This window comes from Talpa europaea, assembly GCF_964194135.1.
Source record: "Talpa europaea genome assembly, chromosome: 12".
Taxonomy (NCBI): Eukaryota; Metazoa; Chordata; class Mammalia; order Eulipotyphla; family Talpidae; genus Talpa; species Talpa europaea.
In genome coordinates this window covers 4,235,909-4,307,997 of record NC_140079.1, presented here as the reverse complement: position 1 = coordinate 4,307,997, position 72,089 = coordinate 4,235,909, and the positions used below count along the sequence as shown (strand labels likewise).

General features: G+C 43.7%; 3 protein-coding genes and 3 pseudogenes across 6 annotated transcripts; all 6 read left to right on the top strand.

Annotated features, from left to right (window-relative positions):
* The first annotated feature begins 9,825 nt into the window (after positions 1-9,825).
* On the top strand, positions 9,826-10,672 carry LOC311180825 (olfactory receptor 7A10-like; annotated as a pseudogene). Its single transcript has one exon. The product of its transcript is annotated as an olfactory receptor 7A10-like (transcript).
* A 5,414-nt stretch (positions 10,673-16,086) lies between these two features.
* On the top strand, positions 16,087-19,428 carry LOC311180623 (olfactory receptor 7A17-like; the record flags this gene model as incomplete). The annotated part of the gene is made up of 2 exons (XM_084248539.1): positions 16,087-16,136; positions 18,477-19,428. The coding sequence occupies 2 exons, from the start codon at positions 16,087-16,089 to the stop codon at positions 19,426-19,428; spliced, it is 1,002 nt and encodes a 333-aa protein (XP_084104665.1).
* Positions 19,429-33,374: 13,946 nt separating this feature from the next.
* LOC311182436 (olfactory receptor 7A10-like) lies at positions 33,375-34,218 on the top strand (annotated as a pseudogene). Its single transcript has one exon. The product of its transcript is annotated as an olfactory receptor 7A10-like (transcript).
* Positions 34,219-43,440: 9,222 nt separating this feature from the next.
* Positions 43,441-44,287, top strand: LOC311182435 (olfactory receptor 7A10-like; annotated as a pseudogene). Its single transcript has one exon. The product of its transcript is annotated as an olfactory receptor 7A10-like (transcript).
* Positions 44,288-51,178: 6,891 nt separating this feature from the next.
* On the top strand, positions 51,179-56,844 carry LOC311180622 (olfactory receptor 7A17-like; the record flags this gene model as incomplete). The annotated part of the gene is made up of 2 exons (XM_084248538.1): positions 51,179-51,240; positions 55,893-56,844. The coding sequence occupies 2 exons, from the start codon at positions 51,179-51,181 to the stop codon at positions 56,842-56,844; spliced, it is 1,014 nt and encodes a 337-aa protein (XP_084104664.1).
* A 10,385-nt stretch (positions 56,845-67,229) lies between these two features.
* On the top strand, positions 67,230-68,144 carry LOC311180621 (olfactory receptor 7A5-like; the record flags this gene model as incomplete). Its single annotated transcript, XM_084248537.1, has 1 exon — positions 67,230-68,144. Exon 1 carries the CDS (start codon positions 67,305-67,307, stop codon positions 68,142-68,144), a length of 840 nt encoding a protein of 279 aa, XP_084104663.1. The 5' UTR covers positions 67,230-67,304.
* Between the last annotated feature and the right edge of the window lie 3,945 nt (positions 68,145-72,089).

The following is a 72,089-nucleotide window of genomic DNA, read 5'->3' as shown; positions in this document are numbered from 1 at the left end:
CACTGGATATAGTCAGAAGCGCAGGAGGGTGAGAGAATTCACCAGAGCCAGAGAAGGGAATAGCGCAGGCAGAAGGACCAAAGTACACTGCTGAGGGGAGCAGTGGGTGTTGCAGGAGAGGTCTGCGCACCATGTGGGACCCTCCTCCGGTGGCCGGGGAGCAGCCGGGGATCGAACTGGCGCCACAGAAGCTGTGGGCAGCTTCCCAACCCAGTGCTCAACCACTGCGCCACCGGGGAGGCCCTAAATGAATCTTAAAAAAAAATAAATTTAGCATACATAGGGCATGTGTCCCTTCATACATAATACACAAAAGATTACCAAGATTCAACTGCTTTCTTAATTTATTTTTTAAAAAGATAGCCTAAAGTCTGTTTTCTTGCATATAATATTGTGGGAATAATAAACCAATATTCAGATGGATGTTTTCAGAAATAAATGCCTATAAATAGTGTTTATTTAGGATGAGTTCCATTTATATCCAATTTTTAGGGTTTTCAGGATACATGGATTTTGGATCTAACTGAAACAATAAACCAGTTCAGTAAATGTGGAAGGATAGAAACACAAACATATCAGCTGCCTTCCTATATATAAACAATAGTTAGAGGATGAAAAAGTTAGCAAATGATCCAATTTTCAACTACACCAAAGAAATAAAAGTTAAATACCTAGTTAGTAAACTTAACGAAGGATGTGAAGAGCCCATACAAAGAAAACTATGAGACTTTGTTAAAAGAAATGGAAAGTTATTGCATGCTCATGGATGGGAAGAATCAATTGTGGGTCTGCTCCTCCTAGGCAGCCTATAGGGCCAACATTTTGTCATCGAAATAAGGTCAAAGTGGTCAGGCCAGTTAGGAACAGGAGCCCTAACCGTTAAACCCTTCAGGTCAAACAAGAACACAAATCTGGATCACACTGGAAAGGTTATGCATCACAAGGTATGTCCAGAATGCCCGGGGGCTGAGGACTGATGCATAACATATACTCCCGATTTATACATCACGAGGTATGACTAGGAATGACCGGGGGGCCGAGGACCGCTGTATGACAAGGGACCCCAGAAGCTGATCAGTGGAGGGCCTTGTTAATGAAATTAGAACCATGGCTGGGGATTAGGGTGTAGCATCAAATAGATTAGAAGTGCCTGGAGGGCAGACTCAATCCCTAATCTTCTACACCCTTCCCCTTTCCTTAATCGCCCTAATCTCCTAAAAACCAATTGCATGTGTCAATAAAAGGGCCAGGATCTTGCTCTTCAGCAGCATCCTGCATTATGTAGCCTACTCACGACTCCCATGTGGTGTTGCCCAACGCAACAATCAATGTGGTCACAATGAATATCCCACACAAAGCACTACACAGAGTGAAAGCAATCACACGAACTTACTGATGACACACTTTAAGAAATAAAACACACATTACTGAAATTCATATGGAACCACAAAAGACACAGAGAGCAAAGCTATTTACAAAAAAAGGAAAAATCATTACAAGACCAGACTTCCAACTATACTATAAAAGTGTAATAATTGAAACAATACTGGATAATGTAAATGGTTGGGAACAATATCAGATACAGTTAACGATGGGATAGAATCAAGACTCAAATAAACCAGACTTACAGGAAGAGTAAATCTAGAAATTAGGAGCCAAAAATATACACCCGAGCATTGGTGTAAATGGCATTGAAATAAATGGACACACATGCAAGAGAATGAAACCAGATGCCTCTAGCCCACTTCACACAAAAATCAATTCAAAAGGAATAAAAATTTGATGTAAGAGAACCAAAACCATAACACACATAGAAGAAAACTTGGGCAAAACACTCTACAATATAAATTTCAGAAATGTGGATTTTTTTTTTTTGTGGATTTTTCACCAGCAGCAAGGCAAACAATGGAGAATATAAATAATTGGGACTGTATCAACTAAAATGCTTCTGTCCAGTACAAGAAAATATCACTACAGCAATAAGACAGCTGACTAAAGGGAAGATATACTTACACAGCATAATTCTGACAATTAAAGTCACGCAAAGAACCTGGGCTGTTGATGTCCATCCTCTCCTGTTCCACACCCACAGAGATGTGCCAACCCAGCTGGTGAGGAGACACCTGGTGGACGGAGAGAGGCTGTCAGGCCAAACCCCGTGTGCCATTAGATTGTCAGAGGTAACATCAAGTTATTTCCCAGAATGTGCCTGACTTGCAAGGAGACCTGGTACAGGGGTTGTGAAAACATCCCTGTTGTGTTGTGTGGCAACAAATGGACATTAAGGACAAGAAAGTGAAGAAAAATCGATTGTCTCCAAAAGAAGAATTTTCAGTATTGAGGCGAGTCATCACAGGTCACCACATGCCCTTCCTCTGGCTGCTAGAAGCACAACCGGAGACCCTCACTTGCAGCTTGTGGTGGCGCCTGCTCCTGCCTCCCCGGGGGCTGTCACGGACCCTGCTTTGGCAGTGAAGTCTGGGCACGATTCAGCGGTTGCTCAGACAACTGCTGCTCAGGATGACAAAGTGACGCCCAGTGTCAGGAGCTGACTTTGTAGCCAACTGCTCTGAGCTGTCAGTGGCACAGCATGTTAGCACTATCCTGTGCTGCTAAGCAGGACACCTGCCTAATCTTTGGGGGCCTAGGAGGTGCACAGGCTTCAGGGTTCATCTGACAATTACAGAAATCTTCACTCTTTGGCCCTGCACATTTAGCTGGTTAGTAACACAGTCATTCCCTTCTGGAGTTTCAAACATAAGGCTGAGCAGTCACATCACAGTAAAAATAAAAAAGAAATTCCTATTTGCTTTTGTAAAAGTTACATGAAAACAAGGAGGGTGGCTGCAAAGGTTTTTTTTTGTTTTGTTTTGTTTTGTTTTGTTGTTTTTTATTTTTGTGTGTGTGTGTGTTTGTTTTTTGTGGGGCCCTCGCCAGCGGCCGGGTAACAAACCGGCACTGCAGAGGCTGTGGGCAGCCTCACAGCCCAGCACTCAACCACTGCGCCACCAGAGGAGGCCCTGCAAAGATTTAATATAGAGGAACTCGGTTCTCTGCTTTGAGAGAGGAATAGCACTATTGCGCATATTAAGGGGTCTGTGCCCCCACCACATTTGTGCCTTGATGACGCAGGACAACAAGCCAAGACGGCTCCTCAGGCACAGACATTTGGAAAACTTGAACAAAGAATGAGAATAAGGTGCTGGGTGGTTACAGCTCTGGAAGGTGCAGGAGTTCATGAAAAAGGAGTAACAAAAATTGGATGCACTTGACATCTAATCTAGTCTCTCGGGATCAGAGAATCATTAAGAAACTTTCTTTCTGTCCAGTCCAGTGTCCACAGGGAAATCATGAGCTCAAACTGTGGAGTAAGGAGAGTGAGGTGTGGCTAATGAGATCACATGGAGAGTGTTAAATACCCTATTTGCTTCAGTCCCTCAGCAAACTGGGACCGGAGAGGACATGATTTCTGTTTGTGGAGCCCGACCTCTGCCCAGGGAACAGCCCTTGGCGCCCTCCTGAGATCCTGCCTGTGACACAGCCCAGATCCATCCTCAAGCGTCCAGGAGGGACTCAGACGCTACATGGAGAAGCCCCCCTCACAGCCCCCACCCAGGTGAGTCTCAGAGCCCAGCAGGCACTTGAGACAGGTCCAGGGAAAATACAAACTGAGAAGTTCTGCCTCAGGTCACAGAGATCAAACCAGGCCCAGGGACAAGAGGTTCCCTTGTTCTCTTGCTTGACTGACTCGTCAATTTATAATTAATTTACTTAATTTGTGACTCAAAACTGTCCACTGCTCTCAACAATACAGAGATGGTGCTGACAGTGAAGAGACAGGAAGGAAAATCTGTTAGGATGAGACTGAAGGGGGAGTGGGGGCTTAACGTGGTTCAGCAAAGTTAGGACAGAGCCAAGAATGTTCTGAGTTGAGGCAGCTGGAAATAAAGTGTTAGCTGTGAATGGGATGAAGGAAGTGTGTGGGGTGGGGGAGCAGGGCATCTGTGTTGGAGCCATCCAGACTAAGGGAGGGAGATGACTTTCCACAGCAGTTGTTGAGGGGAACATTTTGTAGCCCTTCCCTCCTATTAACTGCTCCCAGAAGTAACAGGTTTTATTTAATGTCCATCAGTTGAGGGATCGAAAGAGTTTTACTTTACAACCACGCTGTTACTGACAAGTCTGCACAGCAGTTTTGCTTGTTAGTATTTTACTTTTTTCAATTATAAGCTGACTGCGCTCATTCTGGCAGTTTATTTACTTACTATGCCTGAGTTTTCATTCTGGCTTGTGATTCAAATATTCACACAGAATTGGAGTTTTTGAAAATAAATGGTTTGCACTTATCTCTTCCATATACATACAGCTAGTTGGGCAAAACATTAGAAAGTTTTCCATTTTCTGTGGTCCTCAGTCAGTCTTACAGTGTCCTACTATGCATTTTAAACATAGGCAGTTTTTTTGCATTCTTAGCAGTAATAAGCTATTATATTCACTGTGTACATATGTCACATCTGTTTTTCCTCATTACTGTCTCCTCACTTTTGTGATTTGATCTGTTGGTTTTTTATTGAGATTTTATTGACATGAAACAGTGTGTAAGTTGGTGAAAAACATGGTGATTTGATATTTACATTTTGCAGTATGATGACACTGTAGCCTGAGCTAACACCTCCATCCTTACACACAATTAACATTTATTTTTGCCACAAAACGATTAGGAAATCATCTGCTGGCAACTTTGAAGGTTATAATGAATTAGTGTTGACTATATCACAACGCAGCAGATTTCCAGAACCGTATTCACCCAGCAGCTTCAAGTGTGTGTCCTCAAACAGCTCCTCCCAAATTCCCCACCCCTTTCTGCAGAACCAGTTTAAGTCTGTTTTACGACCACACACATGAGTGATATCCAGGATTTAGTAGTTCTCTGACTTCAATCACGTAACAGAATCTTCTTAGGTGCTTCTGTGGTCACAAGAGGCAGGGGGTCCTTCTTTCTGTCCACTGGATATTATTGGACATTTTCTCATATAGAATGTGGACTTTAAAACAATATCCTGGGTGTGTATTACTCACTACATGTTTTACATAACCCATGTATATTATGGACAATTTAGAGCAATCATATACATACATTATGCATATATATTTTATATCTATATATGTACACATTATTTTCTTGATTCATCCCCTCAGGGACTTGTAGGTAATCTCTAAATTTTAGCTCAACAAATAAGGGGGTGCAGATAGCTTTTTGATGTCCTGTTTTCATTGCCTTTGTACATGTATGACAGATCACAGGGGAGTCTAACTTTGCTATTTTGAGCACCTCTGTTCTCTTACCCACTGTGCCTGAAGTGGTGTATGAGCCCATTGATAGCACCCCGGGTTCTCTGCACCCCACTCCCAGTGCTGACCTTTGGTCATCTCCCTGGCAGCTCTGTCAGCAGGTGTGAGGTGACAGCTTCTGGTTCAGATTTGCATTTCCCTGTTGAGTGACCCTGAGCACCCCCTCATGTGCTTGCTGACCATCTAGGTGTCTCCTCTGGAAAACACCTATTTAGGTGCTCTCTGGTATTTGCATAGGCAATGACTTCCTTGTGACATGAAAAAGCAGGAAGCCACATGTGGTGCTACATAACTGAAAAGCTTCTGCATACAAGAGAGACAAAGGGACAATGGGCAGCCAATTTGCTCATAAAAACAGCCCCCACCTTCCCTCTCCTGGATCACATTCTTCTGTATTCAAAGGACAATCTCGATCTATTCCTCAAGCATATTGGAATCCATTTTTGTTTATCTAGGGAGAAATGATAGCTTTGGATCTGCTTTTTTATTCTGTGGAAAAAGTGTCATTTGCTATTTTCATTTTCCACTCTAGCATTTTATGTTTTAGAGAACCAGTGGATGTGATTAAGTCTTGTTATATCTTTTCTTCACAGTCTTAGATTTGTGCTCCATTGTGCTTAATGCATTCAATGCTGATCTCGCTATATTTAACCAGACTTTATTTTTACTGATACTCTATTTATTTTATGTATTACAATTCCTTGACATAGTTTCTATATTATGATCCCCAAAGTAGGCAAACTAGCTGGTTCCCAGTTTATGTGGATGTTACATGATGACAGAGAGGGTTGAGCACAAGGACTAGCGCATGTGGGATATGATGGTCTCAGGAATAAACAACACGGAGGAAAGAGACAGACTGTTGGGGCATAAGCAGGATTTTATGGAATATTGTCTGGGGAGGCCACTGCTTGTTGGACCAGGAGCAAAACAAGGACCAGTTTATCTGTGTCAAAGAGAGATCAAAACATAAACCCAAGGAAAACAAAGAATCAATTCCACAAAAACAAAAAAATAGAGGAGGGACAATCTCACTCACTCTGCATCATGTCACAGTGTGTGGTCACATATTGGAACAGGAGGCCACTGTGAACCCCACTACAGGCGAGTGGAACGACAGCGGGTCAGTCGGCCTGGGGGCCTTGGTGTCCAAGGAACTGTTCTCCACCAGGCCTGGCCCTTCAGTTGGGGCCTCACTCACATGGTCTCTCCCCCATTAGCAAGAACTGACCTTTTAAATACTTCTCTCCTGTATGCGATGGATGCCAGATTCTTCTTGCTGTTACCTCGAAAAAGACAACTTTTATTTTGTGACGTCGCTCACCCCTACCCACACATACATACAGAAACGACACACACACATACACGTGTACACACAACTGATGGACGAGAACTGTTAATCAATGTCCACGGTGTGTTCAGACAATGCACTCAGACATTTCCCTACGGGCTTTACTTGTTCTATTCTACTTCATTCATGTAAACCCAGGTCTGAACCCCTAGTGGATGAGAGTCTCAGGTTATGAAAATTCCTCTTGGGTGTTCTCCACAAGCATTTTAGTATTTTCCTGTCTTGCTTTCTCAACTTGTCATTTTTTTGTGACACTGTATTCTTCATAGAGCTTATGCAATACGTATTTGTTTGGCTACTATTGCCAACTAAACTAAGTCAGGGTGGGGTGTCAGAGCACAGTGAATAGATTAATTTCTCACTTAATATCATGGATAGATTCTTGGAAACTGCAACTTTAAGTGAAACGACATATCACAAAAGAAAATGTGTTGTAAGTTGGGCGATACACACAAGAATTAAATTTCCTATGGCAGATTTCTGGTCAGAGACACATCACCAACTTCTCAATAAATAAAGACCCTGACACCTGTACTGTTAAACACTATTTGTATTCATCATCTATTCATTTATCTCCCAGTCAGCTTATTCCAGTCAGAGTTGAGGGTAACTGGGGCCCTCCAAGAAGCAGACGGTGCAAAGGAACTGACCCTCACAGGATGCTGTTCAGATGCAGGGCAGTGGGCCACACTCGCCGCAGGTGGGAGTGCAGCCTGGTCCAGTCCTCACAGAGAGCAGTGAGGACGACTCTCAAACAGTAAACCTGGGTCTGCCACCGTGACCCAGTAATTACTCTCTCAGGCATTCGTTCAAAAAATTCAAAAAACTAATTTGAAAGAAAACTTGCACACCCATGTTTATTGCAGCACTGTACATTATAGCTGAAACATCCTAACATATGAGCAGATCAAGAATATGTAGTGTATACACGCCGTGGATACTCCTCAGCAATCAAAAAGATAAACTTATGCCATTTTGACGACATGGATTGAACTTGATATCACGGTGCTAACTGAAATAAGTCACCAGAACGTTAAATATCCAATGGTGTGTCTAATATGTGGAATACAAAGTAACTAACAGAGGAAGACAAGGTTAGAAACTAACCCTTGACAGCTGACTACAGAGCTGAGACACCAAGGTGGGAGGCCAGGTTGGGGGAAGGGGAAAAACAAGGTGGGATGGAATCCCAGTGTTCTGTGGTGGTGGAATAGGGGTGAGGAGGTGTCGGCACACTATGGTGACAATCCCTGGTGCGGGTTCCCCAACACTACCTCAGTTACAAATCTCAACTGAATAAATAAATAAGGATACAACAGCCAAGGTTCTTTGTGTTCAGGTATCCAGAGTCTTAAAACACAGAGCAAATAACTTACTTTACAACAATCTGAAGAGCTGATTCTTGGAAAAGTAAATCACTTCTTATTTTCGGTGTCTGTAGTGATTTCCAATTCTCAGCTCTGCCTCAATGCACGGGACAAAATGCCCTAATTGTGGATAAGAAAGTGTGTGTGTGGCTAAAATAAGGGAAATGACCCTTATAACAGGTACAGAGAAGCACATATGAGCCATCTGTCCCAATGAAGCCGTATTCTATAATCAAACAGAATTTAGATGAAATATGAGGGAAATAAATTATAGTTTAAGGAGGGATTAAATTATGGATAACTTTTTATTTTTAAGAAACCATTCAGCTTTTTTTTTAAGATTTATTTTATTCAAGAGCTGGGGTACTGGTCAGAGGCGCAGGAGGGTGAGAGGACTCCCCAGAGACTGAGCGGGGAGCAGAACAGGCAGACTGACCGAAGACACTGCTGAGGGGAACAGCGGGCGAGACAGGAGAGGTCTGCCAAGCCATGTAGGAATCTCCCTGGCGGGCCGGGAATTGAACCCACACTGCATAGGCTGCGGACAGCTTCACAGCACTGTGTTCAATCTGCTACACCATAGGGGAGGCTCAAATTATGGAAAATTTATACATGTAATACATAATATTCACACTTAGGCACAGCACATGTAACGGTCTACCCACTAGAAGATCAGCACATGTACAATGTCATGCACAGGAACTTCACAAGAAAGCAGGATTTTGGGGCCTCCTGCTAACTCTCTAATCTCACCCCCAACCTGGAGTGTAACACAACTAATTCTGGGACCTGTAACTATGCCAGGAACACTCCTGTGGTGACATGTTTTTCTGGCTATTTCCCCAAACCCAAATGTACTTCTCATGCACATATTGTCGCCACATGATACGTCCTTCATAGATAAATCCGCTGCCTTCAATTTTTTTTTCCAAAGTCTCCTAATTGGAAGAGATTATACAGCTCTCCTCTAGATTCTACCTCTCACCACACCTGCATTTTTTTACTTAACAGTAATCATCACCATATGAAATATTATTTACCGAGACCACACACATATTAGAAGAAAATTGTTTGGGGCTAGCATTTTTCTTTTTTTAAAAGAAAATATGTTCATCTGTTATTTACGCATAGAACAACTGGGGTGCAGGCCAAAGGTGCAGGGGCAGAGAGCATTCACCAGAGACAGAGTGGGGAGAAGGACAGGCAGTTCTACTCAAATACACAGATGAGGGGAACAGGGGGAAACAGGGGAGGTCTCTGGGGACATGTGGGTGAGCTCCCTGGCTGGGGATCAAACTCTGGCTGTCCTGGTGGTAGCGCTCACTTAACCTCTAGGCCACCAGGGAGGCCCTCGGACTAGGATTTTTAAGAATCAGTCTCACAGCATTTTCCCCATGATTCCAACAATATTTGGATAATACAATTGGTCAAACATATTTAAAGATAATCACACAATATAGTCAAAGAAAATTTTGACTTGGAAAAATGTTTGCATTACAGGTAAGGATGGCTAATTATTCTCAGCATCAAGAGAGGGTGGGTCATGAACAGCCTTGAAAAGTTCAGGTAAAAGGCACCAGATCTGTAACATCAAACATATTAACTGCATGTATTTAAAAAATAATCACCCCATTTAAACTCATTGCTCGATTGCTCTGCTGTGGTTAAGTTGACATCACTTCTGTCTCATCCCCCAGGCTCACCAGCGACCTGGCGCCAGGAAACCAAACCCACCCCACAGCGTTCACCCTCCTGGGGCTCTCAGAAGAGGCCTCGCTGCAGCCCCTCCTCTTCTGGGCATTCTTGGCCATGTACTTGGTCACGGTCACTGGGAATCTCCTCATCATCCTGGCCATCGTCACGGACCCCCACCTGCACACCCCCATGTACTTCTTCCTCGCCAACCTGTCCTTTGCCGACATTGGCTTCACCTCCACCACCGTCCCCAAGATGCTGCTCAACATCCAGACACAGAACAAAGCCATAACCTATGCGGGCTGTGTCAGCCAGATGTTTTTCTACATGCTCTTTGGAGGAGTGGACAACTTCCTCTTGACAGCCATGGCCTACGACCGGTTTGTGGCCATCTGCCATCCCCTGCACTACACGGTCATCATGAACCCCCAGTTCTGTGGCCTCCTGCTTCTTGCATCCTGGGTGTTAAGTCTTCTGCATGCTCTGTTACACAGCTTAATGGTTTTGCGACTGTCCTTTTGCTCACAGCTGCAAATCCCTCACTTCTTCTGTGACCTGGACCAATTGATCCAGCTTGCCTGTTCTGACACCTTCCTCAATGAGCTGGTGATATATTTAGCAGCGGGGGTTGTGGGGATGATTCCTCTCAGTGGCATCCTTTTCTCCTACTCTAAGATTGTGTCCTCTGTTTTGAAAATCTCCTCAGCGAGCGCCAGGTACAAAGCCTTCTCCACCTGCGGGTCTCACCTCTGTGTGGTCTCCCTGTTCTATGTGACGGGGCTCGGCGTGTACCTCAGCTCTGCTGCTACCCACGACTCCAGGGACAGTGCAATCGCCTCGGTGATGTACATGGTGGTCACCCCCATGCTGAACCCCTTCATCTACAGTCTCAGAAACAAGGACATAAAGCAGGCCCTGGGGAGGCTCTTCAGCTGCAGAGCAACCCCAACGTGACGGGGGCCGCTTCCTCAGACTGTCTGGTGGGGAGCAGCAGGGCTCACAGTCCATGGACTGAGTCATGATCCTGTCCTCAGCAACTCAGAGATAATCTGTGGTTTCTCTTATGTACAGAGTTTGATATCAGTGTTTTTTACATTACAAATATTTTCTGTATTTTCTTAATTATTTTTTACTGGTCTGAGTAATGGGTCAGTATTTTTTTTTAAGATTTATTTATTTATTTATACAAGCACTGGTTACAGTCAGAAGCGCGGGAGGGTGAGAGAATTCACCAGAGCCAGAGGGGAGAGCAGAGCATGCAGATTGACAAGGTACACTGCTGAGGGGAGCAGCGGGCGGCAGGAGAGGTCTCTGCACCACGTGGGACCCTCGCTTGGGGGCCAGGTATCGAACCGGCGCTGCAGAGGCTGCGGGCAGCTTCGCAGCCCAGTGCTCAACCGCTGTGCCACCAGGGAGGACCCTGGGTTCTTTATTAAAAAAAATATAATTGCTAAATTTTTCTTTAGTAAAATGTTAAAACAGAAAATTGGGTACTTCCAAAACAATAGACGGAAATGGAAGAAAAATATGCACAACTATCAGAAAAAGAAGCAGTTATAGATTATGCGCAGAAAAATCTTGTCATATCACAGTGCCCAGGCGTGTCCAGGGCTAATATTCACTGTCCCTACTTCTGTCCTTTCCTTCCTTTCTTTGGTGATTTGTTGTTGGCCCATAATATTCCTGTTCTTGCCATTTTTCCTCAGGGCTTTGTGTTTCATTGTTTCTTTCCAGTAGAAGAACTCCTGTCAGCTTCTGTGTTCAGGCAGGCAGACCTGACAGTCATAAACTCCACTGGTTTCTCTGTCTGGGGAAGCTTTTATTCACATTCCTATCTGACCAGTTTTGCAGAATAGAGTATTCTGGGTGGGAATCCTTGTGTTTGGGATTATGAGTACTTCCTTCCTCTCCTGTCCTGGAGAGTGATGGGGGAAATTTGAGGAAAGCCTAATTTGGATGCCTTTGCAAATTTTCTTTCTTTCATGCTTCCTTTGCTTTGGTATCTGTTTTTATGATTTTTTATACTTTATCAATGGGGCACCAGGGTGTAGGTCATTTTCACTTTGAAATTTGGGTGTTATGGCTACGTCCTGGACATTCACTCTTCTATCATTCTCTAGGTTTGGAAAATTCTCAGCTATGATTTTTTTGACAAGCGCCACTCCTCCCTTCTCCTTCATCTCCTGGGTTATCCACTATCCTTTTCTTTCTACTTTCAATTGCATCTGACATTTTTGTAGCATTTCCTTATTTTGCCTCTATGAATGTCTTACTTCCCTCTTTTTTCCTAATTGGGTGATTTATACATTGGGAGCCTCTTTCTGAAGTTATTTTGTTTGCAATTTTAATTCCATATAAAACGCTTTCTATATTTGTGTTCATGTACATTCAGACATTTGTGTGTCTTAATATTGTCCATCTCTTTGGAGAAGACTCTCCAGTTCTTTTATCTTCTAAGGTCTCGCAGATGCCCGTCTGCCCTGAGTCACCTCCCATAACTCATGGGTATATCTAATGTTGTTGCTCCACATCACTTAGACTCTTCTGCTTCTCTCTCCTGTATCTATGAGCCAGAACTTCTGTTCTGCTACTTTTTTTCCTTCTTGTGCTCAGATATTCCTTGATTTCTAAGTATTTATGTCACCTCACTTCCATGTTTATAGCTGGGGTGCGCTGTGGGTTAGTTTGATTGTTTCTCTTGTAGTTCACCTCCTTGTGAGGAGGGCAGTGGGGAGTCTGGGACTTAAATGTTGTCTCAGTTTCTTGAGAAGTGAACTCTGTCACCTCCACCTCCTCCCCCGACCCTCCACAGAAGCTCCAATTGGTCTTCAATTGTCCTCACCTCCTTCTCCACCTCCTTCAGGTTGTTCCTGCCACTGTTTGAGTCTCCTGGTGACTGGAGCTGGGTCTAGTCCACAGGGTTCTATCTCTGAACTCAGCTGGCCTGGAAATGAAGGGGGCACTTACATGGGCTGCATGCCCATTGCATCACTGTGGCCACAGGCGATGACCACCAGAGCCACCAGCCCTGCTGTCTACTGAGGGCCCTGGGGTGCAAATGCTTCAAATCTGCTTGATACATTGCAAATAAGTGGTGTGTTCTCTGCCCCACTGTCCTTTGCTCTGCTCTGGGATCCATTATGAAGCCATCTGGGCTCCCCTGAAAACTCTGATCTCCTCACTTTGGTAGATGGTAGAGGTTTCCTTTCCTATGCTGGTCACTGAGCTCACAGGGTCCCAGGCTGTAAGAGGAAACATTTATGTAATGTTGATAGAAGGGAAACTCTGCATCTGTTATGGAAGCAGTATGGAAATCCCTCAATTATTGAAGAACATAAGTGCCCTATGATCTAGTCGTCTCATTCTGAGTATTTATCTGGAAAATACACACAAAAACACTTATTCAAAGGAGTATGTGCCACCCATGTTCACTGCAATGATATTTACACTGGCCAAGATGTAGAAACAGTCCAAGTGATCGATAAATGGACAGAAAGATGCGGTATATGTAGATAATGGAATACTATTTGGGCATTAAAAAGATGAAATTGCACGTTTTGCAACTATAGAACGATAACAACATAATTATCCTACTGAAATAAATCAATCTGAGACAGTCAAATACCATGTGATTTTCTCATATGTGATAAAGAAAACAAATGGATCATGTCCATAAAACAAAATATACTTTTGGACTATATAAGAACAATTAGTGGCTCACAGGAAGATGGCAGAATGGAGGTGTTTAAATCAGAAAGCGAGGACTATGGTATAATGAAAGATAAAGTAAAACATTTAGTACTGAACTTTATGTCGCATATATGTATGTTGATTAATAATCATGCATCCCTGAAATTTATATAACATTATTTGCAAGATTACTTCAATTTAAAAAATTAAAAGCTAAACTCAAAGGAAATGACAACTATTTAATGAGAGTCTCCTTTAATAAACAGCTTTGTATTAAAATTAACTTATATGTTAAAATGAATATTGATATTTTGTATTATAAAATAAAATGTAAAATTATTGAATATTAGAGGAGCCATACAAAATTAGGCATCCATACTGCATGGGTCCCTTTATACATAATACACAAAAGATTCCACAAGCTTCAATTGCTTTCTTACATTATTGTTATTTTCATTTATTATTATTTTTAAAGATTTATTTATACAAGAACCAAGTTACAGACCAGATGTGCAGGAGGGTGAATGGATTCACCAGAGACAGGGCGGGGAGCAGAACAGGCAGATCGACTGAGATACACTGCTGAGGGGAGCTGTGGGTGAGACAGGAGAGGTCTGCTGGCCAGGAGTGAACCTGCACTGCAGAGGCTGCGGACAGCTTCACAGCGCTGCGCTAAACCACCTGTGCCACCATGGAGGTCGCCTGATATTATTTTTAGAAAACATCCCCCTAAGTCTGTTTTCTTGGTTCTCATAGTGCGGGAATAATAAACCAGGATTCAGGTGGATGTTTTGAGATATAAATGCCTAGAAAGAATTTTGATTATTTTGAGGATGAGTTGCATTTATGTCCAGTTTTCAGGGTTTTTGGTGTACATGGATGTTGGATCTAAGTGAGAAAATAAACCAGTCAAAGTGGCAGGATATAAACAAAAACAAAATCAGCTGCCTTCCTATATACATAAACAATGAGTTAGAAGTGGAAAAAAATTAAGAAATTGTGCCCTTTACAATCACACCAAAATAAATAAAAGTTCAATACCTAGGGCCTCCCTGGCGGCGCAAGGGTTAAAAGGCAACCTATGAAGCAACCCACAAGGGAGCTACCCACAAGGCACAGCCTGTCTCGCCTGATGCTCCCCTCAGCAGTGTGTTTCAGTCAGTCTGCCTGTTCTGTCCCCCACTCTGTCTCTGGTGAATCCTCTCACCCCCCGCACCTCTGGCCTGTGCCCCATTTCTTGTATGTGTAAATAAATCTTTTTTAAAAAGTTAAATACCTAGTTAGTAACTTAAAAAAAGGATATGAAGGGCCTGTATAAAGAAAACTGTAAGACTCTGTTAAAAGAAATAGACAAAATACACAACAAAATGGAAAGTTATTTCTTGCAAATGGACTGGAAGAATCAATGTGGTCAAAGTGAACATCCTACACAAGCAGTACACAGAGTTAACACACTCACATGAAGTTACCAATGGCACACTTTAAAAACTAAAATACACATTACTGAAATTCATATGGGACCACCAAAAACCCCAGATAGCAAAGCAACTCTGGCAAAAAAAAAAAAAAGGAAAAATTATTACAATACCAGACTTCAAACAATACTATAAAGGTATAGTAATACTGAATAATTAAAATTGTACAGGAACAATAACAGACACAGAGACCAATGGGACACAATCAAGACCCAGAAACAAACCAACTTACAGGAACAGTTACTCTACAAAATAGGAGCCAGGAACATACACGGGAGCAAGGAGCCTCTTCAGTAAATGGCATTTGGAAAACGGGACACTCATGCAAATGAATGAAACTACATGACTCTACCTCAAAACACACACAAAAACAATTCAAAATGAATAAAAGTCTTCAATGTAAGACGCCAAACCATAACACATAGAAGAAAAAATGGCAAATCGCTGTACAATATAAATTTCAGATGTGTTTGTGGAATCATCTCCAGCATCAAGGGGAACAAAGGAGAATATAAGTAATTGGGACTATAGCAACCAAAATGCTTCTGTGCAGTACAAGAAAACATCACTACAGCAATAAGACAATGTACTTAAAGGGAGGATATATTTGCACGGCATAATTCTGACAAAGATATACAGAGAACCTGGGGTGTTGATATCCATCCTCTCTTGTTCCACACCCACACAGACGTGACAAGCTCAAGTGAGGTGCCCAGCTGGTGAGGACACATCTGGTGGACGGAGAGAGGCTCTTAGGCCAAGCCCCGTGTGCCATTAGATTGTCTCATGTAACAAGTTATTTCCTAGGACATGCCTAACTGGCATAGAGACCTGGTACCAGGTGTGAAAACATCCCTATTGAGTTGTGAGGCAACAAAGTGGACATTAGGACAGAAAAAATTAAGGAAACTCTATTGTCTTCCAAAAGAAGAATTTTCAGTATTGAGGCGAGTCGTCAGAGGTCACCACAAGCCCTTCCTCTGGCTGCTAGAAGAGCAACGGGCGACCCTCACTTGGAGTTTGTTGTGGCGCCTGCTCCTGCCTCCCTGGGGCTGTCAGGGACCCTGCTTTGGCAGTGAAGTCTGGGCACGATTCAGAGGTTGCTCAGACAACTGCTGCTCTATGACATGTTGACCTGTGAGGACGGTGACACCGAATGTCAGGAGTGGACTTTTGTGGGCAGCTGTCCCGTGCTGGCAGCAGGAGGTACGTTAGCACTTCCCTGGGCTGCTAAGCAGGACACCTGCCTAATCTTTGGGGGGCTGAGGAGGTGCACGGGCTTCAGAGGTACTGTGGCCGCTACAGAAATCTTTACTCTTTGGACCCACATATTAGCTGGTTAGGAACACAGTCGTTTCCTTCTGGAGTTTCAAACACAAGGCTGCTGCGGTCACATCACAAAACAAACAAAAAGAAATTCCTATTTGCTTTTGCAAGAGTGCTACGACAACAAGGATTGTGGTGGCTAAGGTTTTATACAGAGGACTCGGTTCTCTGCTTTATGATAGAGGAGTAACAATACTGGGCAATGGGGGTGTCTGTGCCCCCACCAAATTTGTGCTTTGATGATTGCAGACATTATCTCAAGTTGGTTCCTCATGCACAGACATTTTGAAAACTTGAACACGGCTTAGAATAGAATAGGGTGCTGGGTGGTTACAGCTCTGGAAGGTGCAGGAGTTCATTAAAAAGGAGTAACTAAAACTGGATGCACTTGACATCTAATCTAGGCTCTCGGGATCAGAGAATCATTAAGAAACTTTCCTTCTGTCCAGTCCAGTGTCCACAGGGAACTCATGAGCTCAGAGCTTGGGGCAGGAGAGTGAGGTGTGGCTAATGAGACCGCGTGGAGGGCGGTAAATACCCTGTCTCCCTCGGTCCCTCAGACTGTCCAACCCGGGACCAGAGAGGACATGATTCCTGTCTGTGGAGCCCGACCTCTGACCAGGGACCAGCCCTTGGCGCCCTCCTGAGATCCTGTCTGTGACACAGTCCAGATCCATCCTCAAGCGTCCAGGAGGGACTCAGAAGCTACATGGAGAAGCCCCCCTCACAGCCCCCACCCAGGTGAGTCTCAGAGCCCAGCAGGCACTTGTGACAGATCCAGGGAAAATGCAAACTGAGAAGTTCTGCCTCAGGTCACAGAGATCAAACCAGGCCCAGGGACAAGAGGTTCCCTTGTTCTCTTGCTCGACCAACTCATCACTTTATAATTAATTGACTTAATTTGTGACTCAAAACTGTCCACTGCTCTCAATAATACAGAGATGGTGCTGACAGTGAAGAGACAGGAAGGAAAATCTGTTTGGTTAACACTGAAGGGGGAGCGGGAGGTGTAAATGGTTCCAGCAAAGTTAGGACCCAGCCAAGAAGGACTGGAGTGGAGGCAGCAGGAAATATGTATTAAACGCAGAGGGGAGGAACAGAAGGGATGGGGTGTACGAGCAGGTGTTCTGTGTTAGACAGATGCAGACCAAAGGGGGCAGATGACCTTCCAGAGCACTTGAGGAGACGAACAGTGTGTAAGTCCTTCCCTCAAATTAGGTGCTCATGTAAGTAAAACTCTGTATTTGATATCAGTTGAGGGATCTAAAGAGTTTAACTTTACCACCATTCCATGACTGGCAAATCCGCACAGTTTCGCTTGTTAACATTTTACTTTTCTCAATTATAACCTGACTGAGCTCATTCTGAGAGTTTATTTACTTACTGTGGCTTGAGTTTTCATTCTGGTTTGTGATTCAAATATTCACACAGAATTGGAGTTTTTGAAAATAAATGTTTTGCACTTAAATCTTCCATATACGTACAGCTAGTTGGGCAAAATGTTTGAAAGTTTTCAATTTTGTGTGGGCCTCAGTCCGTCTTATTGTGTCCCACTATGTATAATCTCCATAAGAAATATTATTTATGAGACCACACACATACTTAGAAGAAAACTACTTTGGGGCTAGGATTAAACTTTTTTTTAAAAAAAATATTTATTCTTTATGGATAGAATAACTAGGGTGGTGGATAGAGGACTAACCAGAGACAGAGCAGGGAGCAGAACAGGCAGATCTACTGAAATACACTGCAGAGGGGAACAGTGGGGAGACAGGTGAGGTCTGCTGCGCTATGTCGGTAGCACCCTGGCTGAGGATCAGACTCAGGCTGTCTTGGTGGGAGCCCAGAGAATTAACACCAGGGCTACCTGGGAGGCCCTAGGGAAGGAACATTCAGTCATTCTCACTGATTTCTCTCCATGAGTCCAACAATATATGAATAATATAAACGGTCAACGTATTTAAAAGAAAATCTCAGGAAATTTTCAAAGAAAATGCTGACTTGGAAATATGTGTGCATTAGATGTAAGAATGGCTTAATATTTTCAGCATCAAGGGAAGGTGGGTCATTATCATCCTTGAAGATTTAAGGGAAGAGACACTAGCTCTGTAACATGAAATTTACTCAGAGAATATATTTTAAATAAAATCAACATTTAAAACACATTCTTGATTGCTCTGCTGTGGTTAAGTTGACATCACTTCTGTCTCCATCCCCCAGGCTCACCAGCGACCTGGCGCCAGGAAACCGAACCCACCCCACAGCGTTCACCCTCCTGGGGCTCTCAGAAGAGACCTTGCAGCAGCCCCTCCTCTTCTGGGCATTCTTGGCCATGTACTTGGTCACGGTCACTGGGAATCTCCTCATCATCCTGGCCAGCGTCACGGACCCCCACCTGCACACCCCCATGTACTTCTTCCTCGCCAACCTGTCCTTTGCCGACATCGGCTTCACCTCCACCACCGTCCCCAAGATGCTGCTGAACATCCAGACACGAAACAAAGCCATAACCTACGCAGGCTGTCTCAGCCAGGTGTTTTTCTTCTTACTCTTTGCAGGCATGGACAACTTCCTCCTGACAGCCATGGCCTATGATAGGTTTGTGGCCATCTGCCATCCCCTGCACTACACGGTCATCATGAACCCCCAGTTCTGTGGCCTTCTGCTTCTTGCATCCTGGGTGTTAAGTGTTCTGCATGCTCTATTACACAGCTCAATGGTTTTGCGACCGTCCTTTTGCTCACAGCTGCAAATCCCTCACTTCTTCTGTGACCTGGACCAGGTGGTCCAGCTTGCCTGTTCTGACACCTTCCTCAATGAGCTGATGATATATTTAACAGCGGGGGTTCTGGCATTCATTCCTCTCAGTGGCATCCTTTGCTCCTACTCTAAGATTGTGTCCTCTGTTTTGAAAATCTCCTCAGCAAGCGGCAGGTACAAAGCCTTCTCCACCTGCGGGTCTCACCTCTCCGTGTTCTCCCTGTTCTATGGGACGGCGCTCGGCGTGTACCTCCGCTCTGCTGCTACCCACAACTCCAGGGACAGTGCAATCGCCTCAGTGATGTACACGGTGGTCACCCCCATGCTGAACCCCTTCATCTACAGTCTCAGAAACAGGGACATAAAGCAGGCCCTGGTGAGGCTCTTCAGCTGCAGAGCAACCCCAACGTGACGGGGGCCGCTTCCTCAGATTGTCTGCTCGGGAGCAGCAGGGCTCACACTCCATGGACTGAGTCATGATCCTGTCCTCAGTCAGTCAGAGATAATCTGTGGTTTGGCTTAGGAACAGAGTTTGATACCACTTTTTTATACATTATAAATATCTTTTCTGTATTTCCTTAATTATTTTTAACTGTTCTGTGTACTGGGTTCAGGATTAAGAAAAGAATAGTGTCTGTGAGTTTATCTTTAGTGCAATATTTTATACAGGAATTTGGGTACTTACAAAATAATAGAAATGAGGGATAAATATGTATCACCATATCAGGTAAAAACAAGCAACTTCCGAATCATCTGCGGAAAAATCTTGTCATATCACAGTCCCCAGGCGTGTCCAGGCTAATATTCACTGTCCCTACTTCTGTCCTTTCCTTCCTTCCGTTGGTGACTTGTTGTTGACCCATAATATTCCTGTTCAAGTCATTTTGCTCGGGGCTTTGTTTCATGTTTTCTTGTAGAAGAACCCATTTCAGCATTTATGGTGAGGCAGGGAGACCTGATGGTGATTAACTCCATTGGCTTCTCTGCCTGGGGAAGCTTTTATTCACATTCATATTTGAATAATTTTGCGGGGTAGAGAATTCTTGGTTGGAAGTCTTTGTATTTAGGCTTTTCTAATTTTTATATTTATTTATTTATTTATTTATTTATTTATTTATTTATTTATACGAGCACTGGGTACAGTCAGAAGCGCGGGAGGGTGAGAGAATTCACCAGAGTCAGAGCAGGGAGCAGAACAGGCAGAAGGACAGAAGCACATGGCTGAGGGGAGCAGCAGGCGGAAGGAGAGGTCTGCGCGCCATGTGGGACCCTCCTCCTTCAGCCAGGGATTGAACTGGCGCTGCAGACGCTGTGGGCAGCTTCGCAACCCAGTGCTCAACCACTGCGCCACTGGGGAGGCCCTGTATTTAGGATTTTAAACATTTCATTCCTCTCCTTTCCTGGAGTGTGACTAGGGAAAAATCTGAGGAAAGCCTAATTTGGAAGCCTTTGCAAATTCTCTTTCATTCAGGCCTCTATAAATGCTTTTCATTTTCATTTTCCTTATAATTTACCATTGGGGTGTCAGGGTGTAGGTCATTTTCACTTTAAAATTTGGGTGTTGGGGGAGCAGGCACCCATGGCCAGGCAGACCGGGCGCACAGCAGAGTGCGTCTCGACTCGCCATCTTAGAACAGGGACCTTGAAACTGGCAGAAGGCTCCCCACAGAGCCAGAGGTGAGCTGGGAAGTTCCCCCATGCCAGGCCTCTTCTGGCTGGCAATCTGAGCCCAGAGAGAGACTGGGCATCCAAGGCCAGGGCAGACTGCACATGCAGGAATGTTCGTGTCGGAATCGCCATTTTAGAACAGGGACCTTACTTCAATAAAGACTGCTTGAAACAGGGAGAAGGTTACCTGCACAGTCAGAGGTGAGGTGAAGACCCCCACAAGCCTGGACCCACATGGCAGGAAGTCAGAACCCAGAGAGGGATCCAGCAACTTGGAACCCAGAGTGCAATCCAGCTGCCCCACCTCCAGGGAAGTCTGTGGGACTTCAAGACACACCTTTGGAATTAAACACAGAAGGAGGAGATATTCTGTGACAGCGACCATTAACATATTCAAAGTACTACTGCCTCACTAGACTCTGGCATAACAGTATTTGATTCATTTTGATGGCCAGTTTCCAAAACCCCAGAAGGAGCACACCAAAAAGATGCTGGCCAGTACCAGCGACACAGTGTCCCAAAGCATAGGGTAAATTAGGAAACAGGCAGCAGGGAGAAGAAAAACTACATGCAACCTAGCAACTCCTCAGGAAAAAGACACACCACAAAAAGAAAGCCACCCACAGCTTGCAACGACAGTGACTTGGAAGGACTTCTGAGCCTTCCAGAAAGAGAATTTAAAAAATTGCCGTCATAAAAAAAGTGACAGAAGTCATTTAGGAAAACAACGTTCAGAAGAATGCAATTGAGTCCCTAAAGAGGGAAATGAAGGAAATGCAGGAGATCAAAGGATTAACAGAAGAGCTAAAAAATGCTGGGAAAAGCAGTGATAACAGAATAGAGGAAATGGAAGAACAAATAAGCACTCTCGAAGACACAGAAATAAAAGAACCTAAACAGAAAAGGAAAGAGAAGTATGAATAAAAAAGACTGAAGAAAGACTTCGGGAACTATCTGACTCCATGAGGAAAGGAAATATAAGAGTCATAGGAATCCCAGAAGGAGAGGAGAGAAACCTAGGAACAGAGAAAATATTCAAGGAAATAATTGAAGAGAACTTCCCAAATGTGAAGAAGGAGCTGAAAATAGACATACAAGAAGCAAGAAGAACACCCAAACTTCCATGTCGAAAGGAAAAATACAGCAAGAAACATAATAGTAAAGCTCCCATGAATCCAAGACAAGGAAAAAATAATGAAGCTGACAAGAGGGAAGAAACAGGTAACATTCGAAGGAAAACCAATCAGGCTGACATCAGACTTCTCCAAAGAAACACTACGGGCAAGGAGAGAGTGGAGGGACATAGTCAACAGACTCCAAGAAAACAGATGCCAACCAAGAATACTCTATCCCGCAAAGCTCTCCTTCCTCTATGAAGAAAGAATAAGGACCATCCCAGACAAACAGAAACTCTGGAATCTCATTACGACTAAACCCCCACTCCAAAAAATACTACAGGGAATCCTAAAGCCAGAACCTCAGAGGAAGAAGGCCAGCAAATAACAACGTTGAATAACAAGGGAAGAAGGCCAATTAAAAAAAGTTATTAAAAGAATAAATAAATAAAATCAGAGGAAAGACAAACACAATGGCAAATACAGATGTTGACATATCAATATTAACTCTAAATGTAAATGGACTACATTCTTCAATAAAAAGACACAGAGTCACAGGTTGGATTAAGAAACAAAACCCAATCTTTTGCTGTCTCCAGGAAACACATTTAACTACAAAAGATAAAAACAGACTCAAAGTTAAAGGATGGAAAACAATCCTACAAGAAAATGGACCAAAAAAGAAAACAGGAACAGCTATACTCATATAAGATAAAACAGATTTCAAACTCAAAAAGGTAAAAAGAGACCCAGACGGCCACTACATTATGATCAAGGAGACAATACTTCAAGAAGAAATAACAATCATTAACATATACTCACCAAATGAAGGAGCACCAAAATACATCAGACAACTATTATCATCTCTGAATACAGACATCAGAGAAAACATATACATAGTAGGAGACTTCAACACACCACTATCAACAATGGACAAATCAATGATATAAAAAATAAGTAAAGACACTAAAGCTCTAAATAAGGATCTAGAGAGCTTGGGCTTAACAGACATCTATAGAACACTAAACCCAAAAAAATCTGAGTACACATTTTTCTCAAGTGCACATGGATCATTCTCCAGGATCGATCATATACTGGGATACAAGACAAACATCAACAGATACACCAAGACTGAAATCATACCAACCATCTTCTCTGACCATGAAGGTATAAAAATATAAATAAACCATAAAAAGAAGGCAAGGAACACTCCTACCTCATGGAGATTGAAACCCACACTACTGGATGACCACTGGACTAATGAGGAGATCAAAGAAGAAATTAAAAAATACTTTGAGTTGAATGACAAGGAGGATACCAATTACTATGGGATGCAGCAAAAGCAGTAATAAGAGGAAAATATATAGCAATCGAGGCTCACATCAAGAAACAAGAAATAACTCAATGAAACAACCTAATCTCAAAGCTCAAAAAACTAGAAAAAGAACAACAAAAAAACCCAAAACCAGTAGAAGAAAAGAAATAATAAAAACCAAAGCAGAAATAAATAAAATTGAAGCTAAAAAAAAATCCGAAAGATCAACAAAACCAAAAGTTGGTTCTTCAAAAAAATAAATAAAATAAACAACCCCCTAGCCAGGCTCACAAAGGAAAAATGGGAGAAAGCACAAATAAACAGGATCATAAATTAAAGAGGAGAAATCACAACAGACACAGCAGAAATCAAAAGAATAATCAGAAACTACTATGACCAGTTATATGGAAACAAATTCAACAATCTAGAAGATATGGAAAAATTCCTACAACTCTACAATCACCCAAAGCTAGATAAAGAAGAAACAGAACACCTAAACCAACCAATTACAAGCAGCGAAATTGAAATGGTAATCAAAACCCTCCCCCAAAACAAAGGCCCAGGACCTGATGGATTTACAAATGAATTCTACCAAACATTCAGAAATGAGTTAGTGCCTATCCTTCACAAACTCTTCCAAAAAATTGAGAAGGAAGGGACAATACCAAACATGTTCTATGAAGCCAACATTACACTGATATCAAAACCGAACAAGGACAACACAAAAAAAGAAAACTACAGGCCAACCTCTCTAAAGAACACTGATGTAAAAATCCTCAATAAATTTTTAGCTATCAGAATCCAACAATGTATCCATAAGATAATTCACTAGGACAAAGTAGGATTTATTCCAGGGGCACAAGGATGGTTCAACATCCGAAAATCAATCAACGTTATCCAACACATCAACAAAAAGAAATATAAAAACCATATGATCATATCAATAGATGCCGAGAGAGCTTTCGACAAAGTAGAACACCCAATCATGATAAAAGCCCTTGAATTCTTGGGATACAAAGTTCGATTCCCGGCTGCTCCCCGGCCACCGGAGGAGGGTCCCACATGGTGCACAGATGTCTCCTGCCGCCCGCTGCTCCCCTCAGCAGTGTACTTCGGTCCTTCTGCCTGCTCTGCTCCCCGCTCTGGCTCTGGTGAATTCTCTCACCTTCCCTCGCTTCTGACTATACCCAGCGCTTGTATAAATAAATAAATAAATAAATCTAAAAATATAAATAAATAAAATTAACTCATGTTTCAAAGTGAATTACATAGTTATTCTGCATTATAAAATAAAATGTAAAATTACTGAATTAGAGGACATAAATACTAGGCATACATACTGCATGGTTTCCTGTATACATAATACATAAAATAGTATGTATTATTTGTGGGCCGTGTGCTCACTGCACAGCTGTGGCCACAGGCATTGACCACAGGCAAAGACCACCACAGCCACCAGCCCTGCTGTCCACTGAGGGAGCCGGGTTGCTTCAACTGCTTTCTTATTTTTAAAAAAGTTCACCCTAAGTCTGTTTTCTGGTGTCTAGTATGGGAATAATAAACCAATGTTCAGATAGAAGTTTTGAGAAATAAATGTCTAGTAAGAGTTTTTAACTGTTTTAGGATGAGTCCCATTTATATCCACTTTTTAGGCTTTTCAGCATACAAGGATGATGGATATAACTGAAACAATGAACCAGGTCAGTTAAAGTGGCAGGATATAAATGCAACAAAAATCAGCTGCCTTCCTATATATGAACAATGAGTTAGAAAGGGAAAAAAATTAAGAAAATGATCCCATTTATATTCCTACCAAAATAAATGAAAGTTAAACACCTAGTGAGTAAACTTAACACACAGTGTGAAGGGCCAGTATAAAGAAAACTAAAAGACTCTATTAAAGGAAATAGAAAAATCCACAAAGAAATGGAAAGATATTTCTCGCTCATGGATTGGAGGTATCATTGTGGTCACAGTGAACATCCTACACAAAGCAGTACACACAGGTAAAGCACTCACATGAAATTATCAATGGCACACCTTAAAAAATAAAACCTACATTACTGAAATTCATATGGAACCACAAAGACCCTGCATAGCAAAGCAACTCTTCCAAAAACAGAAATATGTCACTATTACAATACCAGACTTCAAACTATACTATAAAGCTATAATAATTAAAACAATACTGGATAATTAAAATGGTATGGGGAGGATAACAGACAGAGAGACCAATGGGATAGAATCAAGACCCAGAAACAAACCAGACTTACAGGAACAGTTAATCTACAAACTAGGAGCCAAGAACATACACCAGAGCAGGGAAGTCTCTTCAGTAAATGGCACTGGGAAAACTGGACACACACGAAAAGAATGAAACTAGATGACTTCATCTCAGAACTACAAAAATCAGTTCAAAATGAATAAAAGACTTTGATGTAAGACCCAAAACAATAACACACTGAGTCCAGCTCAGGTGAACACGGTTGAGAGAGGAATCCGATTGAATCGAGGAATTTATAAAGAAATGACAGACACAACATAGAGTTTAAGAGAAGTGGGATCCTAGGGACGCCAGGCTTCTCATCCGTGCTCAAGCGTCCCAAGTGCCTGGTGCAACTTGTTTTGATTGATACAAGCAGTCTCTCCCTCAGGTGAGTTACTAGACAATGAAGTATTCTCTGCGCATTTGGCTTTGCCCGGGCACACATTCACTGCCAAGGTTCTGTGCTATCAAATCATTCGGTTTCTTTTTCTAATCTAGTTTGTCCCCCAGACATAGCTTTGCAGACACAAGAAAAAATCCCAATCGGTACAGCCACGACCTTGATGTCTTCCTTGTCTCAGCACTACAGGCCTTGGGGTCTCCAACATCACACATAGAAGAAAACTTGAGAAATCACTCTACAAAATAAATTTCAGATGCATTAGTGGAATCCTCCCCAGCAGCAAGGGAAACAAAGGAGAACATAAATAATTGGGACTATATCAACCCAAATGCTTCTGTACAGGTCAAGAAAACAGCACTACATCACTAAGACAGCCTACTAAAGGGAGGATATATTTGCACAGCAAAATTCTGACAATTAAAGAACACAAACTACCTGGGGTATTGAGAAATCTGGTGGACAGAGAGAGGTTGTCAGGCCAAGCCCAGTGTGCCATTAGATTCTCTGATGTCACATCGAGTTATTTCCTAGAACCTGCCTAACTGGCATAGAGACCTGGTACCGGGTGAAAACATCCCTATTGTGTTGTGTGGGAGCAAATGGACATTAAGGACAGGAAAGTCAAGGAAAATCGATTGTCTCCAAAAGAAGACTTTTCAGTACTGACACGAGTCCATCACAGGTCACCGCAAGTCCTTCCTCTGGCTGCTAGAAGTGAAGGCGACCCTCACTTGGAGTTCGTTGTGGCACCTGCTCCCGGCTCACCAGGGCTGTCACAGACCCTGCTTTGGCAGTGACATATGGGCACAATTTAGAGGTTGCTCAGACAACCGTGGCTGGGGATGAGAAGGGTCACCGGTGAGGACGGGGACTCCCAGTGCCAGGAGTTGAGATCTGTGGGCAGCTGCTCTGTGCTGGATGTGGTGCGGCTTGTTAGCACTTCCCTGTGCTGCTAAGCAGGACACGAGCCTAATCTTTGGGGGTCCAAGGAGGTGCACAGGCTTCAGAGTCAGTGTGACAGTTACAAAAATCTTCACTTTTCGGACCTGCAATATTTACCTGTTTAGGAACACAGTCGTTTCATGTGGAGTTTGAAACAGAAGGCTGTGTAGGGTAGGGTAAAAAGTATCAGGCTTTTCTGCCCTCCCACCTTTGGGACTGATGATGGATCTTCAGTCATGAATGCATGCCTGAGGGTGGGCACCACACCCTGGAGGGGGCTGTGGGCATATGTAGATGGACTTCACCTGGCCTGAGACTGGGCTTATAAGGGTAGCATCATGGGGACGCCAGGAGATGAGAGCAAATGGAACAGCAGAGAGCGGAAGAGCAGAGACGAGATCAAGCGAGAAGCAGAGGCCACGAAAGAACGCCAGTGAGCCCAGAAAGAGTGAAGGCTTGCTGGGGGCTGGGAGGTCTGCCAGCCTCCTGGGCCCCCAGCAACCCTGCCTGCCATGTACCTGGTAAGTCCCAATAGAAGCCTGTAAAAGCCCTGGGGGCTCCAGGACTCCTTTCCCCATCTGCTCGAATTGCAGAGATCCTGCACTGTACCCTTCCTGCCTCTACAGCCGCTACAGTCACATCACAATAGAAACAAAAAAGAAATTCCTATCTACTTTTGCAAAAGTGCATTGAAAACAAGGAGTGTGGTTGCTAAGGTTTTACATAGAGGAGCTGGAACTGTGCTTTATGAGAGAGGAGTAGCTCTATTGGACATATTGGGTAGACCTGTGCCCCCACCATATTTGTGCTTTGATGATCCAGGATGTCAAACTAGACAGGTTCCTCAGGCACGGACTTTTTGAAAATTGAACACAGAGTTAGAATAGGGTGTTGGGTCATTACAGCTCTAAAAGGTGTGTAAGTTCATTAAAAAGGTATAACAAAAACTGGATCCAATTTACATCAAATCTAGTCTCTCGGGATCAGAGAATCATTAAGAAACTTTGCTTTTATCCAGTTAAGTGTCCACAGGGAAATCATGAGCTCAGAGCTTGGAGCAGGAGAGTGAGGTGTGGCTAATGAGACCGCGTGGAGGGCGCTAAATACCCTGTCTCCCTCGGTCCCTCAGACTGTCCAACCCGGGACCGGAGAGGAAATGATTCCTGTCTGTGGAGCCCGACCTCTGCCCAGGGACCAGCCCTTGGCGCCCTCCTGAGATCCTGTCTGTGACACAGCCCAGATCCATCCTCAAGCGTCCAGGAAGGACTCAGACGGCTACACGGAGAAGCCCCCCTCACAGCATCCACCCAGGTGAGTCTCAGAGTCCAGAAGGTAATTCGAAAGGTCCAGAGAAAATGCAAACCGAGGGCCTCCCCTGGTGGCGCAGCAGTTGAGCGCTAGGCTGTGGAGCTGCCCGCAGCCTCTGCAGTGCTGGTTCAATCCCCAGCTGCCAGCGAGGGTCCTACATGGCGAACAGACCTCTCCTGCTGTGCCCGCTGCTCAACTTACCAGTGTATTTCGGTCCTTCTGCTGCTCTGCTCCCTGCTCTGGCTCTGGTGAATTCTCTCACCCTCCCGCGCTTCTGACTGTACCCAGTGCTTGTAAAAAATAAAAAAAAAATAAATAAATCTTAAAAAAAAATGCAAACTGAGAAGTTCTGCCTCAGTTCATAGAGATCAAAACAGGCCCAGGGACAAGAGGTTCCCTTGTTCTCTTGCTTGACTGACTCGTCACCTTATAATTAATTTACTTTGTGACTCAAAACTGCCCACTGCTCTCAACAATACAGAGATGGTGCTGACAGTGAAGAGACAGGAAGGAAAATCTGTTAGGATGAGACTGCAGGGGGAGTGGGAGGCTTAAATGTTTCCATCAAAGTTAGGACAGAGCCAAGAAGTTCCGGAGTTGAGGCAGCAGGAAATCAAATATAGAATGGGAAGGGGATGAAGGAAGCGCATGGGGTGTGTGAGCAGGTGAGCTGTTCTAGAAACATCCAGAGGAATGGGGCAGATGACCTTCCGGAGCAGCTGAGGAGAGGAACAGTGTGTCGTCCCTCCCACAAATCAGGTGCTCACGTAAGTGATACATCTCAGGTAATGTCAGTTGGGGGAGACTAAAGAGTTTTACTTTGCAACCTCTCTATTCCTGGCCAATCTGCAGAGTTTTGCTTGTCAGAATTTTACCTTTTTAAATTAAAAATTGTGCTCATTCTTACAGTTTCATTACCTACTAGGGTTGAGATTTTATTCTAGTTTGGGATTCAATGATTCAAACAGAATTGGAGTTTTTCAAGAGAAATGTTTTGCACTTAATTATCCCTCACATGTATAGAGAGCTGGCAAAATGCTCAAGTTTTCAATTTTGTGTGGGCCTCAGTCAATCCTATTGTGTCCCACTATGTATTTTAAACATAGGCTGTTTCCTTGTATTCTGAGTAGTGACAACCTATAACACACATTGTGTTCATATGTCACATCTGTTTTTCCTCATTACTTCCTCTCTCCACTTTTGTGATTTGATCTGTTGTATTTTCATTGAGATTTTCTTGACATGAAACTGTGTAAGTTGGAGAAAAACATGTTGATTGGATATATTTATACAATGCAATATGATTACCCCTGTAGCACTAGCTGACACCTCCATGAATACACACAACTGATATTTATTTTTGTCACAAAACGATTAACACACGATGTCTTGACAACTTTGAAGGTTATACTAAATTACTGTTGAATATTGTCACAATGCAGTAGAACCAGAACCTTATTCATTCAGCAGTTTCAAGTGTGTACCCTAAAACAACTTCTTCCAAATTCTCCAGCCCTGGTGCCTATAACCAAATGAAGTCTGTTTTAGGACCACGCTCATAAGTGATATCCAGTGTTTCTAGCTCTCTGACTTCTAACATGGAGCACAACGTTTTTAGGTGCTTGTGTTGTCGCAAAACGCAGGGTGACATTCTTTGCTTGATTAATATTATTTGATATTATATAGAATATATTATAACAACACAATGTATTATAACAACACACATCATATGTTTTACATAATCCATGATACTTATTACAGACAACTAGAGTAATCATATATATAGTGAGAGGGCACACATATTTTATATCTATATACGTACACATTATTTATTCATCCACTGATGGTCACATAGGTTATTTCTAAATTTTGGCTCAATAAACAAAGGGTAGACAGACTAGTTGAAGTCCCTGATCATTTGGATGTTATGTTATGCTAGAGAGGGTTGAGCACAAGGAATAGCGCATGTGGGATATGATGGTCTCAGGAATAAACAACACGGAGGAAAGGCACAGACTGTTGTGGCACAAGCAGGGTTTTATGGAATATCATCTGGGGAGGCCACTGCTTGTTGGACCAGGAGCAAAACAAGGACCAGTTTATCTGTGTCAAAGAATGATCAAATCCTAAAGCCCAGAAAAACAAAAGAATCAATCCACAAAAATGAAAAACTAGAGGAGGGACAATCTCACTCACTACTGTTTCATATGACCGTGTGTGGTCACATAAGTGGGAACAGGCACAAAAACAACAAATGGATCAGGAGTCCAAAGTAAACACGACTACAGGCGAGTGGAGTGACAGCGGGTCAGTCGGCCTGGGGGCCCTGGTGTCCAAGGAACTGTTCTCCACCCGGCCTGGCCCTTCATTTGGGGCCTCCTCACATGGTCTCTCCCTCATTAGCAAGAACTGACCTTTCAAATACATCTCTCCTGCATGCAATGGATGCCAGATTCTTCTTATTGTGGCCTAAAGTAAGACCTGTCTTTTACTCTGTGATGCAGCTTACTTACCCGCACATACATACAGAAGTGCATGCACACTTACATGTGGACACACACTTGATAGAACAGAACTGTATATCAGTGCTGCGGTGTATTCAGACAATGCACATTTTCCTACATGCTTTACTGATTCTACTCTACTTCACTCATGTACCAAGGTCTGATGTGAGCCTCAGGATATGAAAATTCCTCTTGTGTGTTCTCCACAAGTATTTTGGAATTTTCCTGTCTTTCTTCTCAACATGCCATAATTTTTTGTGACACCATATTCTTTATATAGCTCATGAAATATGTGTTCATCAACCGATTGCCAACTAAACTGAGTCAGGGTGGCGTGTCAGAATATAGTGAATACATTAATTTCTCACTCACTGTCATGGATAGATGCTTGGAAACTGCAACTTGAAATGAAATGATGTATAGCAAAACAACTGTATTACAAATTAGTCAATATATGCAAGAATTTTAAAATTCCTATGGCAGATTTCTGGTCGCAGAAACATCACCAAACTTCTAAATAAAGACCCTGATGATTCTAATATTAAACAGTATTTGTACTCATTAATCTATTCATTTATCTCCCAATCAGCTTATTCCAGTCAGAGTTGAGGGTAACTGGAGCCTGCCAAGAAGCAGACGGTGCAAAGGAACTGACTCTGACCGGATGCTGTTCAGATGCAGGGCAGTGGGCCACATTTGCTGCGGGTGGGAGTGCAGCCTGGCCCAGCCCTCACAGAGAGCAGTGAGGACGCATCTCACACAGTAAACATGGATCTGCCATTTGACCCAATAATTCAACTCCTAGGCATCTGTCCAAAAAATTAGAAAAAAACTAATTTGAAGAAAACTTGAACTCCCATGTTTACTGCAGCACTGTTTATCATAGAGGATACACCCTAACATATGAGTAGTTCAAGAAGTTTGCATACATACAGGATGGAATATTACTCAGCAATCAAAAAGGGAAATGTATGTCATTTGTGGCAACATGGCTAGGACTTGAAATCATAAAGCTAGTTGAAATAAGTTATGAGAAAAGAAATAGCAAACACATGATGTGACTAATATGTGGAATATAAAGTAACTAAATTAACAGATTAAGACAAGTTGAAAAACTAACCGTGGACAGCTGACTACAGAGCTGAATCATCAAGGAGAGAGGGCCAAGGGAAGGGAAAAGAGCAAAGAGGGAAAGAAGCACAATGGTCTGTGGTGGTGGAATACGGGTGAGTTAGTGGCAGTGCTCTATGGTAGCAACACTGGGAGGGGGAACCCCAAAATTACCTCAGTTATACATGAATAAATGAAGAAATAAATAAGGCTCCAATAACCATGATTCTTTGCTTTTAGGTAGCCAGTGTCAGATAAGGCAGAAGAAAACAGCAACTTGCTTTACAACAATTCTGGAGAGCTCATTCTTTGAAAAGTGAAACACTTCCTATTTCCTGTGTCCTTAGTGATTTGATTTCCAGTTCTCAGCTCTGCCTCAATGCACAGGACAAAATGCTCTAATCTTGGATAAGAAAGTCTGTGTGTGGCTAAAGTAAGAGAAATATCCACTTATTACAGGTAAAGCGAAGCACAGATTTGACATCAGTCCCAAGTTAAAGCTGCCTTCTGTAATCGAATATTCAGAACTTAAATGAAAGGAAAGCTGAGGGAAACAAATTATACTTTACAGAGGGATTAAATTATGGAGAACTGATACATGTAGTACATAGAACTTACACTTAGGCACAGCACATGTAACAATCCACACAAGGAAGATCAGCAAATGCACAATGTCCTGTGTAGGAACTTCCACAGCAGCATGATGCCGGGGCCTCTCCTCTCACCCCCTACATGGAGCGCCCCCTCCTGTCACACCCCTACTTCTGGGATCTGTCACTGTGCCAGCAACGCTCCTGCAGTGACATCATTTTCTGGCTGTTCCCCAAACCCAAATGTTTTTCTCATGGATAAATTGTTGCCACCTCATATGTCCTTTGTATAAAAAATCCCGTTGACATGAGATTTTTTTGTTCCAAGTCTCCTAATTGGAAGTGATCACACAAGTTTCCTCTAGATTCTAACTCTTCATTCAACTGCATTCTTTTACGTAACAATAATAATCACCATATGAAATATTATTTAGTGAGACTACACACACACTTAGGAGAAAACTTGTTTGGGACTAGGATTTTTATTTTTTTTTTAAGACTTACTCACTATTTATGTATAGGACTGGGGCAAAGGCCAGAGGGGAAGGGGATGAGAGGACTCATGAGAGACAGAGTGGGGAGCAAGACAGGCAGATCTACTGAAACGCACTGTGAAGGTGAGCGCTGGCAAAACAGGAGGGGTCTGCTGCACCATGTGGGTCAGCTCCCGGCTGGAGTTGAACTCAGGCTACTGAGGTGGTAGCCTTGATGCTTAACCCCGAGGCCACCAAGAAGGCCCAAGGGCAAGGAATTTTCAAAGTCACTCTCGCTGCTTTTCTCCATGATTCCAGCAATAAGTGGATAATATAACTGGTCAACCATATTTAAAGAAAATCTCAGGGCATTTTCAAGAAATGTTGACATGGGGAAACCTTTGCACTAAATGTTGGAATAGCTAATTCTCAGAATCAAGAGCAGGTGGGTCATTAGCCACCTTGAAAATTTCAGGCAAGAGGCACTAGTTCCAAAACATGAAATTTATTAGCTGAATGTAGGTAAAATAAAATCACCCCATTTAGCTCATTCCGTGATTGCTCTGCTGTGGTTAAGTTGACATCACTTCTGTCTCCATCCCCCAGGCTCACCAGCGACCTGGCGCCAGGAAACCAAACCCACCCCACAGCGTTCACCCTCCTGGGGCTCTCAGAAGAGGCCTCGCTGCAGCCCCTCCTCTTCTGGGCATTCTTGGCCATGTACTTGGTCACGGTCACTGGGAATCTCCTCATCATCCTGGCCATCGTCACGGACCCCCACCTGCACACCCCCATGTACTTCTTCCTCTCCAACCTGTCCTGTGCCGACATCGGCTTCACCTCCACCACCGTCCCCAAGATGCTGCTGAACATCCAGACGCAGAACAAAGCCATAACCTACGTGGGCTGCCTCAGCCAGGTGTTTTTCTACATATTCTTTGGAGGACTGGACACCTTCCTCCTGACAGCCATGGCCTACGACCGGTTTGTGGCCATCTGCCATCCCCTGCACTACACGGTCATCATGAACCCCCAGTTCTGTGGCCTCCTGCTTCTTGCATCCTGGTTGTTAAGTCTTCTGAATTCTCTATTACACAGCTTAATGGTTTTGCGACTGTCCTTTTGCTCACAGCTGCAAATCCCTCACTTCTTCTGTGACCTGGACCAGGTGATCCAGCTTGCCTGTTCTGACACCTTCCTCAATGAGCTGGTGATATATTTAGCAGCGGGGGTTGCGGTGATGATTCCTCTCAGTGGCATCCTTTTCTCCTACTCTAAGATTGTGTCCTCTGTTTTGAAAATCTCAGCGAGCGGCAGGTACAAAGCCTTCTCCACCTGCGGGTCTCACCTCTCCGTGGTCTCCCTGTTCTACGGGACGGCGCTCGGCGTGTACCTCAGCTCTGCTGCTACCCACGACTCCCGGGACAGTGCAATCGCCTCAGTGATGTACACGGTGGTCACCCCCATGCTGAACCCCTTCATCTACAGTCTCAGAAACAAGGACATAAAGCAGGCCCTGGGGAGGCTCTTCAGCTGCAGAGCAACCCCAACGTGACAGGGGCCGCTTCCTCAGATTGTCTGGTTGGGAGCAGCAGGCCTCACAGTCCATGGACTGAGTCATGATCCTGTCCTCAGTCAGTCAGAGATAATCTGTGCTTTGTCTTATGTACACAGTTTGACATTAGTTTTTTATATATTATAAGTATGTTTTCTATATTTCCTTCATTGTTTAACTGGTCATTCTCCTGGGCTCAGTATTAAAAACATCAAAATCTGCGTGAATTTTTCTTTAGTAAAATGTTTAAGGCGGGAACTAGGTACTTACAAAATAAAGGAAAAATGGAGGAAAATATGTAGAACTCTAACGGGTCAAAACAAACCATTCATAATTACCAGCAAAAAACCTTGTCATGTCCCAGTACCCATGAGCGCCAAGAGGTAACGTGCAGCTGCCCTTCCTTCTGTCCTTTCCTGCCTTCCTTCTGGAGATTTGTTTATAACCCATAAGATCCCTGTTCTTGTCATTGTGCGCAGGGCTTTGTGTCATTTCTTTCTTTTTTTTAAATATAATTCTTACATCATTTTTCATTTTTGCACAATGTATGCATTTTCCATTTTGGTTATATTCCCTGTACAACTGCAGCTCCCTCCTGATTTTGACCCTAATCCTTCCTCTCCCCGCCCCATTTTTTTCTTCCTTGTAGAAGAACTCTGGGCAGCGTTTATTGTCAGGCTGGCAGATCTGACAGTGATTCACGCCATGGGCTTCTCTGTCTGGGGAAGCTTTTATCCATGTTCATAACTGAATAATGTTGCAGCACAGAGTGTTCTTGGTGGGAAGTTCTTGTATTTAGGATTATTTAGCTCTTCCTTCCTCTCCTTTCCTGGAGAGTGACGGGGGCAAAATCTGATGAAAGTCTAAGTTGGGCGCCTTTGCAAATTCACTTTTTGTCAGGCTTCCTCTAAATTGGTGTCTGTTTTTCTGAATTTTTATAGTTTACCGGTGGGGTGTCAGGTGGAGGACATTTTCACTTTGCAATCCGGGTGTCATCTCTGCTTCTGGACATTCATGCTGATTTCATTCTTGAGGTTTGGAAAATTCCCAGCTATGATGTTTCTGAAAGGCGTCCCTCCTGCTCCTCCTCCATCTTCTGGGTGATCCCCTGTCCTCATGCTTCCACTCCTCACTGCGTCTGACACTGTTTGTAGCGTTTCCTTATTGTTCCCTCTCTATGTCTTACTTGTCTCTGATTTCCTAATTGGGTGATTTATACACTTGATCCTCTGTTTCTGAAGTTATCATGCCTGCCAGCTGAATTCTGTATAAAACATTTTTTATATTTTTGTTGATTTACATTCAGAGACACTTGTGTACCTTTAATCTTGTCCATCTCTTGGTGAAGACTCTGGTTCTTTATCTTCTCTCTAAGGTCCCGCAGCTGCGTGTCTGCCCTGAGTCACCTCCCATAACTCACGGGTGTATTCAATGTTGTTGCTCCACGTCACCGAGACTCCTCTGCTTCTCTCCCCTGTATTTATGAGCCAGAACTTCTGTTCTGCTACTGTTTTTCCTTCCTGTGCTCAGATGTTCCTTGGTTTCTAAGTATGTCACCTCATTTCCAGGTGTCCAGCTGGGGTGCTGGGGGTTAGTTCGATGGTTTCTCTTCTAGTTTACCTTGGGGTGAGGTGGGCAGTGGGGAGTCTGGGGCTTAAATGTTGTCTCAGTTTGTTGAGAAGTGAACTCTGTCACCTCCACCTCCTCCCTTCTGTCCACAGCAAGCTTCAATTGGTCTTCAGTTGTCTGAACTTCCGTCCCCACCTCCCTATAGTTGTTCCTGCTGTGGATTGAGACTCCTGGTGACTGGAGCTGGGTCTAGTCCACAGGGTGTAATGTCTGGACTCAGTGGGCCTGGGCATGAAGGAGGCACCTAAGTGGGTAGTGTGCCCGTTACACAGGCAATGGCCACAGGCAATGACCACCACAGCCACCAGCCCTGCTGTCCACTGAGGGACCCGCGTTGCCAATGCTGCAAGTCTGCTTGATACTGTGCAGTGAAGTGGTGTGTTCTCTGTCTCACTGTCCCTTTCTCTGCTCTGGGGTCCATTATGCAGCCATCTGGGCTCTGCCTGAAAATACATTCCTGACATCATGTGGAACCACAAACTTCCCTGAAAAGCAAAGCAACTCTGACAAAAAAGGAAAAACTATTACAAACTAGACTTCAAACTATACTATAAAAGTATAATAACTGAAACAATACTGGATAATTAAAATGGTCGGGAACGATAACAGACACTGAGACCAATGGGACAGAATCAAGACCCCGAAATAAGCCAGGCTTATAGGAACAGTTAAGCTACAAATTGGGAGTCAAAAATATACACTGGCGCGAGGAGCCTCTACAGGTAATGGCATTGGGAAAACTGGACATTCATGCAAAAGAATGAAACTAGGGCCTCCCCTGGTGGTACAGCGGTTGAGCGCTGGGCTGCGAGGCCGCCCCCAGCCTCTGTAACACCGGCTCATTCTCCGGCTGCCAGCGAGGGTCCCATAAAAAAAAAAAAAAAAAAGATGAAACTAGATGACTCTATCTTCAAACACACAAAAATCAATTCAAAATGAATAAAAGTCCTTGATGAAAGACCCAAAGCATAACACATATAGAAGAAAACTTGGGCAACACACTCTAGAATACAAATATCAGGTGTGTTTGTGGAATCATCTCCAGCAGCAGGGAATCAAAGGAGAATATAAATAACTGGGACTATATCAACCAAAATGCTTCTGTGCAGTACACGAAAACATCACTACAACACTGAGACAGCCGACTAAAGGGAGGACATATTTGCACAGCATAATTCTGACAATTAAAGACACCCAAGAAATGTGGGGTGTTGAGGCCCATCCTCTCCTGTTCCACACCCCCTGAGACGTAGCATGTTCAACGTGAGGTGCCCAACTGGTTAGGAGACACCTGGTGGACGGAGAGAGGCTGTTACTCCAAGCCCATGTGCCAACAGATTGTCTGATGTGACACTGAGTTTTTTCCAAGAATGTGTCTAACATGCCGAGAGACCTGGCACGGGGTGTGTGTGAAAACATCCGACTGTGTTGTGTGGCAACAAAGTAGACACTAAGGACAAGAAAGTGAAGGAAAATCTATTGTCTTCTAAAAGAATTTTCAGTACTGAGACGAGTCCCTCACATGTCATTACAAGCCCTTCCTCTGGCTGTTCCAACAGCAATTGGAGACCCTCACTTGGAGTCGTTGTCATGCCTCCTCCTGCCTCACTGGTGCTGTAACAGACCGTTTTACCAGTGAAGTCCGGGCACGATATAGAGGTTGCTGAGACAATTGCTGTTCAGGATGAGGACAGTGACCTGTGAGGATGGTGACGCCTGGTATCAGGAGTGGACTTTTATGGGCAGCGCTCCGTGGGGCAGTGGAGTGGCATGTGTGTTAGCACTTCCCTGTGCTCTAAGCAGGACACGAGCCTAATCTTTGGGGGGCCCAGGCGGTGCACAGGATTCAGAGCGAGTGGGGCAGTTATAAAAATCTTCACTCTAAGGACCTGAATGTTAAGCAGGTTAGGAACACAGTCGTTTCCTTCAGGAGACTCAAACATAAGGCTGCTGCAGTCACAGCACAATAAATAGTAAAAAAGAAATTCCTACTTGTTTTTGCAAAGGTGCCATGAACACAAGGAGTGTGGTTTCTAAGGTATTATCTAGAAGAACTCGGTTCTCTGCTTTATGAGAGAGGAATAGCACTATTAGACACATTGGGGGGTCTGAGCCCCCACCACATTTGTGCCTTGATGATCCAGGACATCAAGTCCACACAGGCCCCTCAGGCACAGAGTGAGAATAGGGTGCTGGGTAGTTACAGCTCTGGAAGATGGGGGAATTCATGAAAAAGGAGAAACAACAGCTGGATTCACTTGACATCTAATCTAGTCTCTTGGGATCAGAGAATCATTAAGAAACTTTCCTTCTATCCAGTCCAGTGTGCACAGGGAAATCATGAGCTCAGAGCTTGGAGCAGGACAGTAGTTGTGGCTAATGAGACCGCGTGGAGGGCGGTAAATACCCTGTCTCCCTCGGTCCCTCAGACTGTCCAACCCGGGACCAGAGAGGACATGATTCCTGTCTGTGGAGCCCGACCTCTGCCCAGGGACCAGCCCTTGGCGCCCTCCTGAGATCCTGTCTGTGACACAGCCCAGATCCACCCTCAAGCGTCCAGGAGGGACTCAGACGGCTACATGGAGAAGCCCCCCTCACAGCCCCCACCCAGGTGAGTCTCAGAGCCCAGCAGGCACTTGGGACAGATCCAGAGAAAATGCAAACTGAGAAGTTCTGCCTCAGGTCACAGAGATCAAACTAGGCCCAGGGACAGGAGGTTCCCTTGTTCTCTTGCTTGACTGACTCGTCAATTTATAATTAATTTACTTAATTTGTGACTCAAAACTGTCCACTGCTCTCAACAATACAGAGATGGTGCTGACAGTGAAGAGACAGGAGGGAAAATCTTTTAGGATGAGACTGAAGGGGGAGTGGGGGCTTAACGTGGTTCAGCAAAGTTAGGACAGAGCCAAGAATGTTTGGAGTTGAGGTAGCTGGAAATAAAGTGTTAGCTGTGAAGGGGATGAAGGAAGTGAGTGGGGGGAGGGAGCAGGGCATCTGTGGTAGAGCCATCCAGACTAAGGGAGGGAGATGACTTTCCACAGCAGTTGTTGAGGGGAACATTTTGTAGCCCTTCCCTCCTATTAGCTGCTCCCAGAAGTAACACGTTTTATTTAATGTCCATCAGTTGAGGGATCGAAAGAGTTTTACTTTACAACCACGCTGTTACTGACAACTCTGCATAGTAGTTTTGCTTGTTAGTATTTTACTTTTTTCAATTGTAAGCTGACTGCGCTCATTCTGACAGTTCATTTACTTACTGTGCCTGAGTTTTCATTCTGGTTTGTGATTCAAATATTCACACAGAATTGGAGTTTTTGAAAATAAATGGTTTGCACTTAAATCTTCCATATTCGTACAGCTAGTTGGGCAAAATGTTTGAAAGTTTTCAATTTTGTGTGGGCCTCAGTCTGTCTTATTGTGTCCCACTGTGTATTTTAATCATAGCCAGGTTTTTTCCCATTCTTAGTAGTAATAAGCTATTATACAACTTGTGTTCATATGTCACATGTTTTCCTCATTACTATGGCTCCTCACTTTTGTGATTTGATCTGTTGTTTTTTCATTGAGATTGAATTGATATGAAACTGTAAGCTGGCAAAAAACATGTTGATTTGATATTTACATATTGCAATATGATTACCACCATCACACTGGCTAACACCTCCATTAACAGACACAATTAATATTTATTTTTGTCACAAAACGATTAAGAAATAATCTCTGACAACTCTGCAGGTTATAATAAAGTACTGTTGACCACGCCATAAGCAGTAGATTTCCAGAACAGGACTCATCCAGCAGCTTCAACTGTGTGTCCTGAAACAACTTCTTCCAAATTACCCACCCCTGCCCATGGAACCAATTTAAGTCTGTTGCAGCACTGCACACACAAGTGACATCCAGTGTTCGTAGGTTTGGGCTCCATCACGTAGCAGAATCTTCTTAGGCGTCTGTGTGGTGGCAAAAGTCAGGGTGTCCCTCTTTCTCTTGACTGGATATTAGTTGATGTTTTATCACATAGAACATGCACTTCAACACCACAGTGTCCTGGGTCTCTATTACATATTTTATGTTTTACATAATCCATGAATATTTATTATGGACAATTAGGAGCAAATGTGTACATATATTGTGCATCTTATTTTATATCTGTATGTGCACACACTGTTTATTCATCCACTCAGGGACTTGTAGCTTATTTCTAAATTTTGCTCCGTAAACAAGGGGTGCAGACAGCTTTTCCATGTCCTGTTTTCACTGACTCTGCACATGTATGAACACATCATGGGGGAATCTCTCTTTGCTGTTTTGAGGCATCCCGGTTCTCTTTTCAACCATGGCTGACGCGGTTTATTAACCCACTGACAGCCCCACTCCCAGTGCTCCCTGGGTCATCCCAGTCTCCTTGGTCATTTCCCTGGGAGCTCTGTCAGCAGCTGTGAGGTGACAGCTCCTGCTCGGATTTGCACTTCCCTGGTGAGTGATCCTGAGCACCCCGTCATGTGATTTCTGCCCATCTAGGTGTCTCCGCTGGAAAACACATACTTAGGAGCTCTCTGGTATTGGCATAGACAATGACTTCCTTGTGACATGAAAAATCAAGAAGCCATACGTGGTGCTACATAAACTGAAAAGCTTCTGCATACAAGACAGACAAAGGGACGATGGGCAGCCAATTTGTTCCTAAAAACAGCCCCCACCTTCCATCTCCTGGATCACATTCTTCTGTATTCAAAGGACAATCTCGATCTATTCCTCAAGCATATGGAATCCATTGTTGTTTCTCTAGAGAGAAATGAGAGCTTTGGATCTGCAGTTTCCACTGCTTTGGAAAGAGTGTCATTTCCTATTTTCATTTTCTAGTCTTTGCCAATTTACTTTTTAGAGAACCAGTGGATGTGATTAAGTTCTTGTTGTAACTATTCTTCCAAAATCAGATTCGTACTCTATGGTGCTTAATGCATTCATGTTGACCCCGCTATATTAAACCAGGCTTTATTTTTCCTGCTATTCCATTTATTTTATGAATTACAATTCCTTGACAGGGCGGGGTGTTAGACTACAGTGTATACATTAATTTCTCACTTAATATCATGGACAAATTCTTGGAAATAGCAACTTTAAGTGAATTGATATATAGCGAAAACAACTATACTCTAAGTTCATCCATATAAACGAGAATTATATTTCTTATGACAGATTTCTGGTCACAGAAACATTACAAAACTTTTAAAATAAGACCCTGACACTTCTAATATTAAACAATACTTATAATCATTCATCTATTCATTTACTCCCAACCAGCTTATTCCAGTCAAGGTTGAGGGTAACTGGGGCCAAGAAGCAGATGGTACAAAGGAACTGACCCTGACAGGATGCTGTTCAGATGCAGGGTAGTGGAGTCACATTAACTGTGGGTGGGGGTGCAGCCTGGTCCAGCCCTCACAGAGAGCAGTGAGGATGTGTCTCAAACAGTAAACATGGAACTACTATTTGACATTAATTCCAATCGTAGGCATCTCTCCAAAAATTAAAAAAAAAACTAATTTGAAAAAAGCCTGCACTCCCATGTTTATTGCAGCACTATACATTATAGCTGAAACATCCTAATATGTGCAGGTAAAGAATGTGTAGTACATACATACAGTGGAATACTACTCAGCAATCAAAAAGATAAACTTACTGAATTTGTGGCAGCTTGTATGGAACCTGAAATCATAATGCTAGCTGAAATGAGTTATGAGAATGGTAAATATAAGACAGTGTGACTATTATGTGGAATATAAAGTAACTAAATGAACAGATTAAGACAAGCTAAAAACTAATCCTTGACAGCTGACTACAGAGCTGAGACAGCAAGGGGGGGGAGGCTGTGGAAAGGGGGCAGAGCAAAAGGATGGAAGCACAATGGCCTGGGGTGGTGGAATATGGGTGAGTGGGTGTGGGTGCACTATGGTGGCAATACCTGGTGGGTACTGCCTCAGTTACAAATAAATACATGAATAAGGTTACAGGGCAAGGTTCTTTGTTTTAAGGTGTGCTGTGTCTTACAATGCAGAAAAAAAAGCAACTTTCTTTACAGCAATTCTGGAGAGCCGATTCTTTGAAACATATAACACTTATTTTTGTTGTCCTTACTGATTTGATTTCCAATTCTCAGCTCTGCTTCCATGCACAGGACAGAGTGTGTGTGTGGCTGAAATAGGGAAATAATCCTTACGAGAGGTAGAGGAAGCACAGATTGGACATCTGTCCCAATGAAGCTGTCTTCTGTAATCACACATTCACAATCCAGATGAAATGTGAGGGAAAGAAATGGATGGAGGGATACAATTATGGATCATTTACACATATAATACATAAAGTTCACACTTAGGCACAGCACATGTAACACAATCTATACACTAGAAGATCAGCAAATGTACAATGTCATGAACAGGAACTTCACACGGCAGCAGGATGTTGGGGCCTCCTGCCCACTCTCTCCTCTCACCCCAAACCTGGAGCGCCACCCTCCTGTCACACCCCTACTTCTGGGATCTCTAACTGTGCCAGGAATGCTCCTGTACTGACATCTTTTTCTGGCTATTTCCCCAAACCCGAATGTGCTTTTCATGGATATTTGGCCACAATATATATATTGTGGCCACCTGGTAAGTCCTTCATAGTAAATCTCGGTACAATCTCGGGACATAGTAAATCTCTTCATAGTACTTCATAGTTAATCTCAAGGCCTGCAAATTTTTTGGTTCAAATCCTCTAATTGGAAGATATACAAGTTTCTTCTAGATTCTACCTCCTCATACAACTGCATTAGTTTACTTAACAATAATAATCACAAGAAATATTATTTACAGAGACCGAACACATACTTAGGAGAAAACTATTTTGGGTCGAGGATTAACCTTTTTTTTTAAATTATTCTTTATGGATAGAATAACTAGGCAAGTGGATAGAGGAATAACCAGAGACAGACTGAGGAGCAGAACAGGCAGATCTACTGAAATCCACGAATGAGGGAAGCAGCAGGGAGACAGGAGAGGTCTGCTGAGCCATGTGAGTAGCTCCCTGGCTGAGGATCAGACTCAGGCTGTCTTGGTGGGAACCCAGAGAATTAATACCAGGGCCACCCGGGAGGCCCTAGGGTAGGACTATTCAGTCATTCGCACTGATTTCTCTCCATGATTCCAACAGTATTCAGATAATATAATTGGTCACTGTATTTAAAAGAAAATTTCAAGAAATTTGCAAAGAAAATGCTGACTTGGAAAGACGTGTCCATTAGATGTAAGAATGGCTTAATATTTGCAGCATCAAGGGAAGGTGGGTCCTTAACAGCCTTGAAGATTTCAGGGAACAGGTACTAGCTCTATCACATGAAATTTATTCACAGAATATATTTTAAATAAAATCACCCCATTTAAACTCATTCCGTGACTGCTCTGCTGTGGTTAAGTTGACATCACTTCTGTCTCCATCCCCCAGGCTCACCAGCGACCTGGCGCCAGGAAACCAAACCCACCCCACAGCGTTCACCCTCCTGGGGCTCTCAGAAGAGGCCTCCCTGCAGCCCCTCCTCTTCTGGGCATTCTTGGCCATGTACTTGGTCACGGTCACTGGGAATCTCCTCATCATCCTGGCCATCGTCACGGACCCCCACCTGCACACCCCCATGTACTTCTTCCTCGCCAACCTGTCCTTTGCCGACATCGGCTTCACCTCCACCACCGTCCCCAAGATGCTGCTGAACATCCAGACGCAGAACAAAGCCATAACCTACGCAGGCTGTCTCAGCCAGATGTTTTTCTTCTTACTATTTGGAGGAGTGGACAACTTCCTCCTGACAGCCATGGCCTATGACCGGTTTGTGGCCATCTGCCATCCCCTGCACTACATGGTCATCATGAACCCCCAGTTCTGTGGCCTCCTGCTCCTTGCATCCTGGGTGTTAAATCTACTGGATTCTCTGTTACACAGCTTACTGGTTTTGCGACTGTCCTTTTGCTCACAGGTGCAAATCCCTCACTTCTTCTGTGAACTGGACCAGGTGATCCAGCTTGCCTGTTCTGACACCTTCCTCAATGAGCTGGTGATATATTTAGCAGCGGGGGTTGTGGGGATGATTCCTCTCAGTGGCATCCTTTTCTCCTACTCTAAGATTGTGTCCTCTGTTTTGAAAATCTCCTCAGCGAGCGGCAGGTACAAAGCCTTCTCCACCTGCGGGTCTCACCTCTCCGTGGTCTCCCTGTTCTACGGGACAGCGCTCGGCGTGTACCTCAGCTCTGCTGCTACCCACGACTCCAGGGACAGTGCAACCGCCTCGGTGATGTACACGGTGGTCACCCCCATGCTGAACCCCTTCATCTACAGTCTCAGAAACAAGGACATAAAGCAGGCCCTGGGGAGGCTCTTCAGCTGCAGAGCAACCCCAACGTGACGGGGGCTGCTTCCTCAGATTGTCTGGTCGGGAGCAGCAGGCCTCACAGTCCACAGACTAAGTCATGATCCTGTCCTCACTTAGTCACAGATAATCTGTGGTTTGGCTTAGGAACAGAGTTTGATAACACTTTTTTATACATTATAAGTATCTTTTCTGTATTTCCTTAATTATTCTTAACTGTTCTGTACTGGGTTCAGGATTAAGGAAAGCAGAGTGTCTGTGAGTTTTTCTTTAGTGAAATGTTTAATACGGAAACTGGGCACTTACAAAATTATAGAAAGAAATAGAGGAAAAATATGAACAACTGTATCAGATAAAAACAAGCAACTTATGGATTACCTGCAGACAAATCTTGTCATATCACAGAACCCACGCGTGACCAGGGCTAATATTCACTGTCCCTACTTCTGTCCTTTCCTTCCTTCCGTTGGTGATTTGTTGTTGACCCATAATATTCCTGTTCATGTCATTTTGCTCGGGGCTTTGCTTCAGGTTTTCCTGCAGAAGACCCCATTTCAGCATTGATGGTGAGGCAGGGAGACCTGATGGTGATTAACTCCATTGGCTTCTCTGCCTGGGAAGCTTTTATTCACATTCATATTTGAATAATTTTGCAGGGTGGAGTATTCTTGGTTGGAAGTCTTTGTATTTAGGATTATGAACACTTCCTTCCTCTCCTTTCCTGGAGCGTGACTGGGGAAACATCTGAGGAAAACCCAATTTGGATGCCTTTGCAAATTCTCTTGTTTTCAGGCCTCCTGAAAATTGTTTTCTTTTTTTCTGATTTTTACCCTTTACCAGTGGGTTGTCAGGGTGTAGGTCATTTTCACTTTGTAATTTGGGTGTTTTCAGTTCTTCCTGGACATTCGTGCTTATTTCATTCTTTAGGTTTGGAAAATTTTCCGCTATGATTTTTGACAAGGGTCCCTCCTCCCTTCTCCTTCATCTTCTGGGTTATCCTCTATCCTTATCTTCCCACTTCTCATTGAGTCTGACATTTTTTGTAGCATTTCCTTATTTTGTCCTGTGTCTGTCTTATTTCTATTTTCCTAACTGGGTGATTTATACATTTGGATCCTCTGTTTCTGAAGTTACAATCTTTGAAGTTTAATTCTATTTAAACATGTTGTATATTTGTGGTTATTTACATTCAGAGACTCTTCTGTGTTCTCTTAATCTTGTCCATCTCTTTGGTGAAGACGCTCTGTTTCTTTACCTTCTCTCTAAGGTCTCGCAGCGGCCTGTCTGCCCTGAGTCACCTCCCATAACTCACGGGTGTATTTAATGTTGTTGCTCCACGTCGATGAGACTCCTCTGCTTCTCTCTCCCGTATTTATGAGCCAGAACTTCTGTTCTGCTACTGTTGTTTTGCTTCCTATGCTAGATGTTCCTTGATTTCGAAGTATTTAAGTCACTTCATTTCCAGGTTTATATTTGGGGTGCTGTGGGTCAGTTTTGATTGTTTCTCTTCTTGTTTACCATGGTGCCAGGTGGGCCGTAGGGAATCTGGGACTTAAGTATTGCCTCAGTTTGTTGAGAAGGGAACTCTGTCACCTCCACCTCCTCCCCTCTCCCACCACAGAAGCTCCAATTGGTCTTCAGTGTCCTCACCTCCCTCCTGACCTCCCTCTGGTACCTCCTGCCATGGATTGAATCTCCTGCTGACTGGAGCTGGGTCTAGACCACACGGTTAGTTTCTGGACTCAGCTGGCCTGGATATGAAGGGGGCACCTTTGTGGGCCGTGTTCCCATTGCACAGCTGCGGCCACACAGGCAATGGCAACAGGCAATAGCCACCACATCCACCAGCCCTGCTATTCACCAGGGCCATGTGTTGCATATGCTGCAATTCTGCTTGATAGCATGCAAAGCAGGATGTGTTCTCTCTCACACCTGTCCTTTTCTCTGCTCTGGGATCCATTATGAAGCCATCTGGGCTCCCCTGAAAACTCTGATCTCCCCACTCTGGTACAGGGTGCAGATTTCCTTTCCTGGACTGGTCACTGAGCTCACAGGGCCAAGACTGGAAGAGGAAACACATATAATGTTGGTGGCATATAATTTTGGTGCATCTGTTATGGAAAGCTGTATGTAATTTCCTCAATAATAGAAGAATGTAAGTTCCTCATGTTCCCGTTCTCTCACTGTGAGTATTCAGCTGGAAAATATACACAAATAACAATAATTCAAAGTAGTGTTCACCACCCCTGTTCACTGCAAAGGTATTTACAATAGCCTAGAGGTAGAAACTATCCAACTGTTCACTAATCAACAGATGTAAACAAGATGTGGTATATGTAGATAATGGAATACTAGTTAGATATTAAAAAGAGGAAATTGTACCACCTGCAACAACAGAAGGGAAACAATTGAATTATCCTTACTGAAATAAGCAAAGCAGACAAAGTCAAATACCATAATATTTCACTCATATGTGATAAAGAAATCAAATAAATAGAGCATGTCAATAAAACATAACATACTTTTGGACTATATAAGAACATGTAGTGGCTAAAAGAAAGATGGGCAAGGGAGGTGGTTTAATCAGAAACAGAGGACAATGGTATAATGAAAGATAAATTTGAATTTCACGTAACGTTAAAATGCAAGGCTTCAATTAAAAAAAATTTTAAAAATTAAAAATAGACTCAAAAGAAAGGGAGAAAAATTTAATGGGAGAGTCTCCTGTAATAAATAACTTTGTATTAAAATTTACTTATTTCAAAGTGCATTATGAAGGTATTTTGCATGACAAAGTAAAATGTAAAATTACTGAATTAGAGGGCTCACAGAAAATGAGGCAGCCATACTGCATGGTTCCCTTTATACATGATGCCTAAAAGATTACATAAAAGATCACCCTATGTCTCTTTCCTTATGTCTACTATGGGAATAATAAACCAATATTCAGATGGATGTTTTGAGAAATAAGTGCCTGTAAATAGTGTTTATTATTTTAGGATGGTTCCACTTATGTCCACCTGTTAGGGTTTTCAGCATACATTGGATGCTGGATCTGACTGAAACAATAAACCGAGTTTGTTAAAGTGGCAGGAAATAAACACAAACAAAACCAGCTCCTCCCCAAATAAGAACAATAAGTTAGAAAGGGAAAAAAATAAGAAAATGATCCCATTTACAATCACACCAAAATAAATGAAAGTAAAATACCTAGTGAGTAAACAGAACAAAGGATGTGAAGGGCCTGTATAAGGAAAACCATTAGACACTGTCAAAAGAAACAGAGAGACTCAAAGAAATGGAAAGTTATTCTTGCTCATGGGCTGGAAGAATCAATGCGGCCACAATGACCATCCTCCACAAAGCACTACACAGAGTCAATGCAACACATGAAATTTTCAATGGCACCTTTACGGAATAAAACACACATTACTGATTCATATGGATTCACCAAAGATCCCGGATACAAAGCAACTGACAAAAAGGGGAAAAATATTACAATACCAGAATTCAAACAATACTATAAAGGTATAGTAATTAAATCAATACCGGATAATTAAAATGGTCAGAAATAACAGACACAGAGACCAATGGGATAGAATCAAGACCCAGAAATAAATCAGACCTACAGGAACAGTTACTCTACAAAACAACAGCCAAGAACATACACCAGAGCAAGGAGCCTCTTCAGTAAATGACAATGGGAAAACTGGACACTCACGGGGCCTCCCCTGGTGGCACAGCAGTTGAGCGTTGGGCTGGGAAGCTGCCCACAGCCTCTGCAGTGCCCGTTCGATACCCGGCCACTGAGTGAGGGTCCCATATGGTGCGCAGACCTCTCCTGCCACCTGCTGCTCCCCTCAGCAGTGTATTTCATCAGTCTGCCTGTTCTGCTCCCCACTCTGGCTCTGGTGACTTCTCTCACCCTCCCACACCTCTGAATGTACCCAGAGCTTGTATGTATGTATGTATGTATGTATAAATAAATAAATAAATAAATAAATCTTTAAAAAAAAAAATAAAACTGGACACTCATGAAAAAGATGAATCTAGATGACTCTATCTCCAAACACTTAAAAATCAATTCAAAAGGAATAAAAGACGTTGATGTAAGACCCAAACCATAACACACACAGAAGACAACTTGGGCAAAACACTCTACAATATAAATTTCAGATGTGTTTGTGGATTCATCTCCTGCTAGAAGGGAACCAAAGGAGAATATAAATTACTGGGACTATATCAACCAAAATGCTCTGTGCAGTACAAGAAAACATCACTAGAACACCAAGACAGCCTACTACAGGGAGGATATATTTGCACAGCATAATTCTGACAATTAAAGTCATACAAAGAACCTGGGGTGTTGAGGTCCATCATCTCCTGTTCCACACACACAGAGACGTGTCAAGTTCAACATGAGGTACACAGCTGGTTAGGACTCATCTGGTGGACGGAGAGAGGCTCTTAGTCCAAGCCCACGTCCCCTTAGATTGTGTGATGTGACATGAAGTTATTTCCAAGAACATGCCTAACTCGCATAGAGACCTGGCACAGGTGTGTGAAAACATCCCTATTGTGTTGTGTGGTATCAAAGGGGCCTCCCTGGTGGCAGAGACAGTTGAGCGCGGTGCTGTGAAGCTGTCTGCAGACCCTGCAGCACGGGTTCGATCCTGGCTGGCCACAGCGATACCGACATGGCACAGCAGACCTCTCCTGTCTCGCCAGCTGCTCCTGTCAATAATGTATTTCAGTCCATCTGCAGGTTCTCTTCTCCACTGTCTCTGCTGAATCCGCTCACCCCCACACATCCGGCCTGTCCCCTGGTTCTTGTATGCATGAATAAATAAATTTTCTTTTTAAGTAAAGGTCAGGGAAGTTAAGGAAAATCTATTGTCCGCCAAAAGACTTTCCAGTACTGAGACGAGTCCATCACAGGTCACTACAAGCCCTTCCTCTGGCTACTAGAAAAGCAAAGGGAGACCCTCACTTGGTGTTCCTTGTCACGCCAGCTCCTGCTGTGGCAGACCAGTGTGTGCAAGATATAGAGGTTACTCAATAATCACTGCCTGGGATGAGGACAGTGACCTGTAAGGACGGTGACGCCCAGTGTCAGGAGTCGATTTCTGTGGGCAGTGCCGGGTGCTGGCAGCAGCGAGCATGTTAGTGCCGCGGACCAGCACAGCAGTAGACGATGTGCAGCATGTTAGACTTTCCTGAGCTGCTAAGCAGGACATATGCCTAATATTTGGGGGGCTGTGCAGGTGCACAGGCTTCAGAGTGAGTGTGGCAGTTACAAAAATCTTTAGTCTTCAGACCTGCATATTTAGCTGGTTAGGAACACAGTCGTTTCCTTCTGGAGTTACAAACATAAGGCTGGGCAGTCACATCACAGTAAACGCAGAAAAAAGAAATTTCTACTTGTTTTTGCAAAAATGCCATAAAAAAAGGAGTATGGGGCCTCCCCTGGTGGTGCAGCGGTTGAGCGCTGGGTTGCGAAGCTGCCCGCAGCCTCTGCAGCACCAGTTCGATCCCTGGACCCCGGAGAGGATCTCACATGGCACGACAGACCTCTCCTGCTGCCCGCTGCTCCCCTCAGCAGTATACCTCGGTCCTTCTGCCTGCTCTGCTCCCCGCTCTGGTGAATTCTCTCACCCTCCCATGTTTCTGACTGTACCCAGTGCTTGTATAAATAAATAATAAATCTTTAAAAAAAAAAAAAAAACAAGGACTGTGGTTGCTAAGGTTTTATATAGAGCAAATCGGTTCTCAGCTTTATGAGAGAGAAATAGCACTTCTGACATATGGGGGGGTCTGTGCCCCAACACATTTGTGCCTTGAAGATCCAGGAAGTCAGGTCATGTTGGGTCCCTGAGGCGCAGATTTCAAAACTTGAACACAGAGTGACAATAAGGTTTTTGGTGGTTACAGCTTGGAAGATGGGGGAGTTTATGAAAAGGAGTAACTAAAACTGGATGAACTTGGCATCTAATTTGCTCTCTTGGGATCAGAGAATCATTAAGAAAATTTCCTTTGTCCAGTCCAGTGTCCACAGGGAAATCTTGAGCTCAGAGCTTGGGGCAGGAGAGTGAGGTGTGGCTAATGAGACCGCGTGGAGGGCGGTAAATACCCTGTCTCCCTCCGTCCCTCAGACTGTCCAACCCGGGCCCGGAGAGGACATGATTCCTGTCTGTGGAGCCCGACCTCTGCCCAGGGACCAGCCCTTGGCGCCCTCCTGAAATCCTGCCTGTGACACAGCCCAGATCCATCCTCAAGTGTCCAGGAGGGACGCAGACGGCTACATGGAGAAGCCCCCCTCACAGCCCCCACCCAGGTGAGTCTCAGAGCCCAGAAGGTAATTCGAAAGATCCAGAGAAAATGCAAACCAAGGGCCTCCCAGTGGTGCAGCAGTTGAGCGCTGGGCTGCGGAGCTTCCTTCAGCCTCTGCAGCGCCAGTTCAATCGCCGGCCACAGGCAAGGGTCCCACATGGCGCAGACCTCTCCTGTTCTGCCTGCTGCTCCCCTCAGCAGTGTACTTCGGTCCTTCTGCCTGTTCTGCTCCCCGCTCTGGCTCTGGTGAATTCTCTCACCCTCCCGCGCTTCTGACTGTACCCAGTGCTTGTATAAATAAATAAAATAAATGCTTAAAAAAAATGCAAACTGAGAAGTTCTGCCTCAGGTCACAGAGACCAAAACGGGCCCAGGGAGAAGAGGTTCCCTTGTTCTCTTGCTTGACTGACTGGTCACTTTATAATTAATTTACTTAATTTGTGACTCAAAACTGTCCACTGCTCTCAACAATACAGAGATGGTGCTGACAGTGAAGAGACAGGAAGGAAAATCTGTGTGGATGAGACAGCAGGGGGAGAGGGGGGCTTAAATGGTTCCTGCAAAGTTAGGACAGAGCCAAGAAGTTCCGGAGTTGAGGCAGCAGGAAATCAGGTATTGAAAGGGAAGGAGATGAAGGAAGCACATGGGGTGTGTGAGCAGGTGATCTGTTTTAGAAACATCCAGAGGAATGGGGCAGATGACCTTCCAGAGCAGCTGAGGAGAGGAACAGTGTGTCGTCCCTCCCACAAATCAGGTGCTCACGTAGGTGATACATCTCAGGTAATGTCAGCTGGGGGAGACTCAAGAGTTTTACTTTGCAACCTCTCTATTCCTGGCAAATCTGCAGAGTTTTGCTTGTCAGAATTTTACCTCTCTAAATTAAAAATTGTGCTCATTCTTACAGTTTCATTACTTACTAGGGTTGAGATTTTATTCTAGTTTGGGATTCAATGATTCAAACAGAATTGGAGTTTTTCAAGAGAAATGTTTTGCACTTAACTATCCCACACATGTATTGAGAGCTGGCAAAATGCTCAAGTTCTCAATTTTGTGTGGTCCTCAGTCAATCCTATTGTGTCCCACTGTGTATTTTAAACATAGGCTCTTTTCTTGTATTCTGAGTAGTGACAACCTATAACACACATTGTGGTCACATGTCACATCTGTTTTTCCTCATTACTTCCTCTCTTCACGTTTGTGATTTGATCTGTTGTATTTTCATTGAGATTTAATTGACATGAAACTGTGTAAGTTGGAGAAAAACATGTTGATTTGATATATTTATACAATGCAGTATGATTACCACTGTAGCGCTAGCTAACACCTCCATGAATACACACAACTGATATTTATTTTTGTCACAAAATGATTAACACACGATGTCTTGACAACTTTGAAGTTTATAATAAATTACTGTTGAATATTGTCACAATGCAGTAGAACCAGAACCTTATTCATTCAGCAGTTTCAAGTGTGTATCCTAAAACGACTTCTTCCAAATTCGCCATCCCTGGTCCCCGTAACCAATGTAAGTCTGTTTTAGGACCACGCTCATAAATGATATCCAGTGTTTCTAGTTCTCTGACTTCTATCATGTAGCACAACGTTTTTAGGTGCTTGTGTTGTCGCAAAAGGCAGGGTGACCTTCTTTCCTTGATTAATGTTATTTGATATTTTCTTATATAGAACATATTATAATGACACAATGTATTATAAAAACACACATCATATGTTTTACATAATCCATGATACTTATTACAGACAACTAGAGTAATCATAGAGAGTGAGAGGGCACACATATTTTATATCTATATATGTACACATTATTTATTCATCCACTGATGGTCACATAGGTTACTTCTAAATTTTGGCTCAATAAACAAGGGGTGGACAGACTAGCTGCAGTCCCTGCTCATGTGGATGTTACATGATGACAGAGAGGGTTGAGCACACGGAATTAGCGCATGTGGGATATGATGGTCTCCGGAATAAACAACACGGAGGAAAGGGACAGACTGTTGGGGCACAAGCAGGGTTTTATGGAATATTGTCTGGGGAGGACACTGCTTGTGGGACGAGGAGCAAAACAAGGAGCAGTTCATCTGTGTTAAAAGAATGATCAAATCCTAAAGCCCAAAAAAACAAAAGAATCAATCCACAAAAAAGAAAAACCAGAGAAGGGACAATCTCATTCACTACTGTATCATATGACAGTGTGTGGTCACATAAGTGGGAACAGACACAAAAACAATTGGATCAGGAGTCCAATTGGAGAGACAGCGGGTCCGTCGGCCTGGGGGCCCTGGTGTCCAAGGTAACTGTTCTCCACCTAGCCTGGCTCTTCAGTTGGGGCCTCACTCACAGGGTCTCTCCCTCATTAGCAAGAACTGACCTTTCAAATACTTCTCTCCTGTATGCAGTGATGGCAGATTCTTCTTAATGTGGCCTAAAGTCAGACCTGCCTTTACTCTGTGATGCAGCTCACCTACCCGCACACACACAGAAATGCATGCACGCTTACATGTGGACACACACTTGATAGAAGGGAACTGTATATCCATGTCCCGGTGTGTTCAGACAATGCACATTTTCCTACGTGCTACACTGATTCTGTTCTACTTCACTCATGTACCAAGGTCTGATGTGAGTCTCAGGATATGAAAATTCCTCTTGCATTTCTCCACAAGTATTTTAGCATTTTCCTGTCTTTCTTCTCAACTTGTCATCATTGTTTGTGAGACATATTCTTTATAGAGTTCATGAAATATGTATTCAACTACCAATTACCAACTAAACTAAGTCAGGGTGGTGCGTCAGAATATAGTGAATACATTAATTTCTCACATAATGTCATGGATAGATTCTTGGAAACCGCAACTTTAACTGAAATGATATATAACAAAACAACTGTATTACACATTAGTCAATATACGCAAGAATTTTAAATTTCCTATGGCAGATTTCTGTTCACAGAAACATCACCAAACTTCTAAATAAAGACCCTGATGATTCCAATATTAAACAGTATTTGTACTCGTTAATCTATGCATTTATCTCCCAATCAGCTTAGTCCAGTCAGAGTTGAGGGTAACTGGGGCCTGCCAAGAAGCAGACGGTGCAAAGGAACTGACCCTGATGGGATGCTGTTCAGATGCAGGGCAGTGGGCCACACTCACCGCGGGTGGGAGTGCAGCCTGGTCCAGCCCTCACAGAGAGCAGTGAGGACGCGTCTCAAACTGTAAACATGGAACTGCCATTTGACCCAATAATTCAACTCCTAGGCATCTGTCCAAAAATTTCAAAAAACTAATTTGAAGAAAACTTGAAATCCCATGTTTACTGTGCACTATTATTATAGAGGATACACCCTGACATATGAGTAGATCAAGAAGTTTTCATACATCCACAATGGAATATTACTCAGCAATCGACAAGGAAAATGTATGTCATTTGTGGCAACATGGCTAGGACTTGAAATCATAATGCTAGTTGAAATAAGTTAGGAGAAAATAAATATCAGACAGATGGTGTGACTAATATGTGGAATATAAAGTACCTAAATTAACAGATTAAGACAAGCTGAAACACTCACCATTGACAGCTGACTACAGAACTGAACCACCAAGGAGGGAGGGCCGAGGGAGGGGAAAAGAGCAAAGAGGGAAGGAAGCACAATGGTCTGTGGTGGTGGAATATGGGTGAGTTGGTGGCAGTGCTCTGTGGTAGCAACACTGGGAGGGGGAACCCCAAAATTACCTCAGTTATACATGAATACATGAAGAAATAAATAAGGCTACAATAACCATGATTCTTTGCTTTTAGGTAGCCAGTGTCTGATAATGCAGAAGAAAACAGCAACTTGCTTTACAACAATTCTGGAGAGCTCATTCTTGGAAAAGTCAAACATTTCCTATTTCCTGTGTCCTTAGTGATTTGATTTGCAATTCTCAGCTCTGCCTCAGTGCACAGGACAAAATGCTCTAATCTTGGATAAGAAAGTGTGTGTGTGGCTAAAGTAAGAGAAATAACCACTTATTACAGGTAAAGCGAAGCACAGGTTAGACATCAGTCCCAAGAAAAAGCTGCGTTCTGTAATCGAATATTCAGAATTTAAATGAAACGAAAGCTGAGGGAAACAAATTATACTTCACAGAGGGATTGAATTATGGAAAACTGATACATGTAATACATAGAACTTACACTTAGGCACAGCACATGTAACACAATCCACCCAAGGAAGATCAGCAAATGCACAATGTCATGTGTAGGAACTTCCACAGCAGCATGATGCTGGGGCCTCTCCTCTCACCCCCTACCTGGAGAGCCCCCTCCTGTCACACCCCTACTTCTGGGATCTGAAACTGTGCCAGCAACGCTCCTGCAGTGACATCTTTTTCTGGCTGTTCCCCAAATCCAAATGTTTTTCTCGTGGATAAATTGTTGCCACATCATATGTCCTTCGTATAAAACAAATCCCGTTGACTTGAGATGTTTTTTGTTCCAAGTCTCCTAATTGGAAGTGATGACACAAGTTTCCTCTAGATTCTAACTCTTCATCCAACTGCATTCTTTTACGTAACAACAATAATCACCATATGAAATATTAATTAGTGAGACTACACACACACTTAGGAGAAAACTTGTTTGGGACTAGGATTTTGCTTTTTTATTTTTTTAAAAAGACTTACTCACTATTTATGTATAGAACTGGGGCAAAGGCCAGAGGGGAAGGGGATGAGAGGACTCATGAGAGACAGAGTGGGGAGCAAGACAGGCAGATCTACTGACACACACTGTGAAGGTGAGCGCTGGCAAAACAGGAGGGGTCTGCTGCACCATGTGGGTCAGCTCCCGGCTGGAGTTGAACTCAGGCTACTGAGGTGGTAGCCTTGATGCTTAACCCCGAGGCCACCAAGAAGGCCCAAGTGCAAGGAATTTTCAAAGTCACTCTCGCTGCTTTTCTCCATGATTCCAGCAATAAGTGGATAATATAACTGGTCAACCATATTTAAAGAAAATCTCAGGGCATTTTCAAGAAATGTTGACATGGAAAAACCTTTGCACTCAATGTAGGAATAGCTAATTCTCAGCATCAAGAGCAGATTGGTCATTAGCCACCTAGAAAATTTCAGGGAAGAAACACTAGCTCCAAAATATGAAATTTATTACCTGAATGTATTTAAAGTAAATTCACACCATTTAAACTCATGACTTGATTGCTCTGCTGTGGTTAAGTTGACATCACTTCTGTCTCCATCCCCCAGGCTCACCAGTGACCTGGCGCCAGGAAACCAAACCCACCCCACAGCGTTCACCCTCCTGGGGCTCTCAGAAGAGGCCTCGCTGCAGCCCCTCCTCTTCTGGGCATTCTTGGCCATGTACTTGGTCACGGTCACTGGGAATCTCCTCATCATCCTGGCCATCGTCACGGACCCCCGCCTGCACACCCCCATGTACATCTTCCTCTCCAACCTGTCCTTTGCCGACATTGGCTTTACCTCCACCACCGTCCCCAAGATGCTGCTGAACATCCAGACGCAGAACAAAGCCATAACCTACGCGGGCTGTCTCAGCCAGGTGTTTTTCTACATATTCTTTGGAGGAGTGGACAACTTCCTCTTGGCAGCCATGGCCTATGACCGGTTTGTGGCCATCTGCCATCCCCTGCACTACACGGTCATCATGAACCCCCAGTTCTGTGGCCTCCTGCTTCTTGCTTCCTGGGTATTAAGTCTTCTGGATTCTCTATTACACAGCTTAATGATTTTGCGACTGTCCTTTTGCTCTCATGTGCAAATCCCTCACTTCTTCTGTGACCTGGACCAGGTGATCCAGCTTGCCTGTTCTGACACCTTCCTCAATGAGCTGGTGATATATGTAGCAGCGGGGATTCTGATGATGATTCCCCTCATTGGCATCCTTTACTCTTACTCTAAGATTGTGTCCTCTGTTTTGAAAATCTCCTCAGCGAGCAGCAGGTACAAAGCCTTCTCCACCTGTGGGTCTCACCTCTGCGTGGTCTCTCTGTTCTATGGGACGGCACTCGGCGTGTACTTCAGCTCTCCTGCTACCCACGACTCCAGGGACAGTGCAACAGCCTCGGTGATGTACATGGTGGTCACCCCCATGCTGAACCCCTTCATCTACAGTCTCAGAAACAAGGACATAAAGCAGGCCCTGGGGAGGCTCTTTAGCTGCAGAGCAACCCCAACGTGACGGGGGCCGCTTCCTCAGATTGTCTGGTCGGGAGCAGCAGGGCTCACAGTCCATGGACTGAGTCATGATCCTGTCCTCAGTCAGTCAGAGATAATGTGCTTTGTCTTATGTACACAGTTTGACATTAGTTTATTATATGTTATAAGTACATTTTCTATATTTCCTTCATTGTTCTTAACTGGTCATTCTCCTGGGCTCAGTATTAAGAACATCATAATCTGTGTGAATTTTTCTTTAGTAAAATGTTTGAGACCGGAAACTAGGTACTTACAAAATAAAGGAAAGAAATGGAGGGAAAATATGTAGAACTCTATCAGGTCAAAACAAACCACTCATAATTACGAGCGGAAAAACCTTGTCACGTCACAGCATCCATGAGAGCCAAGAGGTAATGCTCAGCTGCCCCTCACTTCTGTCCCTTTCTTCCTTCCTTTGGGTGATTGGTTTTTGACCCATAAGACTCCTGTTCTTGTCATTTTGTGCAGGGCTTTGTGTCATTTCTTTCTTTCTTTTTTTTTTTAATATAATTCTTACATCATTTTTCATTTTTGCACAATGTGTGCATTTTCCACTTTGGTTATATTCCCGGTACAATTGCAGCTCCCTCCTGATTTTGACCCTAATCCTTCCTCTCCCCGCCCCATTTTTTTCTTCCTTGTAGAAGAACTCTGGGCAGCGTTTATTGTCAGGCTGGCAGATCTGACAGTGATTCACGCCATGGGCTTCTCTGTCTGGGGAAGCTTTTATTCACGTTCATAATTGAATAATGTTGCAGCACAGAGTGTTCTTGGTGGGAAGTTCTTGTATTTAGGATTATTTAGCTCTTCCTTCCTCTCCTTTCCTGGAGAGTGACGGGGGCAAAATCTGATGAAAGTCTAAGTTGGGCGCCTTTGCAAATTCACTTTTTGTCAGGCTTCCTCTAAATTGGTGTCTGTTTTTCTGAATTTTTATAGTTTACCGGTGGGGTGTCAGGTGGAGGACATTTTCACTTTGCAATCCGGGTGTCATCTCTGCTTCTGGACATTCATGCTTATTTCATTCTTTAGGTTTGGTAAATTCTCAGCTATGATTTTTTGAAAGGCGTCCCTCCTCCTCCTCCTTCATCTTCTGGGTGATCCCCTGTCCTCATGCTTCCACTCCTCACTGTGTCTGACACTGTTTGTAGCGTTTCCTTATTGTTCCCTCTATCTATGTCTTACTTGTCTCTGATTTCCTAACTGGGTGATTTATACACTTGATCCTCTGTTTCTGAAGTTATCATGCCTGCCAGCTGAATTCTGTATAAAACATTTTTTATATTTTTGTTGATTTACATTCAGAGACTCTTGTGTTCCTTTAATGTTGTGCATCTCTTGGTGAAGACTCTGGTTCTTTATCTTCTCTCTAAGGTCCCGCAGCTGCGTGTCTGCCCTGAGTCACCTCCCATAACTCACAGGTGTATTCAATGTTGTTGCTCCACGTCACCGAGACTCCTCTGCTTCTCTCTCCTGTATTTATGAGCCAGAACTTCTGTTCTGCTACTGTTTTTCCTTCCTGTGCTCAGATGTTCCTTGGTTTCCAAGTATGTAACCTCATTTCCAGGTGCCATACCTGGGGTGCTGGGGGTTAGTTTGATTGTTTCTCTTCTAGTTTAATTGGCTGAGGTGGGCACTGGGGGGTCTGGGACTTAAATTTTGTCTCAGTTTGTTGAGAAGTGAACTTTGTCACCTCCACCTCCTCCCTCTGTCCACAGCAAGCTTCAATTGGTCTTCAGTTGTCGGAACTTCCGTCCCCACCTGCCTATATTTTTTCCTGCCGTGGATTGAGACTCCTGGTGACTGGAACTCGGTCTAGTCCACACTGTGTAATGTCTGGACTCAGTGGGCCTGGGTATGAAGGAGGCACCTAAGTGGGTAGTGTGCCCATTACACAGGCAATGGCCACAGGCAATGACCACCATAGCCACCAGCCCTGTGGTCCACTGAGGGACCCGCGTTGCCAATGCTGCAAGTCTGCTTGATACTGTGCAGTGCAGTGCTGTGTTCTCTGTCCCACCGTCCTTTTGTCTGCTCTGGGATCCATTATGAAGCCATCTGGGCTCTGCCTGAAAATACATTCCTGACATCATGTGGAACCACAAACTTCCCTGAATAGCAAAGCAACTTTGACAAAAAAGGAAAAACTAATACAAACTAGACTTCCAACTATACTATAAAACTACAATAACTAAAACTATAATGGATAATTAAAATGGTTGGGAACGATAACAGATGCTGAGACCAATGGGATGGAATCAAGACCCTGAAATAAACCAGACTTATAGGAACAATTAGGCTACAAATTGGGAGTCAAAAATACAAACTGGTGAAAGGAGCTTCTACAGTTAATGGCATTGGGAAAACTGGACATTCATGCAAAACAATGAAACTAGGGCCTGCCCTGGTGGCGCAGTGTTTGAGCACTGGGCTGAGAGGCTGCCCACAGCATCTGTAGCGCCGGTTCGTTCCCCGGTCGCCTGCGAGGGTCCCAAAAAGAAAAAAAAAAAACAAAAAAAAAAGGATGAAACTAGATGACTCCATCTCCAAACACACAAAAATCAATTCAAAATGAATAAAAGTCCTTGATGTAAGACGCAAAGCATACAACATATAGAAGAAAACTTGGTTAACACACTCTGGAATATAAATTTCAGATGTGTTTGTGGATTCAGTCCAGCAGCAAGGGAAACAAAGGAGAATATAAATAACTGGGACTATATCAACCAAAATGCTTCTGTCCAGTACAAGAAAACATCACTACAACACTAAGACAGCCGACTAAAGGGAGGACATATTTGCACAACCTAATTCTGACAATTAAAGATACACAAGAAATGTGGGGTGTTGAGGCCCATCCTCTCCTGTTCCACACCCCCTGAGACGTGCCATGTTCAATGTGAGGTGCCCAGCGGTTAGGAGACACCTGGTGGACGGAGAGAGGCTGTTACTCCAAGCCCATGTGCCAACAGATTGTCTGATTTGACACTGAGTTTTTTCCAAGAATGTGTCTATCTTGCAATAGAGACCTGACACGGGGTGTGTGAAAACATCCTACTGTGTTGTGTGGCAACAAAGTAGACATTAAGGACAAGAAAGTGAAGGAAAATCTATTGCCTTCCAAAAGAATTTTCAGTACTGAGACGAATCCCTCACAGGTCATTACAAGCCCTTCCTCTGGCTGCTCCAAAACCAACGGAGACCCTCACTTGGAGTTGGTTGTCATGCCTCCTCCTGCCTCACTGGTGCTATCACAGACCCTGGTTTACCAGTGAAGTCCGGGCACGATATAGAGGTTGCTGAGCCAACTGCTGCTCGGGATGAGGACAGTGACCTGTGAGGATGGTGACGCCTGGTATCAGGAGTGGACTTTTATGGGCAACGCTCCATGGGGCAGTGGCGTGGCATGTGTGTTAGCACTTCCCTGTGCTCTAAGCAGGACATGAGCCTAATCTTTGGGGGGCCAAGGTGGTGCACAGGATTCAGAGCGAGTGGGGCAGTTAAAACATCTTCACTCTAAGGACCTGAATGTTTAGCAGGTTAGGAACACAGTGTTTCCTTCAGGAGACTCAAACATAAGGCTGCTGCAGTCACAGCACAATAAATAGTAAAAAAGAAATTCCTACTTGTTTTTGCAAAGGTGCCATGAACACACAAAGTGTGTTTTCTAGGGTTTTATCTAGAGGAACTCGGTTCTCTGCTTTATGAGAGAGGAATAGCACTATTAGACACATTGGGGGGGTCTGAGCCCCCACCACATTTGTGCCTTGATGATCCAGGACATCAAGTCCACACAGGCTCCTCAGGCACAGAGTGAGAATAGGGTGCTGGGTAGCTACAGCTCTGGAATATGGGGGAATTCATGAAAAAGGAGAAACAACAGCTGGATTCACTTGACATCTAATCTAGTCTCTTGGGATCAGAGAATCATTAAGAAACTTTGCTTTTGTCCAGTCCAGTGTCCACAGGGAAATCATGAGCTCAGAGACTGGAACAAGGAGAGTGAGTTGTGGCTAATGAACACGTAGGGAGCAGTAAATACCCTGTCTCTCTCAGTCCCTCAGACTGTCCAGCCCGGGACCGGAGAGGACATGATTCCTGTCTGTGGAGCCCGACCTCTGCCCAGGGACCAGCCCTTGGCGCCCTCCTGAGATCCTGTCTGTGACACAGCCCAGATCCATCCTCAAGCATCCAGGAGGGACTCAGACGCTACATGGAGAAGCCCCCCTCACAGCCCCCACCCAGGTGAGTCTCAGAGCCCAGCAGGCACTTGGGACAGATCCAGGGAAAATGCAAACTGAGAAGTTCTGCCTCAGGCCACAGAGATCAAACCAGGCCCAGGGACAAGAGGTTCCCTTGTTCTCTTGCTTGACTGACTCATCAATTTATCATTAATTTACTTAATTTGTGACTCAAAACTGTCCACTGCTCTCAACAATACAGAGATGTTGCTGACAGTGAAGAGAAAGGAAGGAAATTCTGTTTGGATGAGACTGCAGGGGGAGTGGGGGGCTTGAATGGTTCCAGCAAAGTTAGGACAGAGCCAAGAAGGTTTGGAGTTAAGGTAGAGGGAAAATAAAGTATTAAATGTGATGGGGCAGGCACTGAAAATAGGGTCTCATTTTTAGGATGGGGTTAGGAGCAGGTGATCTGTATTAGAAGGATCCAGACTAATGGGGGCAGGTTACCTCACGGAGCAGCTGAGGAGCCTCCCTCATATTAGGAGCGCACGAGTCATACCTTTATTTAATGTCTGTTGGGGGATCTAAAGAGTTTCACTTTGCAACCACAATATTACTGGAGAATCGGCACAGTTTTGCTTCTTAGATTTTTGATTTTATCTATTATAAACTGTGCTCCTTCTGACAGATTTTTTACTTACAGAGCCTTGATTTTTATTCTGATTTGTCTGAAATATTCAAACAGAATTGGAGTTTTTCAAAATGGGCATTTTTCACTTAATGCTCCCACATATGTATAGATTGTTGGGCAAAATGTTTGAAAGTTGTCAACTTTCTGCGGCCTTCTGCAGATCCTATTGTTTCCAATGATACATTTTAAACATAGGCAGTTTTCTTACCCTCTTATAAGCAATAACCTATTGTACACATTTTGTTCGTATGTTACATCTGTTTTTCCTCATGACTATGTGTCCTGACTTTCGGGATTTCATCCTTTGTATTTTCATTGAGATTTCATTGACATGAAACAGTGTGTAAGTTGGAGAAAACATGTTGATTTGAGATATATATATATATATATATATATATATATATATACACAGCAATATGATTATCACCGTAGCACTAGCTAACACCTCCAGCACTACCTGCAATTCATGTTTCTTTTTGTCACAAAATGATTAAGAAATAATCTCAACAACTTTGACGTTTATAAGAAAGTACTGTTGACTATGTCACTGTACAGTACATTTCCAGAACCTTTTTCATCCAACAGCTTTGAGTGTGTATCCTCAAACAACCTCTTCCAAATTCCCCACTCCAGTCCACGTAAAAATTTAAGTCTCTGTTTTAGGACTGCACATGTAAGTGATAACCAGTATTTGTAGATCTCAGACTTCTGTCACACAGCAAAATGTTTTTATTTGCTTGTGTTGTCGAAAGAGTGAGGGTGTCCTTCTTTATCTTGACTAGATATTATTTGCTATTTTATCATACAGAATTTATTATAACAACACAATATCCTGTGTGTGTATTACACATTATTGTTTCACATAATCCATGTATATTTATTTGGACACACAAGTAATCACACACGATGTATGTATCTGTGTGTGTGTGTGTGCATATATATATATATATATATACACACATATATATATATATATAGAGAGAGAGAGAGAGAGCCCGTATATATTTTATATCTATACGTGTACACATTTTATTATCTTTATTCATCCACTGATGGACTTGTAGGTTATTTCTAAATTTTGGCTCAATAAACAACATGGTGTGGATAGTTTTTCAATGTCCTGTTTTCATTCCCTTTGTACATGTATGAACACATCACTGGGGAGCCCAACTTTGCTAATTTGAGGCACCTCTCTTCTCTTTTACACCATGGCTGCAGCACTGTATTAGCCCACTGATAGCACCCCAAGGTTCTCTGTGCCCCACCCCAGTGCTGATGTCCCTGGGAGCCTTGTCAGCAGCTGTCAGGTGACAGCCCCTGGTTTAGATTTGCATTTCCCTGGTGAGTGATCCTGAGCACCCCCTCATGTGTTTGCTGACCATCTAGATGTCTCCTCTAGAAAACACATATTTAGGCACTCTCTGGTATTTGCATAGGCAATGACTTCCTTGTGACATGAAAATCAGGAAGCCACACGTGGTGCTTCATAAACTGAAAAGTTCTGCTTTCAAGAGAGACAAAGGAACTATGGGCAGCCAATTTGTTCCTAAAAACAGCCTCCACCTTCCCCTCTCCTGGGTCACATTCTTCTGTATTCAAATGACAACAGCCATCTCTCCCACAACCATACTGGAATCCATGTTGTTTAAGTCGACATGACATGACAGCTTTCGATGTACATTTTTCATTGCTTTGGGAAATTGTGATTTCCTATTTTGCATTGTCAATCTTTGCAAATTTACTTTTTTAGAGAACCACGTGGATGTAATTAAGTTCTTCTTATACCTATTCTTCACAAAGCTTAGATTTGTACTTCACTCTGCTTCATGCATTCAAGTTGATCCCACAACATTGAACCAGGCTTTATATTTCCCATTATTCCATTTAGTGTATGGATTACAATTTCTTGACATAGTTTCTATATGATGAAGTCACAAAAGTGAGCAAACTAGCTGCAGTCCCTGCTCATGTGGATGTTACGTTATGCTAGAGAGGGTTGAGCACAAGGAATAGCGCATGTGGGATATGATGGTCTCAGGAATAAACAACACGGAGGAAAGGGACAGACTGTTGGGGCACAAGCAGGATTTTAAGGCATATTGTCTGGGGAGGCCACTGCTTGTTGGACCAGGAGCAAAACAAGGACCACTTTATCTGTGTCAAAGAGAGATCAAAACCTAAAGCCCAAGGAAAACATAGAATCAATTTCACAAAACAAAAACCAGAGGAAGGACAATTTCTCTCACTCTGCATCATGTCACAGTGTGTGGTCACATAAGGGGGAACAGGTATAAAAACAACACTCAGATCAGGAGCCCACTGTCAACCCCATCACAGGAGAGTGGAGTGACAGCGGGTCCGTCGGCCTGGGGGCCCTGGTGTCCAAGGAACTGTTCTTCACCCAGCCTGGCCCTTCAGTTGGGGCCTCACTCACATGGTCTCTCCCTCATTGGCAAGAACTGACCTTTCAAATACATCTCCCCTGTATGCAATGGATGCCAGATTCTTCTTACTGTGGCCTAAAGTCAGACCTGCCTTTACTCTGTGATGAAGCTTACCCACCCGCAAACACACACAGAAACAACATGCACACATACACGCGTACACACAACTGAAAAAAGAGAACTGTAAATGAGCTTCCACGGTGTGTTCAGACAATGCACTCTAACTTTCCTTACGTGCTTTACTGAGTCCAATCTACCTCATGCACATAAAATAAGGTCTGACCCCCTAATGGAGGTGAGTCTCAGGATATGAAAATTCCTCTTCCGTTTCTCCACAACTAGTTTAGCATTTTCCTGTCTTTCTTCTCAACTTGTCATTATTATTTGTGAGACCATATTCTTTATATAGCTCATGAAATATGTATTCATGTACCGATTGCCAACTAAACTGAGTCAGGGTGGTGCGTCAGAATATAGTGAATACATCAATTTCTCACTTAATTTCATGGATAGATTCTTGGAAACTGCAACTTTAACTGAAATGACATATAGCAAAAGCAACTGTATTACAAATTAGTCAATATACGCAAGAATTTCGAATTTCCTATGGCAGATTTCTGGTCACAGAAACATCACCAAACTTCTAAATAAAGACCCTGATGATTCTAATATTAAACAGTATTTGTACTCATTAATCTATTAATTTATCTCCCAATCAGCTTAGTCCAGTCAGAGTTGAGGGTAACTGGGGCCTGCCAAGAAGCAGACGGTTCAAAGGAACTGACCCTGACGGGATGCTGTTTACATGCAGGGCAGTGGGCCACACTCGCCGCGGGTGGGAGCGCAGCCTGGTCCAGCCCTCACAGACAGCAGTGAGGACGCGTCCCACACAGTAAACATGGATCTGCCATTGGACCCAGATATTCCACTCTCAGGCATCTGTTCAAAAAATTCAAAAAACTCATTTGAAAACAATTTGTACTCCCTTATTTATTGCAGCACTATTTATTATTGCTGAAACATCCTAATATGTAGATCAAGAAGCTGTAGAACATACACACCGTGGAATATACTCAGCAATCACACAGATAAACTGATGCCATTTTGACAACATGGAGGGAGCTTGGTATCATGATGCTAACTGAAATACGTCACGAGAACATTAACTATCCAGTGGTGTGACCAGTATGTGGAACAGAAAACAACTAAATTGAAAGATTAAGACTGTTGAAAACTAACGCTTGACAGCTGACGACAGAGCTGAGACACAAAGGGGGGAGCCTGGGGAAGGGGAAGAACAATGGTCTGCGGTGGTGGAATATGGGGGAGGTGGTGTGGGTGCACTATGGTGCCAACACCTGGAGGGGGTTCCCCAGTACTACCTCAGTTAAATTTTAAGTGAATAATAAATAAGGAGACAACAGCAGGTTCTTTATTTTTAGATCCTCAGTGTCTTAAAATGCAGAGGAAATAACAGCTTACTTTACAACAACTCTGGAGACCTGATTCCTTGAAAAGTACAACACTTCCCATTTTCCTTGTCCTCAGTGATTTCTAACTGTCAGCTCTGCTCAATGCACAGGACAATATGCCCTAATGTGGATCAGAAAGTGTGTGTGTGGCTGAAATAAGGGAAGTAACCCTTATTGCAGGTAAAGAGAAGACAGAGGAGACACTGATCCCAAGTTGAAGCTGTCTTCTACAATCAAACATACAGAATCTAGATAAAATGTGATGGAAATAAATTGTAGTTTAGGGAGGAAATAAATTATGGGTAATTTAAACATGTAGTACGTAATAGTCACACTTAGGCGCATCATAGGTAACACAGTCTACCCACTAGTAGATCAGCAAAGGTACAATGTCATGCACAGGAACTTCACAAGAGAGCAGGATTACGGGGCCTCCTGCTAACTCTCTAATCTCACCCTCAATCTAGAGCGTCCCCTCCCATCACACCCCTACTTCTGTGTTCTGTAACGATGCTTGGACCATTCCTGTAGTGACATGTTTTTCCGGCTATTTCCCCAAACCCAAATGATCGTCTCATGGATATATGGTGGCCACATGACATGTCCTTCATAGATATTTCTCGCTGCCTTCAGATGTTTTTGTTCAAAGCCTCCTAATCAGAAGTGATTATACAAGTTTCCTCTAGATTCCACCTCTTCATCCAATTGCATTATTTTACTTAACAATAATAATCGCCCTATGAAAATTGATTTAGCGAGACCACAGAGTGGGGAGGAAGACAGGCAGATCTACTCCAACACACTGATGAGGTCTGCAGTGCCATGTGGGTGAGGTCCCTGGCTGTGGATCAAACTCAGGCAGTCCCGGTGGTAGCAAAGAGTCTCAACCTCTAGGCCATCAGGCAGGCCCTAGGGCTAAAATTTTTCAGAGTCAGACTCACTGCTTTCTCTCCATGATTCCAACAATATTTGGATAATTGGTCCAACGTATTTAAAAGAAAATCACACAATAGTTTCAAAGAAAATTTTGACTGTGAAAAATGTTTGCATTAGATGTACAACTGGCTAATTATTTTCAGCGTCAAGAGAAGGTGGGTCATTAAGCCTTGCAAATTTCAGGGAACAGGCACTAGCTCTATAACATGAAATTTATTAACTGAATGTATTTAAAATAAAATCACACCAGGGCCTCCCTGGTGGCACAGGGGGTTGGGACGCAACCTATGAAACTCTCTGCAGTTGCACCGCAGCCACTACAGCATGAGTTCGACCCCTGGCCAGGAAGCTACCCACACCACATGGCAGACCTATCCTGTCTTGCCCTCTGGCCCCTTAGCAGTATATTTCTGTCGATCTGCCTGTTCTATTCCCCACTCTGTCTCTGGTAAGTCCTCTCACACATCGTAACTCTGAACTGTGCCCCAATTATTGCGTGCACAAATGGATGAATCTTTTAATAAAGACAAATAAAATCACCTCATTTAAACTCAGGTCTTGATTGCTCTGCTGTGGTTAAGTTGACATCACTTCTGTCTCCATCCCCCAGGCTCACCAGCGACCTGGCGCCAGGAAACCAAACCCACGCCACAGCGTTCACCCTCCTGGGGCTCTCAGAAGAGGCCTCGCTGCAGCCCCTCCTCTTCTGGGCATTCTTGGCCATGTACTTGGTCACGGTCACTGGGAATCTCCTCATCATCCTGGCCATCGTCACGGACCCCCACCTGCACACCCCCATGTACTTCTTCCTCGCCAACCTGTCCTTGGCCGACATCGGCTTCACCTCCACCACCGTCCCCAAGATGCTGCTGAACATCCAGACGCAGAACAAAGCCATAACCTACGCGGGCTGTCTCAGCCAGGTGTTTTTCTTCACATTTTATGCAGGAGTGGACACCTTCCTCCTGACAGCCATGGCCTATGACCGGTTTGTGGCCATCTGCCATCCCTTGCACTACATGGTCATCATGAACCCCCAGTTCTGCGGCCTCCTGCTCCTTGCATCCTGGGAGTTAAGTCTTCTGCATTCTCTGTTACACAGCTTAATGGTTTTGCGATTGTCCTTTTGCTCACAGCTGCAAATCCCTCACTTCTTCTGTGACCTGGGACAGGTGATCCAGCTTGCCTGTTCTGACACCTTCCTCAATGAGCTGGTGATGTATTTAGCAGCGGGGATTCTGGGGGCCATTCCTCTCGGTAGCATCCTTTTCTCTTACTCTAAGATTGTGTCCTCTGTTTTGAAAATCTCCTCAGCGAGCAGCAGGTACAAAGCCTTCTCCACTTGTGGGTCTCACCTCTCCGTGGTCTCCCTGTTCTACGGGACGTTGCTCGGCGTGTACCTCAGCTCTGCTGCTACCCACAACTCCAGGGACAGTGCAACAGCCTCAGTGATGTACACGGTGGTCACCCCCATGCTGAACCCCTTCATCTACAGTCTCAGAAACAAGGACATAAAGCAGGCCCTGGGGAGACTCTTCAGCTGCAGAGCAACCCCAACGTGACGGGGGCCGCTTCCTCAGATTGTCTGGTCGGGAGCAGCAGGGCTCACAGTCCATGGACTAAGTCATGATCCTGTCCACAGTCAGTCAGAGATAATCTGTGCTTTGCTTATGTACACAGTTTGACATCAGTTTTATCATATTTTATTAATATTTTTTTGATATTTCCTAAATTTTATTTAACTGGCTTGAATGCTGGGAAGTATTCAAAAAACATATTCTGCCTGCCATTTTCTTTTTTTTTAAAGATTTATTTATTATTTATACAAGCACTGGGTACAGTCAGAAGCGCGGGAGGGTGAGAGAATTAACCAGAGCCAGAGCAGGGAGCAGAACAAGCAGACTGACGAAGAACACTGCTGAGGGGGCACTGGGTGGCAGTCGTGGTCTGTCGCGTCATGTGGGACCCTCGCCTGAGGCCGGGGATTGAACCAGCACTACAGAGGCTGTGGATAGCCTCACAGCCCAGCACTCAACCACTGTGCCACCAGGGGGTCCTGCGTGCCTTTTTCTTTAGTGAAATGTTTAAAACAGGAAATTGAAAGATGGAGGAAACTACATACCACTCTCTAAGGAAAAACATAAGCAATTTATGGATTATCTGCAGAAAAATCTTGTGGTATCACTGGATCCATGGGTGTCCAGGGCTAATATTCACGGTCCCTTACTCTCTCCTTTACTTCCTTCCTTTCAATGCTTTATCGTTGACCCATAATATTCCTTCTCATGTCATTTTGCTCAGGGTTTGTTTCATTTTTTTTTTCCTTGTAGAAGAACTCCCGTCAGTTTTTATTATCAGGCAGTCAGACCTGATGGGGATCAACTCCATTGGCTTCTCTGTCTGGGGAAGCCTTTATTCACATGCATAATTGCATAATTTCGCAGGACAGAGAACTCTTGCCTGGAAGTCTTCATATTTAGGATGACGCACACTTCATTCCTCCGTTTTCCTGGAGGGTCACTGTGAAACAATCAGAGGAAAGGATAACTTGGATGCCTTTGCAAATTCCCTTTCATCAGGCCTCCGTAAATCTTTTTTCTGATTTTTTCAGATTGAACATTGGGGTGTCATGGTGTAGGTCATTTTCACTTTCAAAGTTGAGTCTCTACCATCTTATACCAGTAAGAATGGCGCATATTAAAAAAAACTAGCTACAACAAATGTTGGCGAGGGTGTGGAGAAAAAGGAACTCTCCTGCACTGCTGGTGGGAGTGCAAACTGGTCCAACCACGATGGAGAGCTGTGTGGAGATTTCTGGACCTACTAATCATAGAGCTTCCACAGGATCCAGCAATTCCACTCCTAGGTATTTACCCAAAGGACACAGAAACATCCATTCCAAAGAGCACCTGCACCCCTATGTTTATAGCAGCACTGTTTACAATAGCTAAGCTTTGGAAACAACCCAAATGCCCAAAAATAGATGACTGGATCAAGAAGATGTGGTCCATATACACCATGGAATATTACTCAGCATTCAAAAAAGATAAACACATGCCATTTGCAGCAACATGGATGGTGCTGGAAGGGATCATGCTCAGCGAAATAAGCCAGAAAGAAAAAGAAAAATACCGGATGGTCTCACTCATAGCAGGAATCTAGAAAACTTAAATAAGGGACCAGGAAAATGAATAACTATAAGAAAGTGAAAATCAACAAAAATTATGAACCAGAGACACTTTTTGTGGGGTGGGGGGAGGGAGGGGAGGGATTGCGGTCAGAATGGAGGGGTTGAAATTGTATGGGGAATATAAAAATAAAAATTTAAAAAAATAAAAAAAAAAATGTTGCGTCTCTGTTCACCTTCCGGATTATCCAAGTCTGTGGAATCTGATATTTTTGTAGCGTTTCCTTATTTTTCCTGTGTCTGAGTCTCATTTCTCTCTGTTTTCCTAATTGGGTCATGTATATACTGGGATCCTCCATTTCTGAAGTTATTTTATTTGCCCGTTTAATTCTATTTAACACACTTTCTATACTTGTGGTCATTCACATTCAGACGGTCTTTTGTGTTCTCTTCATCTTGTCCAGCTCTTTGGTGAAGACTCTCTGGTTCTTTGATCTTCGTTCAAAGGTCCTGCAGATGCCTCTCCGCATCTGAGTTGTTTTCCCATAACTCAGGGGTGTATTTACTCTTGTTGCTCCACGTCACTGACGCTCCTCCGCTTCTCTCTCCTGTATTAATGAACCAGAACTTCTGTTTTGCTGCTTTTTTTCCCTCTTGTGCTCAGATGTTCGTTGAATTCTAAGTAATTATGTCACCTCATTTCCAGGTTTGTAGCTGGGGTGCTGTGGTCAGATTGTTTCTCTTCTAGTTTTCCTTGGCTTCAGGTGGAGGCAATGGGGAGTCTGGGACTTAAATATTGTCTCAGTTTGCTGAGACGTGAACTCTGTCACCTCCACCTCCACCCCTGTCAAACAGCATGTTCCAATTGGTCTTCAATTGTCCTCACCTCTCATTCCACCACTGTCTGGTACTTCCTGCCATAGGCTGAGAATATACACCTGAGCCAGGAAAGCCTCTTCAGTAAATGGCATTCAAATAAATGGACACACATGCAAGAGAATGAAACCAGATGCCTCTAGCCCACTTGACACAAAATTCAATTCAAAATGAATAAAAATTTGATGTTAGAACCAAAACCATAACACACATAGAAGAAAACATGGGCAAAACACTCTTCAACGTAAATTTCAGAAACGTGTTAGTGAATTCATTCCAGCAGCAAAGGAAACAAAGGAGAATATAAATAATTGGGACTATATCAACCAAAATGCTTCTGTACAGTACAAGAAAACATCACTACAGCAATAAGACAATGTACTTAAAGGGAGGATATATTTGCACAGCATAATTCTGACAAATAAAGTCATACAAAGAACCTGGGGTGTTGAGGTCCATCCTCTCCTGTTCCACACCCACAGAGACGTGCCAAGCTCAAGTGAGGTGCCCAGCTGGTGAGGAGACATCTGGTGGACGGAGAGAGGCTGTTAGCCCAAGCCCATGTGCCATTAGATTGTCAGATGTAACATCGAGTTTTTTTCCAGAACGTGCCTAGCTTGCATAGAGACCTGGTACATCATGGATGTGAAAACATCCCATTTGTGTAGTGTGGCAACATGGACATTTTGGAAATGTCCAGGAAAGTGAAGGAAAATCGATTGTCTCCAAAAGAAGAATTTTCAGTACTGAGGCGAGTCATCACAGGTCACCACAAGCCCTTCCTCTGGCTGCTAGAAGATCAACCGAAGACCCTCACTTACAGCTCGTTGTGGCGCCTGCTCCAGCCGCCCCGGATGCTGTCACGGACCCTGCCTTGGCAGGGAAGTCTGGGCACGATTCAGAGGTTGCTCAGACAACTGCTGCTCGGGATGACAAAGTGACGCCCAGTGTCAGGAGTTGACTTTTATAGACAACTGCCCTGTGCCGTCATTGGCACAGCATGTTAGCACTTTCCTGTGCTGCTAAGCAGGACACCTGCCTAATCTTTGGGGGGCCAAGGAGGTGCACAGGCTTCAGGGTTCGTCTGACACTTACAAAAATATTTACTCATTGTCCCTGCATATTTAGCTGGCAAGGAGCATAGTCGTTTCCTTCTGGAGTTTCAAACATAAGGCTGCTGCAAGTTGCATCCCAATAAAAACAAAAAAGAAATTCCTATTTGCTTTTGCACGAGTGCCATGACAACAAGGAGTGTGGAGTCTAAGGTATTCTATAGAGGAACTAGGTTATCTGCTTTATGAGAGAGGAATAGCACTACTGGGCATATTGAGGGGTCTGTGCCCCCATCTCATCTGTGCCTTGATGATCCAGTACAACAAGCCAAGACAGGCTCCTCAGGCACAGACATTTGGAAAACTTGAACACAGAGTGAGAATATGGTGCTGGGTGGTTAAAGCTCTGGAAGGTGCGGGAGTTCATGAAAAAGGAGTAACAACAGCTGGAT